We start from the raw sequence: 72,089 nt of genomic DNA, 5'->3' as shown, positions 1-72,089 counted from the left end.
ACTACGGCTACTCCAAAAGCAGTACAAAGCATTCAAACAGCTACGAAATAAAATAATTACTGTAACATAATAGACAACATATGGTAACATATTCACAAGCAAGAGACTACAAGTATACGACTATATTATGATAAATACAAGTTATCAGACTCCCACCAAGCCTAATCCACAACCTCTATCTAAGAGCATGTTCTCAATAAGTTGAAATTGCGTCACGTCATGTCTACTCAATACTTCTTTGACTTACCTCTACCTGATCTCTTCATATCAATAAGTCTGACCTCTCAGATACACATGTATATGTGTATCTCTCTCACATATCTAAACTATCTAACTATTATTTTCCTCATCTTGTGATCAACCATAAAGATCTCAGCCCTAGCATGAGACTCATAAAAAAATTCACGATTATACATAATTTACATATTTTAACTATCGAAATATATAATGAAATGATTAAAATTTATTCATATCGACAAGTAGTTGAAATTAAGCATCATTAAAAAAGTGCTTATTTTTTCAAAACTCAAATTAATCGAATGAGTACATTTGAACACATGATTTGTCTATAGGGAATAGAGGAATTATTACTTTTTCTTGCTTTTCTAAAAAATCTCAAATTTAGAATATAGTCCCAATAATGAACATGACTGACATTTTTTTTATATATTTTCTCTTCCTATTTCTGTTTACTTTTAAAAAAGAAAAAACTCTTGATTCTTTTTAGAGGACATTTTTGGATATATATTAATAATTGTGTTGCACAAGTAAATATTTACAGCTCATTGTTCTTATCCACTTTACTTCTTATATATTTCTATTCCCAAATTGTTTATTACTATTTTTATAATATGGACTTTGGCATTTATATCTTGGCCCCAACAGCTTTATCAAAATTGTAGATTCAACATATGATAAACTGATAATTTTAGTCGGCGTTTGACGATATTTTTCCAAATGTAGAGGTTCTTGTACATAATAAAAACTTGTTTAAATTAGTTTGTGACTTTTTTTATGATAAATGTTTATAATTAATTGTCTTTTATTCACATTCTTTAATGTGTAAGCATATGTTGATCAAATCTTACAAAAAAAAATATGGACTATGTATATAGAAAATATACGAAAACGAGATACCGTGGAAAATTATATTATTAGAAACGTTTTCGATGGACTTTTTATTGGAAAGAGTTTGCGGAGAATTTAAATTTCCTTTGTAGTGATAAAATATTCAAAATTAAGGGGACTTAGATTAAACTTGATCGAATAAAGATAATTATGTTGATAGTACTAGATAATATAATGGACCTCGAATTAATTTCAACTCCAATAAGTATCTCATGACATGAGAATTCTCCCAAACATATATAATAAAAAAAATATTGACATTCATAAACACTCAGAGTTGACGTTAAGAACATGAACAACATAACATTAATATTTTTTTAAAAAAATAAATCAAAAATAAACATATATCATAAATATTAGTACTACTTTTTTTTAAAGGTTTTTTTAACATTGACCTTGATTTTTGGTGGTAAATGACTTTAATTCTCCTATTTATCCAAATTCCAATTAATTGGCCCTACTTATTACTCATTTGAAATAGTTTTTCTAACTTTAATTTTGTGGTCCTCTCTCTCAGCAAAATGATTTAAACGACTGTCTACTTGGAACACAATAATATTAAAGCTCCTAATCAAACAGGATAATATTATATTATATTAAAAGTATTTTTGATTTATTTTAGATTAATCATTAATATTAATTAAAGTTAATGATTCGACAAGACAAATATGAAAATGGTGAAGTAATGAATAAGAACAGAGACAATGGTAGAGATTATAGCGGCTGCAGGTTATAACGAAATTGAGTTATAAATCACATTTCAGCCCACGTAACTCTTGAACTATCAATAACTTTCTCATTTATCAACTCAAATTATTTTGATTTATTCAAATTCAACCGAAATCGTCCTAGTCGTAAAGAAGACACTAAATTTAAAAATGTACTATCAAACAATAAACTTTTACTCCTATGGTATTTGCCAAGTACAGACAACTGCATACCTTAGGTAATAAAACAGAAAACAATTAGTGCATGCCATTTTACTGTTGCTGACATTATTTCAATTTCAAATTCAATTCGAATAGCATAAATTCTTAAAAGTAGAAAAAAGAAAAAACTATTCCTATTTGTAGATATGTTTGATTAAAAATTAAAAAAATTGGCCTCAAAAGAATAATTTATGATTTCTTATAAGAACCTCAAATTAATATTGTGTTTACGGTTGAACCTCTATAGACATTGAATTTCTTAATTTATATATAGGATCAAATTTTATCATAATAATAACATATTCCGTTTAGTTCCATAAAATGAAGTTAGTGGAGGTTAAAGTCATGTATATATGAAGATTACTCTACCTAAAAGTTATAAAGATGTTTCTAATAGATTTTCGACTTATCCAAAACAATTCTTAAAAAAAAAGTTATAGAAGTATCGGGAATAACAGATAATAGCAAAATAGCATATAGTATCATACATAAATTACAATAAAATAATACAATAATCGAGGCATAGAAAACAATATATATTGAAAGAATAAAAAAGACAAGAAACTACCGTACCAATACTACGGCCACTCTAAAAGCAGTACAAAGCATTCAAAAAAGAACAATAACAACTGAAACATAATAGACATCATATGGCAACAGATATCACAAGCAAGAGACTACAAGTATACGACTAATACTATGATGAATACAGAGCTATCAGACTCCCACCAGCCTAATCCACAACCTTTATCTAAGAGCATGTTCTCAATAAATTGAAATTGTGTCACGTCCTGTCTAATCACATTTCTTCAATACTTCTTCGACTTATCTTTACCTGATCACTCCATATCAATAGGTCTGACCTCTCACATACACGTGTATATGTGTATCTCTTTCTCACATATCCAAACTATCTCACTATTATTTTCCTCATCTTATGATCAACCATAAAGATCTCAGCCCTGACATGAGAGCATCAACTCATAAAAAAAAAATTCACGATTATTCCTAATTTACATAGTTTAACCTATCGAAATATATAATAAAATGATTAAAAAAAATTCATGTCAACAAGTAGATGAAATTAAGCATTCATTAAAAAAAAGTGCTTATTTTTTTAAAACTCAAATTAATCGAATCAGTAAATTTGAACAGATGCAGGGAATAGAGGAATTATTACTTTTTCTTCCTTTTCTGAAAAATCTCAATTTTAGAATATAGTCCTAATAATGAATGTACAACATGACCGACATTTTTTCTTTTATTTTTCTCTTCCCGTTTTTATTTTATTTTTAAAAGGAAAAAACTCTTGATTCTTTGAGAGGACATTTTTGGATATATATTAATAATTGTGTTTCACAAGAAAATATTTACAGCTCATTGTTCTTATCCACTTTACTTCCTATATATTTCTATTCCCAAATTTCTTATTACTATCTTTATAATATGGGGTTTGGCATTTATATCTTGGCCCCAACAGCTTTATCAAAATTGTAGATTGAATTATTTGAACATTTGATAACTGATAATTTTAGTCGGCTTTTGATGATATTTTATTGTGAAATTTTAAAAAAATATAATTTTTTATTATAAGATATAATAAAAGTTATATTTAATTATGAATATAAATAATAGTTGTTAATTTTTTATGAGTAATTTAGATTGAACTAAAAGAGATTTGTGATCTAATGTTTTCATTGTAATTCTAAATTTTTACTTTTGTCAATGAGAATTTTGTTTTTTACATTATAATCGCCATCTCTATATCTTTTTGTTTAATACAGATAACAAAAAATGAATTTTACAGTACGGTAATATTATTAAGTCGATATGATTGTAAATGCAATTTATTTTTGAAGAATTAATAGTCAAATCAAATAAAATTCAATTCAATCAAATATTGACAAGTCATTGCCCACAAGAAAGACAACAAGGTAAACTAAAAGAACAAATACTACTTGCCAAAATACTTTTTCTTTTTAAAAAGATAATTTTCGTTTTAATTTATACGACACATTTTAACTTTTAACATTCAAATGAGTTTATCGTTGATAGTAAATTTTTTATAGATATTTTGAATTATCAATTATTGTGACTTATAATACTTTTTACGTAATTTACAAATATATGAATTTTATTTCAAAAAAATTAAAAATTTCATACCTAAATGTTTTATTCAATTTAAATCTTAAAAAACAAAAAATATTGCACAAATGGAATACAGAACGATTTGGCTACTAGACAAGTTGCTTTTGCACTTTGTAAAAACAGAACAAATATTCCACTGCACTTTTTGTAACAGCAATAACATGAAACAAAACACACAAAACAATAAAAGACTGTTCGATGCATTAAGTTTTTATTTTTTCGTAAAATATTATAAACTATAAGCAATAATACAATTATATACAGAAGTAGTCCACCAAATGAGCAACTCAATTATGGAGATTACAATCCAAAGTAGTAATTTTAATAATAAAATCACCATTACTCAAATTGACATTTTTAAAGTTGGAAAAAAAAAGTACAAAGAGTAACATACAAAAAGAAAATTTGTACTAGTAACCTATTAATATTGCCTCTATATTTTACTATATACTATATACTCCAAACATAGTTTTACATTAAAAAAACTACTATGCTTAAAAGCTCACAAATTTCTCATTGATGTGTTGCATTCACATTGAAGCTCGACCGATTTTGAATTTGCGCATTAAAGGCGAAGGTGACACTCTGAATAGAATTTCTTCATTTCCACGAACTCGAACTCGAGATTTTATTTCAGATCTCCACACAGCATCCTGATTGTACAAATCCTGAAAATTCATCAGGAACATTTATCTTTGTCAATTTACTGTTTTGTCCTTTTTTGTTGTTTTCTACGAAAAAGAACCCATGCGGGGCACCTTGATAGGCCGACCCGGTAACCAAGGTCCGATCACCAAGATCCACACCACATGCTCCGACTTTAACATTCGGGTCGGATTCTGCCCAACAAGTTAAATTTCCATTTTTGCCCACCCCTACACATGCCCTAGGACACTGGCTCGACCTCCATGCATCCTCAACTCGTCTCCACTGACCCGTGCTGAGTTCGTATAACTCAGCACTACTTTTAAATCGGCCTTGGTTTTCCGTGTCGTAACCACTTACGACACAGAAATTCGAGCCGATTATTACCCCTTCACACTCATCTCGCTCCTCACTCATCCTAGGCAACTCCGTCCACTCGTTGGACGAAATATCAAAAACCCAAGCGGAACTCAGCGCGTTCTTACTCTCATCGTGACCGCCGGCGATGAAAACCTTACCTCCGGCAGCTCCCATAGCGAAAAACGACCGAGCTTCCGGCATATCCTTACACTGATTCCATCTCCGAGTCATGAAATCGTAAACAAACACGTCCTTAATTGGATCCCAACTCACCGGATTCCATCCACCCATAACAATTAGCTTTCCTTCAGTAGTTGCAATTTGACAAAACATCGGTAACCCATCAGGGTATTTAGGAATCGGGTCAACCCGATCCCAAATCCCGGATACTAAATCGAAAACTGAGATCGCGTACCTGGGTTGTCCGGTGGGTTTGGATTCAACCGGAGAAGGTAAAGCTTGTACTAAACAAGCAGCTTTATGGGTAAAACCCGTTTGTTTCCGATGGTAATAGAAAGCTTTGCTTTGAAGAATTCTACACCATCTTCGGCAAACACGAGATGCAACTCCATGAGTTGAGTAGTGTAACCGGGTCAAACACTCGAGGGCAATGTCCTCGGGAAGACCCGGTACTAATTCAGTGAATTCATTTTGATTCATTTTGTTATTTTTTGAAATTTTTGTTCTAATTGAAGAAGATAAAGTGATGCAGAAATTTGGGGATTTTACGTTGCTATTTATAGTGAGAGAAAAAATATGAGAAAAGGACGATCACATGATATCTTACAGTTGATGCAGTGAGATTATTACACGTGGCAATTATCGATAAGATCTTTGATACTGACATAAATATAAAATGGGCGCATCCACAGGATAAAAAAAATCCATTTGATGTTCATCGATATTAGCCACACAATATATTATTATCCTTAGACTTGTTAGTATATTTAATTTAGCATAACGCTAATATTCAGGGATGGCAATGAAGCGAGATTAGTGGAGTGAGTTTAAGGTTATGCGGGTTTAAAGTTGTGCGAGACAGATTGAATAGATTTTATTAAAAACTAATGTGGGACGTAGCAGGTTACGAGTATATGCGATTTTATGTGGGTTCAAACTTAATTTTAACTTTTTATATGTTATACGAGTGGTGGAGTATTTATTAAGATAATTTAGTTGAAGCTACTAAATATTTAAGATAGTAAATGAAAATGATCCAATAAAAAATAATATAATTTCTTACATGTTTCTCAATTGACCTTTAAAAAGTAAATTTCTAAGTCGTTATCTATTAAATTAATACAACTTAATGAAAAAATGAATTTTATTTTTAGTATCAAATAGAAAAAGAAAATATTAAAAAAAAACTGCGGGGCGAGTTCATTCGTGGCGGGTCTATGTGGGCGGGTTGAAAACGAAAAAAAATGTTATGCGGAACATACGGAGCGGACTAATAATTTTATGGAATAAGCTAAATTCATCTCACACCGCCTCATTGCCATCCCTACTAACATATCTAATAATGATGCGTCTCAAATAGGAATGTTCATAACTACTCGATAAAAAATGAATAAACAAATCAAAATCGAATAGAATTGTGTTTGGGAAAGGAGAAAATTGAACCATATCAAACTCAATTTAAATTGGTTTTTGACATAACGATTAGAAAACTATCGTTATATAATATCCTTTAGTGAGAAAAATATTAAACAGTATATTAGAAATTGTTATATATTTGTCAAACCTAAATATTTATGATTACATTTAGATAATTCAAATTGTTCAATGTTATTTATTGTGTTGCTCCAAATTTGTTGATGTTCAGACATAGACAATTTAATTATTTTGTGATTTTTTCAAAAATGGTATAATTTGTTTATATTTTTAAATCTTTTGTAAGTAAAAGTAAATATATTATACATATCAAGAAAATTAAATAGAATCATTAGTAGGGTAATAGAGCCTAACATAATAGTTAGACTAGGATTTTGGAGGTAAAAAGATTATGGATCATTTAAATTTTGATTGAGATAAAAGTTCCAAAAAAATAACAATACAATGATATTTGACTGAAAATAAATTTTAAAAGACTAAAAATATGTATTTAATTGATTATAAAATTAAATATATTTAATCAAATATTATTAGAATCAAATCAGAATTTATCAATAAACTGAAGGATTGAGAGTGTGACGGTCTCCCTAAAGAAAACTATGATATAAGAGGAAGCAAAATAAGTTTTTGGTTTAATATATAGTCATTCTCTTTTAACTTGCCAGGATATTTTATTTTAATATTTAAATCAAATTTCATTCTAATTAATATTAACTTCTAATAAAATATTTTAGCGAGACATTCTTTAATCATATAAAAATATACTATTTTTTTTAATTATGTTAATGGTCATTGTGAATCATGCAAGAAGAGGACATATGACTATTATGATGAGGTTTTGTTTTAATTATTTCGCATCTGGTATTTGATAACTACATTTGAGTTTGACTAGATCTGAATTCACGTGGATAAATTTTATATTGAGGATAAAATATTTTCTAACAAAAGTGATTCTGTATCAAAATGATTTAAATTAACCCGAGACCTTTAATTAAGAATTAAAAAGTATGATATTATGATTGAGGTTGAGTCTCTATATATATATATATATTAACATAATTAACATAACCTATATGTATCTAGAAGAATATATAATAGAGAAAATACATTTTGTCAATACATACAAAAGAAAGAAGAAAAAAAAATAGAAAGGACACTTGCACAAGTAAAAAAAAAAAAGGAGAAATTGAAAGACTATTTGGAGAAAAAAGACTAGTGGTGTTATTTTTTTATTAGCAAAAAGTAGGCTCCATTATTTTTGTAAAGAATTTCAAATCAAATTAAAAGATACTATTCAATTAATCAACTATCTAAACTTTATTAATTTGATATCTTATCTTGAATTTCCTTCCTTGTCCGAATTGGAAATTCAATTCCTTCGATTTGAATTATTCGAAGAATGCAATATACAAAAAACTATATGATCTAATTCTAACCGTCTACATTTAATTTTTATTTTTTAAAAATTATCTGCCACGTGGCAGATAAACTTTGTATTTATTAACTCAAATTCATTCATACTTCCTAGTCAACACCTCTTTATCCCCAAGAGAATCTATGGGCCACATGGGTTCCACTTTGTCTCTAAGATAAAGAAGCTCATCATTGAGGTATGTAGCGGGATGAATATATTTTATTTTTTATTTAAATTTTAAAAATAAAAAAATTATGATAGAAATATATTCCTTGTTGAATGAGATACTATTCAAAAATGATTATTCATGTATGTAATTGAAAAATAACAATAGATTCAAAGTTCATTGAAAAATAGTTAGATTTTAGTATTTATGATATTGTCATTATATTTATTTTTAAAAAAGTTCAAAATTTATGATATTGTCATGAATTTCAATATCTATGGACATTAACTTGTTTAAATTCAAAGTTCATGTGATTATCATAATATTTTTACATTAAAAAGTGATTACATTTTTATAAATTCTCAAATATCAATGAAATTATATCTGATATAAGCTTAAATTAATCAATCTAGTAAATTCCGTACTTAGTAAAAGGGGCCCTTAAAATTAGCAAAAAAAAAAATGGTGTGTGATTGGATACAATGTATGTGTAGCTTGATTTTTTGAAGGTGGCTTGACAAATTAATATTATCAAAAGGGAGATATAGTGTTCCATGTTGTGCGATTGTTTATATTAATCTCTTTTTTTTTTATTAAAAAAAGAACGAACCTATCCACACAAAGAATCAATGAATGGTTTCCCTATTTTCATGTTATATGTTTGAGAAAATGATCAAATGCCCCATTAAGCTATGATCGAATTTTTAATTATACACCTATTTTTTACGGGAGTCCTATCACCTCTCTATACTGTTTAAAATTGAGATTTTTACCCCCTTAAAAAGTGACAACTACATTTATATTGACAGGTGATGTGCACGCGTTTGACAGCTGGAAATAGGGGTGTTCATGATTTGGATAAAAACCGATCCAAACCAAAAAATCAAACCAAATCGATTTAATTTGAGTTTTGGTTTGGTTTGGTTTTAGATTGTTAAGAACCGATAGTATTTGGTTTGGTTATGGTTTTGTTCGAAAAAAATCGAAGAAATAATCGAACCGAACCAACAAGTTATATACATAAAGTTTATTATTATACATACATAATATATTATATTCATAAACAATTTTAAAGATTTTATATATGTTTCATCAAAATTTATCTATAATTTACTTTTGAAAGAAAAAATGTCCAATGTGAGAACATTTTTCTTATTGATTTCATGTATATGAGTGTCTATGAAAATTATTTGTGGGACTGAAAATGTCATTGTCTCTTTCTTCTATTCCAAAATAGTGAATTTTGAAGTTTTATTCGGTAAATTCAATGATCGAAAGTTCTGTAATGCCAGTCATTCTATTTATTTTTTTGTTTGAATGAATTGTTGTCACTTTTTTCACGTTTTGAATGAATTGTTTCATTTATTTTTATGTATGGTTAATAACCGAATAACCGAACCAAACCAAAACCGAAAACAACCAAACCGATAAATGTATATTATATTTGGGACTCTCGTGAAGAATGAGTGTGTAGTTGAGAATCCGGTCATAGCTTAAGGGGGCATTTGACCATTTTCTATTATATGTTTATAATATTTGTTCCACAATTTGACAATACCACTAGTTAAATCTACAGGTTTTGTTGATTTATTCTAACGTTGATTGACAAAGTTATTTGATATCTATCACTTTAACAAAAGCTTCTGGAAACATTAGCATGTTTTTTTAAAAAAGAAAAATTATAACAATAGACTTATAGTCAACAATCATATCTTTTGTTTAATAAAATGGTATCTTACCTATGCTTGGATTTATCTTGAATTATTTGGATGTGATGTTAGGAGGAACCCACTTATTTACAAACTTACAACCATATATCATAAAATTATATTTATTGCTTTTACTTTTTAATTAAAATATTAGGGCCATTTGTTTGGCAAAAAGACACATTTCTCCTTCTTTTATTTTTGCGTAGGGAATCTAAAGTGTCCAAGGTTTGCAAAATCAGAATTAAGGAGGGTAAAAAACAGAACAAAAAAAAATTATTTGAAACTCCAAGTTTTTTTGGATAGATACTAGACAAGTTGCATTGAGAATTAAGGAAGAAAACATTATAATTAATTTGTTTGAAACTATTATTGAGATAAACATGTGGTTATCTATTTGTTAGTAATTTAAGTTTAAATTTTGAATTAGTTTGAATAAGTCAACTGATCTTTTAGATAAGATTAAGTTGTTAGATTAGTAGCTTAAAGCTAGTTGAGTTAGTTCCTTTAAGTTAGTCAAATTAGTTGCATTTACTTGTATTTAAGCAGATGTAAGCAATGAATAAAATCATTCAAGTTTTCTTTCAATTCTCAATCTCTTTATGGTATCAGAGCCTCTCTAAACTCTCACGAGTCTGATCCAATTTTTTTTTACTAAGCTATACTATGTGTCAACCTGCTACCACCGGCAACAATGGCACTACAGGCCTTCCTATCCCTCAATTGATACAATTTAATCCCGCTGCCCAATTACCTATCAAACTGCAAGGTAATCTTAACTTTGCAACATGGAAAGCACAATTGGTGATGCTGCTCAACGGACACAAACTCATTGGGCACCTCACTGGAGCAAAACCTGCTCCGCCATCCACCATCACTCAAAATAATACCACTATCGAAAATCCTGAATTTGAAATGTGGTTCTGCCAGGATCAACTGATTCAACAGGCAATGATGGCATCAGTCGATCCTACCATTGCTCCCACGGTTGCAACGGCTTCCTCGGCTAAACTGGCCTGGGAACTCCTTCATACGGCGTATGCCAACAGGAGTCACACTCGCATCTTCAGCCTGCGAGATCAGTTGCAAAATTTGAAAAAGGCCAACAGGTCTGTTGCTAATTACTTACAAGAAATTAGATCAATTGCTGATGCTCTCAAAGTAGCTGGTTCACCAGTAGCTGATGAAGAACTCGCTGTCAAGATCTTGAGTGGCTTGGGTCCTGAGTATCGTGAGATCTCTGCCGCCATAAGAGCACGAGATACAGCCTTAAGCTTTGAGGAACTATTCCACAAACTCACGGACCAGGAGCTCTTCCTGAAACACCAAGATCTTGAAAAATCGTCCTCAACCATCACTGCTGCAGTTGCACAAAGGACCAACTTTCAGCCTCAACAATACAAGAACAATCGTCGCTTCTCCAACCAATCGTGGAAATCATCATGCCAACGACAAGAGTCCACTGACAACCCACAAAGTGGCAGACAACCAAGACAAGCTGTGAAATGTCAATTGTGCCAAAAGATTGGTCACACAGCTGATGTGTGTCGCTCAAAGTCACATAATCACTTTGAAGCAAAGGTTAATTTTGTGTCGAATCATCACCCAGATGCAAATCCTTGGATCCTTGATTCTGGAGCAACACATCATGTAACGACAGATTCGGACAATCTTGAAGAATACACTGGCAATGAAAAAGTGTCCATGGGTGACGGTAAAACTATTCCCATTACTCATACTGGTTTAACTCAAATAAAAGCTTCTAATGCTAATTTCATGCTTTCTGACACTCTTTGTGCTCCTTCTATAAAAAAGAATCTCATTTCAGTTGCCAAGTTTTGTAGTGACAATCTAACCTCTGTTGAATTTTTTCCATACTCTTTTCATGTGAAGGACCTCAAAACTCGGAGACTACTGGTACGAGGCCGGAACAAAAATGGACTCTATGAGTGGCCACATATGCGTCATAATCTTCCCTCCATCAATTTCACCTCCATCAAAGTCTCTCGACAACTGTGGCATCGTCGCCTTGGTCATCCTCATTTGAAAATTCTAGATTTTGTCCTAAATAAATTTTCACTTCCTACTTCTAGCAAAGAAAAGTTTGAGTTTTGTAATTCTTGTTCATCCAATAAAGCTCATCGTTTGCCATTTCAACAACTCACTTTTAATAGCAATGCTCCATTACAAACTTTATTCACTGATTTATGGGGTCCATCACCCGTTTTATCCATTGATAAAAAGTTGTATTACTGCATCTTTGTTGATCACTACACCAAATGTATTTGGTTGTATACAATAAAAAATAAAAGTGAAGTTGCCACTATTTTTGAAAATTTTCATCCTTTGGTGGAAAAATTTTTCAAACACAAAATTGCCTCTGTTTATACAGATGGCGGGGGTGAATACATGGGTCTTAAACACTACCTACAACAAAAGGGCATTGAGCATTTAATTTCACCACCTTACACTCCTTAACGAGTCGCCATAGCTGAACGACGACATCGTCACATTGTCGAAACAACAAGAACTCTTCTCAATGAAGCCTCACTTCCACCTGAATTGTGGTCCTTTGCCTGTCACCATGCAGTCTATCTAATAAATAGACTTCCTGTTCCTGGTCTAAATAATGAGTCTCCTTATCAAAAATTATTTGGCAAAACCCCAAAATACTCTTCACTAAAAATTTTTGGTTGTCTCTGTTATCCATGGCTCAAACCATATACTCAAAATAAATTTCAACCAAGATCCACGCCTTGTGTATATTTAGGAGTTTCAATTGTTCATCATGCACACCTATGTTTTGATCCAGTAAATTCAAAGGTATTTGTTAGTCGTGATGTACAATTTTTTGAAACTATTTTTCCTTTTACCACCATGTTCTCACAGTTAAAAAATAAATTTTCCAAGATAAACTGGGAAATAATAGAATCCCATTCAGAAAAGACTTCAAAAAATCAACTGACTTTGGACTCCAACCTTGTTCCAACTCTTCTGCCACCTATCCCTATCTCCTTATCAATCCCATCTCCTTCTAGTTATCCACAAGATTTGAACTCATCCTCAAATAATCAAGAGTCCATGATGGAAGGCCAACTACCAGCAGATCTCCATCAATCAGGTATTTTCCCCATCTCTTCCTCTTCTTCTCGGCTATATAATAATCTTGCAGATGCCACTTCTACTCCATCACTCACTCATAATCACCCTTCAGAAATATCAAACCAGCATCCACAAAATCCTCCTCCCACCATGAACACATCATCTGGTGTGATCACAAGGTCCAAAAATAACATTTTCAAACCAACACAACGATTCGCCTTCTTGGCTCATCTCTCCCCCACTCCAAACACCTTTAAACAAGCTGTTAAGCACAACGAATGGAAGAAAGCCATGGATTTAGAATATGAAGCACTAATGAGAAACCAAACTTGGGAGTTAGTTCCTCGGGAGCCGACGAAAAATATTGTTGACTGTAAATGGTTGTTTCGCATTAAACGAAAAGCTGATGGTTCTATTGATAGGTATAAGGCGCGCTTAGTGGCAAAAGGTTTTACACAATGTCCGGGATTGGACTTTCATGAAACCTTTAGTCCAGTGGTTAAACCAACCACCATTAGAATTGTTCTGTCCATTGCTGTCCAAAATAACTGGCAGGTTCACCAACTTGACGTGAACAATGCATTTTTACAGGGTAACTTACAGGAGGAGGTACTCATGGCTCAGCCCAAAGCCTATGTTAATTCTGATTTTCCAGATCATGTATGCAGCCTTAAAAAGGCCATTTATGGCCTAAAACAAGCCCCGCGTGCCTGGTATGAAGCCCTCACGGCTTATTTGAATACTATTGGATTTGTTAAGTCCGAATCAGATGCCTCACTGTTCATTTTTAAATCCCTGGCTGTTACTGTTTACATTTTAGTATATGTGGATGATATTCTCATTACTGGGAACCATCCAAACTTAGTTGCGCAGGTCATCAACTCTTTGGCTAGCAGGTTCTCACTAAAGAATCTTGGTGAACTTAATTATTTTTTGGGAATAGAAGTTAAGCGTGTTCCAAATGGGATCATCTTATCTCAATCTCGATATATTCTTGAGATTCTATCTGATGTGGATATGACAGACTGCAAAGGGGTTGCCACACCGATGTGCTCCAGCTCGCTACCTAAAGCAGATGATGGTTCACCCCCTGCCGATGCAACCCTTTATCGACGCACTCTGGGTAAGCTGCAATACTTATCATTCACGCGTCCTGACATCTCATTTGCAGTAAACAAATTATCCCAATTTATGCATTCTCCAAGTCTGGAACATTGGAAGGCTGTAAAAAGGGTCCTGCGCTACCTCAAGTCAACAACAACATCGTGCTTGGAAATTCGTCATCATGTTGATAGGAATTTGTATATGTATGCTGATGCTGACTGGGCAGGTGATCCCAGCGATAGAATCTCAACATCGGGTCATATGCTCTTCTTGGGACAAAATCCCATATCTTGGTCCTCCAGGAAGCAACAATCAGTTGCTCGATCATCCACAGAAGTTGAATACAAATCGGTCGCCAATGCACTCGCGGAGGTTACATGGGTCCAAAACCTCTTGGATGAACTGAGGTACCATATATCAAACACGCCAAGTATTTTTTGTGACAACATTGGCGTATCATATCTTAGCAAGAATCCAGTTTTTCACACTAAGATGAAACACATTGCGGTAGACTTCCATTATCTTCGCAACAGTGTGAACTCCGGCAAAGTGACTGTCAGATATCTTCCTTCCATGGATCAAGTAGCAGACACTCTAACCAAGCCGCTGCCCAAACCTGCCTTTCTTCGATGTCTAGCCAAGTTAGGTGTTGTTGCACCACACCTAACTTGAGGGGGGTGTATTGAGATAAACATGTGGTTATCTATTTGTTAGTAATTTAAGTTTAAATTTTGAATTAGTTTGAATAAGTCAACTGATCTTTTAGATAAGATTAAGTTGTTAGATTAGTAGCTTAAAGCTAGTTGAGTTAGTTCCTTTAAGTTTGTCAAATTAGTTGCATTTACTTGTATTTAAGCAGATGTAAGCAATGAATAAAATCATTCAAGTTTTCTTTCAATTCTCAATCTCTTTAACTATATGTTATAATTTGGACAAACACTAGACAACTTGCAATGAGAAAAAGTATTGCAACTTGTATACAGAATCATTAAGGTCAATTTCCTGTTGGAACATTATAATTTTTGTCTATCTCTATTATGTGTTAGTAGTATATATACTTATATCATATAATTATAGCAAAAATCTCGTACACAATACGTGATATTGTGAAAATATCGACAGACTAATATTATTTATCATATAATAAGTGGTAGAAGTACGAGTATCTAGACTAGAAACACTCATTAGTGAGTTATTATAAAAAAAGGATAAATGATAGGTGAAATTTTTCTAAGATATAAGTTTTCTTTTTATAAACATTAAATCAATATGAAATACAATTTAGGAAATTTACTTTCCTATTTCTATAAGAAAAACACCCTAAAAATTTGATTGCTTGATATTCCTTCGTCTTATATTAATTGATCACTTTTTTTACAAGCATATTAAGAAATCATAAATAAGAGAGTAATTTTACCAATTCACCATTTTAAGAACTTCTTTGGAACTTTACAAACATGTGTGAACACTTTCAAAAAGAATAAATTGCAAAAGTAATACTCCCTCTGTCCCTAATTACTTGTCTACTTTTCCTTTATTAGCTGTCCCTAATTACTTGTCCATTTTGACAAATCAAGAAAGGACAAATTCTTTTTTCCTATTGTAACCTCAATTAATTAATTACTTTGAAAAATGTATAACTTCTTGAAAATCTTAGGTTTTTAATTCATCTACTTCATAATTAATAGGGGTAAAATGGTAAACTCACTATGTCAATTATTGTTTTCTTAATAGGTGTGTCAATTCAAAAATGGACAAGTAATTAGGAATAGAGAGAATATGAGAAAAAATCAATTAATATATTTTTAATTTAATAATTAAAGTAATCAACTAATATAAATAATTATTTTTAATATAACGATCAACTAATATGGTAACGATGGAATATTTTATTTCACCGAATAGTCTATTACAGTAAAGCCTCTTTATATTGGAGAATTAGTTAAGTCTCTAATGATGGAACCCCATGTGCTACTTAATTTTTTAAAATATAAATATCTGTCTTTAGTTGATTTTTCCACAAGATAAGGCCACCACAATTTTAGTCCATATTTATTTTTTTAATACTATATCTTACATTCTTCTCCTTGTACTAATTTAAACTTTACTATTTAGTAAATCATTGTGGAATTTAAAAGATTTACTATGACATGAAATCTCAAGACGCACCTTCAATATTTAAAGATTATGAATTTTTTTATATTAATTTTAAATGAATAAATAATAATATATTAAATAGACATATATGGAGTGTGAATGAAAACACCAATATATTAAGTAGACATATATGGAGTGTGAATGAAAACACCTTTCCATCTTAATTATAAAGTGAGTTATATATATATATATATTAGATGTTTCAAACTTCACTATTACATTAAATATATTATTACATATTGAATTTGAACATAAGTTATTGAATTTCCATAAACTGATAACAAGTTCTACACTATAAAGCTCAATCATACTTAAAAGAAGAGTTTGATTCTGCGGGATCAACGCGTAGACCCCACATTGAGGAGAAGAAAGGATAAGACAATGACACGTTTGGTTGTAATGTGATTCACTGATTGGACTGAACAATGGCCAGTTGAGTTGCTTTGTCGTTAAATTTGGGATATGACTTGGAAAGTTGCTGGATTTTTGTACCCAAGTCAAGCACTCAACTAGTTTTTTAAAACTCTTTTTGAGTCTTCCAATACTATGTAATTCCATAAAGAGCGGCTCAAATATTCTCAATATATATCATATTAAAATAAACACTCAACTAGCTTTATAAAATTCTTTTGAGTTATTCAATATTATGTAGTTTCAAGCATCGTTGATCTATTTACTCGACAATTCATTTGGTGACTATGATTAATACAAAGAGTGTCTCAAATATTCTCAATGTATATCAGATTAAGTTAAGCAATACTCAACTAGTATAGTTTTTAGAAACTCTTTTGAGTTATTCAATATTAAGTAGTATCATGTCTGGATCGTTGATCTATTACTTGACAATTCATTTGGTTACTATAATTATTATAAAGAGCGTCACATATATTCTCAATATATATCAGATTAAGTTAAGCAATACTTAACTAGTTTTAAAAAAAACTCCTTTGAGTTATTCAATATTAAGTAGTTTCATGTCTGGATCTAATCTATTTACTCTACAATTCATTTGATGATTATAAAAAGAGCCTCAAACACTCTGAATATATATCAGATTATAACTAATCTCTAAGTTTCAATCTTAAGTAATTTTAATTTATTTTAAAAAAAGCATCACTTGAAAGGATTGTGTCTATTAATTTCAAATTTGAAGATCTAAGTTTGAGACTTACAAATAGTGAGATGAGATTAGACAACAACGATTTAATAATATGGAACAATTACGATAAGGTACATTTTTTATATATATATGGAACAATTAGGATAAGGTACATACAATTTGGTCGAAAGTTGAATATTTTTTTTATAGATAATTTTAGAAACCTCTTTATGCTTCGTTTCGTAATATTAATTTCCCTTATAATTTACGATATTACACCTCTTTACTATAATCTAATTCACAAGCAGTAGTATTTGTTTGGATTCTATGTTGTTACATGCTGGTCCTTTTCAAAATTCTATATACTGTTTTTTTAATTAGTTGTCTTTTTTTTAAAAAAACCGCTTTGAAATATATTATTTGAGTCTACGATATATCGAAAATAACATCTCTATCTTCATGAGATAGAAATATAATAAGCTAAGATCAGCGTACACTCTATTCTTCTCATACCTCACATTGTAACTAAAATAGGAGTACTCTGAATATATTATTATTATTTATTCGCTTGAAATCTAAATCAATATGATTTTAAAATACGTCACTATTATTCAATTCTTAGGATATTATCCTTTGATTTTCTCATATCCGTAGTTGATATTTGAAAAAAATATAANTATATATATATGGAACAATTAGGATAAGGTACATACAATTTGGTCGAAAGTTGAATATTTTTTTTTATAGATAATTTTAGAAACCTCTTTATGCTTCGTTTTGTAATATTAATTTCCCTTATAATTTACGATATTACACTTCTTTACTATAATCTAATTCACAAGTAGTAGTATTTGTTTGGATTCTATGTTGTTACATGCTGCTCCTTTTCAAAATTCTATATACTTTTTTTTTAATTAGTTGTCATTTTTTTTCAAATTGCTTTGAAATATATTATTTGAGTCTTCGATATATCAAAAATAACATCTCTATCTTTATGAGATAGAAATATAATAAGCTAAGATAGGCGTACACTCTATTCTTCTCATACCTCACATTGTAGCTAGAATAGGAGTACTCTGAATATATTATTATTATTTATTCGCTTGGAATCTAAATCAATATGATTTTAAAATATGTCACTATTATTCAATTCTTAGGATATTATCCTTTGATTTTCTCATATCCATAGTTGATATTTGGAAAAAAATATAATCACGGATCGTCCCAGCCAAACAATAAATGATGAATTTGAAAATACAACATCAGATCTAAATAAATAGTACTAAAAAGATAAAAAAATTTAGTCCTCATATAATTCTAGAGGACTAAAATTCTTTACTAATATTTTAAAGGGAGATTTTTTCCTATTTAATTATATCTTGAATTTTTGGCAATATATAATTTACTAATATCTTTGGTTCTTTAATTTTCATCCGAACAGTCTCTATCCTTTTTAGCTGTCTCAGACCCTCAAATATAAATGGAGAAAAAAAAACTATACTTCTTTTATACAAAAAATTAAATAAAAGGGAGGAAAATCTATCAATAATAATATATCTGATGTAATTTCGTAAGGGAAGTCATAAGAGAGTAGAATATACGCAGATCTTATTCATATCTTTGTGAGAATAGAGAAATTATTTCTGATAGACTTTCAACTTAAAAGAAATGTAATAAAAATATCGATAATAAATTAATAAGATAATTAAAGAAAATGAAGTAACATGTGTTCGTTGAATATGAAGAATGAGATGTTACATGAATACTACTAATAGAAGATGAGAAGAGGAGGTTAGCCCCTGCCTCTACCACATGAAAGTACGATAATATTTAACTAGTTACCTACTATATATCCTTTTATTCCTATTTTTTATTACATACTTTTCTATATAGATCATGTCTTCAATAAGCTAAAGATGTGTTATATGTTGTCTAATAATTTTTCTCTAATTTTTCTTCTGCCTACCTCTACTTATATCTCTAAATATGGTGTATTTGTGCCTTTCGTCTTAACCTCTCTTCCCTCATATTGTCCGCCGTGAAAGTCACCCTAACCTTATCCTATATAACTTTGTTCCAAATTCTATCTTTCCTAGTATGCCCTCACATATCTTTATCATTCTCATCTTTGCTACCTTTATCTTCTGAACGTGTGTATTCTTAACTGCCCAACTTTCTATTTCATACAACAATGTTATCTAACCATAATTGCTAGAACTCACCTTTAAACTCGGTGACACATTCTTAACACATATAGTACCGCGAATGTGAGCCTCCATTTCACTAACCCCTCCAATACGATGTGTTATACCATCGTCAATCTCCCAGTTTCCTTGGATTATAAACTCAAGATACTTAAAACCACCTCTCTTAGGTATGACTTGCGTATCAATCTCACTTTAATTTCACATCTGCCTTGTACGTTACATTGCTGAACTTGCACTCCAAATACTATGTTTTAGTCCTACAACTATTTAACCTAAAGGCTGAAACTTTAGATTCTAGTGTTTGTATCCAAACTTCCGGTCTATTATTAATTCCATCAAATGCCTCATACATCGATTAATATTATGTCATTTACGAATAATAAATGTGCAAGTTGGTCATCATGTGTGAAGTGTCTTATAAGTCAATTAGTCAATGAAACAAACTATACGAAGCTATATTTTTTCTTTCTTCAAATTTATAGTCAAATCGAATTCTCATTTTGCTTCTATTGGATTTGGAAGGATCATTTCATTTTCTTTTGAAATTATCAATAATTATATTTGAATTTATCTTAAGTGCACTACAAATTAATAAATGATTAAGTGCTAATTAATTAGACTGTTGTGTTACTTGTGTTGTCATTTTCTTCAATTAATTCCCTTTTCTTACCATTTGTGTCCCAAATCTTTTTTCCAATTGCCACTCTGTACATCTAAGCCTTTGACAAGTAACAAAGCAGTCCCCTGCATATGTCGATAATTGTATTTCTGTCCTTTTCATTTTAAGGATATTTTCAAAACGAAAGAAACTTATTTTCTTCGAAAAAAAGAAGAATGAATAAGGATCAAGACGGGAATATCAGTTCCTTTTAAGTATATGAAGAAGGGTGGGTTCCAGAACATACTTTAGAGATAACTATGATTCATGTTTTAATTTAAAAAAATGAAATTCGATTTTTCTTCCATCTTGATCAAATACAATAGAGAAGTTACGTTACGTTATAAGAAGGGATATCGAATATCCCTTCCCAAGAAATAATGAGATTAAAATCTGATTAATTAAAAAGAAAAAAGATGGAATATAGATTGCAAATCACAAAAATATACACACATTAAATGTACAAAATGTTTCAACGTAAAAAATCCAACTAGGCGTGTTGTCACATTCTTGGTCAACTCCAATAATATTAATTAGGATGCGTGAATCGAATTGAAATATATATGGATAACATCGTTATTATTTGATTTTTTTTCTTATTATTATTTTGTATAGTTTTAGCCATGTCACAAATGACTACTAATATTATGAAAGCTAACTAGGGGCCCTTTTGCTATTTTTGGTGATGTCTATTAATTGTAGATGCATGACTAATCAACCTATATCTATATACATTATACTATTCAAATATTGAATGGTCCCATAAGTAGCATGGATTGATTTTTCTAAATATCATTTCATGCTTAGCCTCCAATTAAATGTGTGACCTACCAATATTAACATACCTATATATTGATATATTTAATTCATTTTAAACACCGTCAGGTAATTGGAGCGAAGCTAGAGTATAACTTAATTACCGATTTATTAAAATTCAATAATTTTAATCTGAATTTTATATTAGTTCTAAAAGATTTACTTAATATTATACGTAATTTGTGATCTTTTTCTTTTTTCAAGATATCTAGAACTGATAAATTTAAAATTCTAACTCGAATTCGTGAGCACCAAACTTAGGTCCCAAAGCATTATATATTTTCAGGCCCTCCCTTACCCACTCACACCATGATCTTCACGTTTATTTATATAATTAATTAATATTTAATAACTTCCATGTATTAGACGTACTATATTTATATGCTGTCCTTTTTTGGGTGAAGGAAATTAAATTCGAGTCGGGCCGTAATTACATATATTTATATTGCTGTATTAATCAATAAAATGAAAATAAACGTACAAGTAAAGATTCCTTGTAAACGATCGGGTCGAGTTTAGGGCCGTTCAAAATCGAATCGAAACTGATAATCTGAATCGAAAAAAGTTATTGGTTCATAGGTAATGGATTATTGGTTTAACGGTTTTAATTTTTATTTTTAATTATTGGATAATCAGTTCTTAATGGTTTGAAGTTTTTTCTAAATGAGTTAACCGATAACACGATAGTAAATTAATAAATTATATTTATTCCATTTGGTATATAAAGTCTTTGACTTAAGATTTACTTTCAAATTTTTGTTTGTGGCAGTCTTCAACTTTCGATTATTCTATAATGTGTTAGTGTTATTTTTTAGCAAGATACAATCTATCAACTCACGTGCATGATTTATTTGGTTTGTCACCATGTTTTCATGTAATTTTCAATTATTTATTTTTTGTGTCAAATTTTAACGGCTAAATTGATAGCCGAATCAATAATAATCAATAACCAATAAATCAAACTGATAAATTTCAAAATCGAGCTGAACCGATCGATACGAACCCCTAGGTCGACCGGCTAGCCGCCCATAAGTAAGGTAAAGTGCTAATGTCAATACTTCGGTCGCTTTCACTTTTAAACTTTTTGCGTGTTCGATTTGGCACATACATAATGAATTATGTTAAAGCTTTATGACAAATTGCATAGTTGAAATTAGATGAAAATGAAATCCAAACTTAGATGGATCATGATTCATGTAGAAGAAAATATACTAATATTCCTTTAAAATGTGTTTCATGCCTCGTTGAAGGTTCACGATTTCTTGTGAAGGGAAATTAGGATATATACAAAAGGATCGAGGCGGAGCTATAGTTATGATAATAATAATAATAGTATTCTCTGATTTAGCAATTTGTCGTGCTTTGTCATCATATGCTTCTTTAGCTTAGTAGGACTTCAAAAATGCTATTGCGTGAAAGATTTTCCAATTTCATTGGCAATTTTTTCAGTAATTCTATTTCGTGTTTGGACATGCAATTGTTATAATTTTTTAGAATTTGAATAACTCTGAACAACATTTTTTTACTCCATATTACTCACAAAAGTTCAAAAACAACTTCAACTTGTATTTATGTCCAAAAAACTCCAATTTCCAAATATTATTTTCAACGTGAAAATAAGTACTATTTTTTTCTTCTTCTAATTTCACAATTCTTACGTACACTCACTTATAGACACAATTTTTTTCTGACTAATTTCACACCACAAAATCTAAAAGTTAAAATACCTTCACACAAATTAAGACGAAGACGAAGAGAGCACTATATTTTAGTCGAGTGTAGTTAGTTGACGTAACAAATTAATTAAAGTGACCTTCGATAGCTTCAATATAATATGGGATAGTTGTAAGAATTACGTTTACTCAAAGTTCAATAATGGTTTATAATAAAATAAAGGGATAGGGTCTGAAAAATACCTCAACTTTGGTCGGATTTGTTGTTGCGATACTAAACTTTCATGGGGACCTATTATTTCCGTAGACTATTTAATACTGTATTTTAAACATATATATTTGCCCACGTGGAAATAAAAAATAATGCAAAATTATAAATAATAATGTGTCCACGTGGGCACATATATACTTTTAAAATACACTATTAAATAGTTCAGGAGGTAAAAATTACGGTATTAAATAGTCTAGGGAGGTAATAGGTCCTTATGAAAGTTTAGTATCGCAACAGCAAATTCGATCAAAGTTGAAATATTTTTCAGACCCTTATCCCTAAAATAAAGGTTCTCAAACTTTGCCCCTTTTTGTGGATCAAATGAACATGCACAATTGGGCTAATATGGCAAATTATGTCAACTAGTTTTTTTAGTATAAACTTTTTTTTGTCAAAGTAGCTATATATATCCACAAAGTTTTAACTAAATTAAGTACCAAATAGTATTTAAGTGATAATTGTGTGATTTGCATTGTCGTTTGAATTTATCGAAGTTTTGTAATTTAAAGTGTTGCTATTATAAATGCAATATACGAGCTTGGAAATTTGTTTTGTCTAACTAATTTTTATGTTGACTTTATATCGAAAAAACTATACAAGTTATAATGCTTCATTTTTTCTTCTTAGAAGAAATATTTGAACTTTTGACTTTAAAATGTATTACTTATAATTCGTTATGATTGACATTTATTTATGTCAATAATATTCTATTGCCTTGAATTTAATCAAAGTTGAATCCACTTGTATATTTATAATAAAAAATCATTTATAATAGTCACGAATAAAATTATAGTCAAATCGTTTTGAAGTATTTATTTGTATGTCAGTTATTAATGGTTACTTGAACAATTTTAAATTTATCTCAAATAAAAAATGAATAGTACCTTGTTAACAATAACTTTTGAATTCTTGACAATTTTTAATTTTTATTAATTTAACATAAATGGGAGCAATTTTTGCTAGAAAAAAAAAAGGCTTCTAGAAGAATAAATATTGTAGGACCACTTCTCTTTTAGGTCTTTTAGATAATACCAAACTTCACTTGCTCCAAAAGGTAACTATATATTCATTTATTCTATTTTGGATATTATTATACACTTGCAACTATACAAAAAGGTTACGTTACACCCCACCACCACCCCCACCCCAAAAATAAAATAAAATAATAATTATAATAACTACACTCTACTACTAGACTTGTGATACACTTGCACATGCCCCATCAATTGTAAAATTCATATTGTAATGTCAAACAAAATAATTATTGCATTGCTCTTCTATCAAGCGATAAAAATAGCTCAATACAAATATAAATAAAATTTAGACTGAATCATGACCTGTTTGTTAATTCATTTAATCCTAGATAATTTTAGGATCGATTATTGAGTCTATAACTATTCGCATTTATCGACTCATTATATTTAGATCGGTCCAAATTCAACTCATGAATCCGCCAAGTTGATAATATCTTACTTTTGAGATTTGTAGCTTATTTATTATGTCTCGTTAATTACTCTTTTTAAATGAATGTAATTGATTATTAAAGAAAAAGTATTCCCACCATAATTTAACAAACCTCATGCCGTTGGCCTGCTTTTATAGGGTTTATGTTGCTTTCTACCACACTAGTTATTTTAATTACAACTTTAGCTAGATTTTTTTTTAAGTACGTCGTTTTCTTGATTTAAATAATTACTATAATAAAAAGAAAAAGTCCAATGTTCCTAGCACTACTTGAAAATGATGTTAAGGTTTATGAAAACTACTTTATTTTATTTCATAAACCTTCTAGACTCTTTTTTTTGTTTATTGAAAAATACTATTTGATTGGGTCCACCATTAGAGATAGCTTATTAATCCATGAACCAATTAATTAGTAATTAGTACTCATCCTAAAACCCTAGTATGAAAGCTTAAAGTACATAATTACAACGTTTCTTGTGGAAAACAAACTATAGTATAATACATAATATTTAGCATGTAGACAAAAAGAAGTATATTCATATCGTTAAAAAAATAATTTGATGATCAATATTGATTCATGTTCGTAATTGCTATCGATATAATCCGCCTCAAGGAAATGTTTGATTACATGAAATTAATCGAACAAAAAGAAATTGATCCAATAATTAATACAAATTAAATTTATTGTACATGATGTAAGTTATACTTTTGAATGTTTGCCTAATAATAGGATTTTCACTATTGCGATAACTATGATTTAAAATCAATCACATTATTTTAAGTCTCAATGGATAACTATAAGGTTATATCCTTCTTTTGAATAATAATATTATATTTACTATTATTGTGTTATGTAGAAAAGTCACTTGTAACGTTACATCACCCAAAAAATAAAAAATACAAAAAATTCTTAAGATTAAATTGACAAGCAAAATATAGGTCATTCTCCATACTTCTCTAGAAAACCAAAAGAATGACATACACTAAAGAAATGGACAAAAAAAAACTTAAAATTAATTATTGATAGAGACAATAAAGAAATATAACTAGGGAAAAGCATTACATGGGAAAAGTATTTACTCATAGACTTTTTTTAAGAAAATAATACGGATAAATAGCCTGCAAATCACATAGAAGATGTAAATCGTATTAGACAAATTTTATGCGATAAACTCGACTCAAAAAGAAAGTGAGTCATTCTGAAGAACAAGGCATACAAAATATTTATAGGATTATTTTATTCAATTCAACAATTAATCAGATCTCTTTATTAGAGCCTTATTTCAACACGAAATATGAATACAAGATTAATTATTAGAACTATATATTTGAATAGTTTTTAAATAGTTTACATTATTAATTAAATAAACTTCCAATGAGCTCAGACCCCAATGTCAATGACCAGCAAAAAAGTGCACTGTTTTTTCAACACTAATTAAAGCTATATATATAAAGTCATTGATACTGTATGTTTTTTCCATGCAGCAAGTGCAATGTTATCATGTAACACATTTTGTTGTATAAATCTAAGTAAATTTAAGTATTAGGGATACAAATGGTCGAATTTGCCCTTAAATTTAAGTATTAATGGATACAAAATACTAAATTATGCCAAATTCGTAGACGGAGCTCTAACTCTGCCTACTGGAGACTACACACTTTTTTAACAAATGATAAATTAAGTTAATTGCGTCATTTTTTCATAATTCAAGGACAGTTTTAGCGTTGTACTTTAGTAAGTATACCTAATAAATTTGAATCTAAAGAGTTAAAAGGAAAACCATGTTACATAAAATTAGATAAATGAAGCAATTTTTTGTAATACTAATATTGTGCAACTAGATCATCCAAAGAACAAAGAGCCAAATAAAAAATCCTATTAAAGTGACTTATAAAAGCAACTAAAAGTTGAATTGCTTGTTAAATGCAAGTGGTAACAAAATGAGACATATTCTTTAAAGAGTCAAAACTAAATGATTGGATTATTTAAGATAAGATAAAAATATGGTTCATGTGTCACATGTTTTAGTTATACCAGATTTACATCATGATGTTTTTTACTTTGTTATCTACAGCTATAAAAAAAAATTAAAATGAATAAACAATTTTTTCAACTCTATAATTATTTACAATATGATCAAGTGATGTAACATGTTTTATTTAAAATGATTTCTTTAGTGGATTTTGACTATTTCCAGTAATAACAATATGATAAACTAAGATAATATTGGATATCGTTAACCGAGGTGGAATAATGATTTTGATTTATGAATTTTGCATTTTAAACAAGTCAGCTTAGTGATATTTAAATAAATTATTTATACATATTGAGTAGTTTTTTTGGCATAATATAAGATTTTATCGAAACTAGTGAGTTTTTTTGCTGAACAACAATAATAACATGTTTAGTATAGTCGGAAGTTGAAGCATAACAAAGCCTTTTAAATGGTAATTACAGGAAACTAATACGATAGTTGAAATACAAGAACTGACAGATACAAATAGAAATCAAAGTATAATTTTTTGTATTGAAGCAATACTACGAAAACTAGTACAAGACAAGACACCTAAAAATGCCGCCCGCTGGCCCGCTGGATTGGGCTTTGTGAACCTAGAATATAATGGCCCACCTACTGTCTCAGGCCAGATCCAGATCAGTATTGGTTTGGGCCCAGTAGAAATAAAGATATGGGCTGCACTGTGGACCCTTATGCTATTAGTACTACAACCCAAATTCCTAATATTTCTAGCTATGCCACCAAAAGATGTGGTGCCGTGGATGAGATTGCTCCTCTCTTAACTAGAGATCTCGAGTTGAAACCCTGGATATGAAAAATTCTTGGTAGGGAACCCTACGTGGTGCGAATCCAAATAGAGTCAAGCTTCAACGTGAGGTATCGGACACCAGATGGAAAACTGGCAAAAAAAAAAAAACATTTCTAGGAAACATGTTAGTTGATTAAGAAATGATCAAGCATGTTATATTTGGTTACTAAGGCCAACACACTATGGAAACCAAGATTTACACGAAGATCGATGATTAACGGGATTCAAAACATAAAGAAGAAAACACATAAAAAAAAACAAATAGATTCAACTTATAATATAAGTGGTCGAGAGCCGAGGGGGCGTGTATGCAACAAATTAAGCCAAAAACTAAAAATGCGTCTGCCGGGAGTCGAACCCGGGTCTATTGCTTGGAAGGCAATTATCCTAACCGTTGGACTACAAACGCTTATTGATAAATATTTCAACAAATTGTATTTTAATCTAGTAATATTTTTGCCTTGAAAGCATATCATGGATAGTGTGATCCTTTAAATAGTATAGAATTGCATTTTTTGGAGGATCCAACAAGAGTATAACAACATCATTTTTGAAGAGTCTGAGCAACGTACTCGTAATTCTAAATGCTTCATAAGCTCAAATGCATCAAAATATTCTAAGATTTCAAAAACAACATTACTCTCTTGAACATGCTGTACTATTTGTATTATCAAATGTACTAGACATCAAGAGTGATTGATATGTCATTCATTAGTGATAGACTTACATTGCAATGTTATAAATCACATTGCTAAAACGAAGAAAGAAAACGAAACAATTCTAAATGCTTGAACCCGTGACTTTCCTGATCACATGACAATAACTTTACCAGTTACGTCAATAAATGAATATCTGCTGCTCATGATCTATATTTACTTGCCTGTGGATATATGGAGGAAAAGCTTTAACTTATGGCATTGTTTTGCAAAATTCATCATACGGCTAGGTCCACCGGTGTTTATACCAAGTGCAACATCATACCTACAAGTTCATCAAATTTCACTATATATAACTTTTTTGCAGGCACAAAAGATACATAAGAAGGATACAACAGTTTATGAAATTTGCGATTTACCTTTCATCAAAAGTAGTATTAGCAGCATAATTTACAAAAATGTGAAAAACTATGTCAACAATATAACTAATGAAATCAAACAAGTGAAGTCTGAGAAGAGTAGAGTGTACGCAGACCTTATGGCATGAAATGAACCAAAAGTAAAAAGTTAGAACAGAGTCGAAAACAGAGAAGTGCATACTTCATTTCTCAATCTATTCATAGCAACTTCTTTATTTATTATCAGCGTTGATCAAGATGATTATTTTGTTCACATCAGACGCGGTCTTTAAAATCTTCTCAATTAAAACTACATATTGTCGATAACACAAGAAAAATCAATTGTAAATGAAAAAAAATGACATGATCAAATAGCAAAGAATCATTTATACCTTTTCCTAAGAAACCATTGCACCAGTAATGAGAAATGTTTTGCCTCCAAGGAACTTGACAATGCCAATACCATTACAATTTGGACTTAAATCCTTATGATCTTCGATATTATCTGTACTTATCGATTATCTTTCGATTATAACACAAGACAGATTACTAGCTTTAACTGCAGTTCCACTACTACTTTGACAAGATATCACATTGTTGATATTCTTAGGTACGTGACATGTTCCGCGATTATTAGACAATTTTAGTATATTTTTTGGTAATGAGAAGGTAGAACTTAGACTATACAAAGCCTCCATAGTTACAAAGAGAAAGTGAAAGCAAAAAAAAGTCTATTAGGAAAATGTTTGAAAGATTATAGTAATTAATGAGCTAGCTAGGTGAAAAGTTAGCTAATCACTAATTTTATTTTATTTTGTTGTTGTTGAGAAAATAAAGTTATAACTGATTTTTTTCTATAATATATGTGAGTTTTGGTTTGGTATAAGTGAGGGAATTTTGAAGAAAAATGGAAGTTTGGTTTATGTATATTCAAAGGAGATGAAAGTTAGGAGAATGACTCCAAAAGCTTTCTTTTTGCCACCAATGATTTCTTCACACATTTTACCAATGGCTAAGATAGTGGATAACTTTTGGGGTTGATCGGTAGGATGTATTAGAAAAAATAATATATTTATGATACATTATGGTATTATGAATTAGATCAATAGGGCACTGTTCGATACATGTTGTAACAACAACAAAAGTCCATATCGGAATTTCATTACCTTATTCCTTAAAACCCTAAAATGGAGACTTTCAAGGAGTCCATGTCCTAAACTCGTACGCTCTATGCTTTTCGCCAGCTTTCCCTCTAGTAAAAGATTAGCCCGTACCCTCTCTCTGTATCTAGGGATTCCTCGGGCATGAGTTAAGCATATAGTTGATTGCAAAATGATATTATTTAATTCTTTGTTTGGTAGGATTTTCAACTTATATATAACTAATTCATGTATGTATTAGTTATATATCTTATTCAGTTTTATAGTGCATACAACTAATACTCCCTCCGTCCCATATTAGTTGATCGTCTTATTAAAATAGTTGTCCCATATTAGTTGATCATCAAAAAAGCATTAATTAAACTTTTCCTATATTACTCTTGCAATTAATTCTTTTTAAAAGTATTCACATTTCTTAATATGCGTGTAAAAAGGAAAATGATCAACTAATATGAAACAAGGAGTATAAAACAAAACACCATATTCTTTACAAATAGTTCATTACAAGCTTTATTAATACATGGATTGGTATGGTTAAAGATACAATTGTCCTTAATATACCACACCAAATAGTAGATAAGAAACAATTACAACATAACTAGTCTCAATATTACTAATACATTTTATTCGGTGCTATTCTAACCATCTACGCTAAACGACCCCTTATTTTTGGTTCTTAATTATAAAATTATCCACTTGTGTATAACAAAGTCAATAAATATTGTACAAGAAGAAAGAGTGACAATGTTGGGCAGAGAGATATGTTAAAAACTACCCAAGTGCTGGGGGTTTAAACTATAAATTATATTGCACCTTTGACTAGAAGTTTTGTACTTCTTTTTATTATGAATAACTAAATAGAAATATAAACATTGAAGATGCCAACACGATAAATTTTGTTTATAACAAATGGAAAAAATCACCTAGTGGAAATTGAACCTAAAACCTAAAAAGAGGTACAATGTTTGTGTCAATATTTCTCAAAGTAACTTACTATTACTCTTTCCGTCCTACAAAAATTGTCCATATACTATTTTGGGATGTCCAACAACACTGTCCACTTTACGAAATCAATGGATAATTTTACACTTTCTTCCTAATTTACCCTTATCATTAATTATAGTCATTTCCCTATTACATTTTTCAAGACATTGTATTTATTATATTCAAATGGTGATATAGTAAAATTACCCTTCTATTTATAATTTCTTAAGAAGTATGGATTTATTCCGTCTCAAAACCATTATTCTTTAAGGAAGATTATTATGTGTGTTAGAAAAGTTTTTTTTTACAACAAAAATAGAATTTGTTATATAAATATGTTGAGTTTGGTGTCAAAAAGCGTTTGTAGTCCAACGGTTAGGATAATTGCCTTCCAAGCAATAGACCCGGGTTCGACTCCCGGCAGACGCATGACCCTTTTTATGCTATGTTTTCGTCCCGAGAAACAATATATTATGAAACGATATGTAACAATTGAGCAAAGTGTAGCATTGCCCTTTTTATGCCATTTTTCGTCCCGAAAAACAATATATTATAAAACGATATGTAACAATCGAGCAAAGTGTAAAACGCATTGTCCTTTTAATGCTATTTTTTTCTTAAAAAGTGTCATGACGTCCTGAGAAACACTATATTATGAAACGATATGTACCAATCGAGCAAAGTGTAAATGTGAAGCTTCTAGTGATTATTTTCCTTTACTTTAATGTCTTTTGTGTGTGTGAGAGAGACATTAATTGCAACAAGATAAATGATTAGTCTCCTTGGAATGATGATTAGCAAATTATACAAGTAATGGAGTACTACTATGTATTACTTTCATGTTTATGGCTAATATTCACCTAATAATTTCTATGTTTGCTCCTACCCAACAAAATTAACGATATTTATAAGAATACACTGAGTATGTTATTATTATTATTGTTGTTGTGCACTATAATAATTCAAATGAACCTCTTGCGCCTCTGGCTCTGATCATAAATAGAAGTTTGCAATTGGAAGGTGTGAATGTATTTATATGTAAATAGTCCTAACTTTTCTAGACATAACAAGAGTCTTTATGTTATACAATAATTATCCTTAAATAGTTAATAATGAAACTACAATCCAAGGACCATTAGCCTACTTATGATTATGAACAAGGATAAAGACACCTTAACCACCATTGAACATTTGAAAAATAAATAAAAATATAAGTAGCAATAAATAAAAAATTCTCATGCATTAAAACAAAGTGTCTCAAAAGTCAAAACAGCTGTCATGCTTCACTTTTCGAAAGTTAATGTAATTAATCTTCAAAGTAAATTCAGATTTAATTTATTTAATATTTTTAAATTTAAACATTCAAATTTATACAAAAGATACTATAAATTACAATTCTTTTTACTGTATATTTATATGATTTAATACTATATTATATCTTAATAAAAGTTTTGTAGAGTTTACCTATCGAAAAGTGAAATATGACTAGTATATATTATTTTGAAAAACAGGGAGCACAAGTGAAGACTAAATTAAAAGATTGTACTTTTTGTTACCAAACTTAGTTGTCTTATTTATAGTTTTGGCTTCAATCATATTGTACTTTTGTCACCATCTTTATGAACCTCCAAATTCATTTTATTAGACACGAATATCAAGGGGACCTCCACATTATTATAAAGAACAAGTCAAGAGTTCAATATGTGGAGGAAGTGAATTGTAAAAAAAGATAAATAAAAAATCAATAATGATATTAATGGATTCAAGTTATTGTAAAAAATAATAATATAATATTAGTAATATAATTTAATATTTGATATTTTTTTCTCTCATAATAGCGATTGATTGATATAGAATATGGAATATTCAATGCTAGAGATGCTTTCTATTTTAACTAGATTACGATTCATATAGTTTATTTTAACTCAGAGGTTGAGTTAGACTATCTTTGATCAAGACGTATATGTATGATCTAAAATTTTGAATCCAACTTTGATGTTATTAATTAATTGTTTATAAAGTCAATATTTTAAGCTAGAATTGTACAAATATATATTCAGAAGTGGGGGACGGGAAAATAAATTAAATTCAGCATCTACCATATGTGTATATATAGTCTCTTAAGTCAACATCTAATATTAAAATCAAAGAAGAAAGAGGACCACTTTAGCAGTGACATGAAGTGAAATAAATTAAATGGGGGAACATATAATTCATGTGATCGCCCTTTACTTGCAACTACCATAAGATTTACTATATGTATACCAAATGCTTTTATTAGATAACGATATTTAACATAGACTATATATATCATAAAATTCTTAGAGGTTTCAAAGTTCGAACTTTTAGACTGTAGTAATTCCTAGTAATGCTTTCCTTATAAAATGTTTTACATGACATAAATATAAATTAATCGGACTAATTTTGGAGGCAGACCTTGAGTAAAATCAAGACAGAATACTTGGAATGCAAGTTTGTAGCTAGCCATTTACAAACTTATTTTTAGTTTTATGTCTTATATATATATATATATATATATATATATATAAGAGATCTTTACTTTTACAAATATAAGAGATTTTCAGTTTTACACATAAAAAATTCGAAAAGATATCATTTTCTTCTGTTCAACTTTTACGTGATTAGTTGTCAGCCTATATTCATCAAATTAATTATTATCCTAAGATGGGATAATATAGCATGTTACATTTTTCTTGCGTGGGAAATTATCATATAGTCTACATAGTCCTGTTTTTTTTTTTAAAAAAAAATTATTATTATTTATGGGACCATGCATTTTGGTTAATAATTGTGAAAAGAACACAAGAAAGTAGCCAATAGTAGTAATAAAGAAGCATCACCAACTATAAGTACCTGGTCCTGGCTATACATATAGATTATAGACCCACACAAGAAAAAAAATGCAGGTTGCATAATTAATTCAACCCAAAGTTTGGTCCCAAGAAATTAAAATAATTTTAAATGAATAAACACTTAAATTTATTCTCAAATATCAATGTGAACAATAAATTAGAACTAGACCTAATTGGATGAGTTGATTAACCTAACTAGTCAAACATGTAAACATTAGCTCATGAGATGAAAATTGGACAAGACAATATAAAGTATCACATGGGATTCATCCATCCTTCACCCCACCATTAATATGAGGGATCCAATACCGAGGAAATGGGATCAAATTAACATTCATTATCATGTCAAAAGTTATTTTTACTGATAATAAAAGTACACCTTTGTGAGTTTTGTGATCATGGTCAGGATGTTAACGTTACTTAACATAATGAATTAGAATGAGTCTGATTAAGATTATTCCAAACGCCAACACATGAAAAATATCCGATAAATACATAAATCCACTTGTCACTAGCTTCTTAATCGGAAACCCTAACATCAATAAATAACAATAGTGTAGAATTAGATTTCCACAAGATATGTGATTGGCATATTGTCTGGTTACCATGAATATACAAATTAATGTATTGAAAAGTCAGTTCCAAATTAATACATCTGACCACTTCCTTCATATATCTGTCCCACCCCCAAAAATATACACAACATATAATATACACCCAATACATAAATAAATATGTCATTTAACATGACTTTAGCGGTGTACAATTAGACACTTTAAGATGTACAAAGTTGAACAATTACACAGAGGCGGAGCTAAGTGGGGGTACGTGGGTTCGGATGAACCAGTAGCTTTTCCATAGATTATGTATTTGTACTAGAAAATTAAATAAATAAATATATATACTAACTCGTGAACCCCTAACAAAACTGATTGATAGTTTAGTGATAAAGAAAGGGGTTGTGGATTTGTCTTCCACGCTAGAATTGTGGATTCGAATCCCACTATCAACAAAAAGTTTAAGGAAATTTACAACCCCCACACTCTGCCTCTGACTACACACATACTGGATTCGAATCCGGCTATCAACAAAAAAATTCAAGAAATTTACTACCCCAAACTCTGCCTCTGACTACACACATACTGGATTTGAATCCCACTATCAACAAAAAATTTAAGGAAATTTACAATCTACAAACTTTGCCTCTGACTACACACATACGTCCTGTGTGCATGACCACGTAGGACACATATGTCTACTCATGTCTAACTTTATACAAGTTTAAGTATCTCAATATGCATATATACTAAAGTTAAAGGTCATAGATATCAATTGAAGTCAAGTTAAACGAAACGTTTATCTATATATTATATACTTCTCTAGTTGTGCTTCACCTTTATATATTCTCTCTTCTAAACCCTTTTTTCTTTATCCTTTTCCTCTCTATATACTATATCTTCTTTTACACAAAAAAATTCATGGAGAGAACTAAAGATAGAGAAACTCAAGATTTCATGAATGTTGAGTCTTTTTCTCAACTTCCCTTCATGAGGCCAACAAAAGAAAAAGGCGCCATTAGGCTTTTTGGCAAAGAATTACTAGGTACTACTATTCGTCATGAAGATCAATCAAATGACATTCATGATAGTATTGGAGAAACTGCAGAAATTAACAACAACAGAAAATTTGAATGTCAATATTGTTGTAGGAACTTCCCAACATCACAAGCCCTAGGAGGACATCAAAATGCGCATAAAAGAGAACGTCAACATGCTAAAAGAGCTCAATATGCAAAATATCAGTACAACACTTATTTTAATTCAGCGTTGTACAATACTAGTAGTACTACTAGTGGTGGTTTTTATGGAAGTCATGTGAATAATAACGGCCATAGCCATTATTATTCACAACAAATTAATCGCGATATAAATGAAAATCATCGCTCATTTGCAGCGTTATGGAGAGTACCTCATGTTCATCATAGTAGTATTAGTAGTAGTAGTAGTAATTCTTATTCTCCTAATAATGTTTCTAATTTTGTTAGGCCAGTAGTTTATAATAATGTTGATGGAGATTTGAAGAAGATTAACACAAAGAGTAGCTCAATTTCTGTAACCAGATTTGGGTATGAATTGAAAGAAGGAGTACTTCATCAAGATCATGTAAGTTTAGATCTACACTTGTAAAGAGTACAATCCAAGCAATAGTATCCACTCTGTTTCAATTTGTTCGTTTTACTTTTTCTTTTTAGTTTGTTTCAATTTGTTCGTCTCCTTTTTTTTTTTTGGCACCTCTTTGATTTAGATTAAAGGCATTTTGATACATTATATTATACGCATCTTAGTTTAGGATTATAATAAGATTTCAAAATCTTATTTAAGTTTCTTAAACTTCATGTTAAATTAAGCTAAGATAAATAAAGATGTACATACATTATACGTACAACACCTTTAACTTGTTCTAAAATTTCTTTTTAGCACTCCAATACAACCTTGTTTCGTTTTAACCATCTAACTCCACTTCTAATGTACCGTTTGATTAAAAATATTTATGATAGTACGAGGTATCCATGGATGAGTTTGTACATTGCAATTACTATTTGTTAATTATCTTCAATCAATAAAGTGGAATTCCACCATTAAAGTTTTGGAATAATTCATTTGGGATTAGGTTATATATATACACTTGATTTTAAGATAAGAGCCATGTGTGAATTCAAATTTAATCGTTTTCAATATAAGTATCGAAAAAATACTTGCTAGCATAAAAAATTGTGTATAGAAATTCACATAAATTTTAAGCCATATGATCTCTATTCCAAGTCTCTCTCAGCTTCCATTGTCCTTGCTTTTTATACAGGGTGGATCCAATGTTATGGTATTGGGGTTTATCTGAACACAATATAATACAGTTGACGCTGGAGTTGAGTACGTAGATATGAACTCATGACTTTAAAAATATAAAACGATTCCCTTTTGTCATGTCTCGATTTATATAATGCATTTTTTTTCTTTAGTTTGTCTTAAAATGAATATTTTATTTCTATATTTAGAAATAGTTCAATTTTAAAATTCTTACTTATCTTTAATGAGACAATTTATAGTCACACAAATATTTCAAATTCGATAAGTATTGGTTAATCGTCTATATATTTCATTATAGTTCTATGATTCAGATCAATTTTCGCGTTCGATTTAATTTGTATTTGATCTCATTGAATTCCCTTATTCAAAGTTAAGACTGAATCCCTAGCCGTGTAGATTAAAGGTGAACACTCATCGTTTACGATATAAACTATATATGGTGTCTAATATCTTGTCCGCTCTCCATACTTTTACACCTCAACATCAGTAGATTTCTTTCTTAAAGTACTTCAAATCAATCAAACAATACCACATAAATTGAACCAAAGAATATACTCTACATGAAGGGTAATGTTTTCCCTTCCCCATAGAGAACTTTAGAATATAATATATAATCTTGTGTCCTTTAACTCATGTAGGCAATAGTCTAAGAAATTGTTTGCTTCTCTATATTAGGAGAGAAATGGAACACCACTTTAGGCCTGCATTTTTCATAAAAGGTATGAAAAGGGCAACAACAAGGAAGAAGCATAATTGGTTGAGATTTAAGACAACCTACCTAGCTAGAGCATTGATGAAAGTGAACCTTATTTGAAGACATTGTACCTACATATTATTATTTTTTTGGTTTCTCATGTGGTGTTCAGTATTCGTATTGAGATTTGACTAAATTATCTGAATTCATCATTTTTGAAGGTGATGCTTTCAACAAGTTTTTTTTCATTCTCAAAAGCTCGATCAAATCCGAGATATATGATTAAAGATGAAGGAATCTCAATCATCCTACACCTGTCGATTGTACCGACATATTGCTTTCAATACAATCAATGCATGTACATCAAATAATTAATGACATTTCTCTCATGCTGTGGACCAGCTCTTTTAGTGTTCCATTACATTTTAGTCAAATATCAAATTTTCAATATTCTTCTTTCAATTGAACTATAGACAATGGAAATAGTATTTTATGTTACAACATCTAGACAATAATTTTTTGGTATATTATATATAACATTTAAGTTCAATCTTATTACCATAACCACCACAACTATCCAATGGGTCCACTAGTAAATGCAATATGTTTGGACATTGAAAATTGAAATACATATAAGGACATAGATCTATGTTGAGAAGATAATAAAAAAGGAACAAATGAACAAATAATTTGAAATTTGAATTTAGGACCACACACTGCACCATAGAAGAAAAAATTAAAATGTATAGTGACATGAGTTTTAAACATTATTCTTTTTAGTAAATGATCTTCTTCTCTTTTTAGATTTTTTTCCCAACCTCAGACTAATCAACCGAATATTGATTAATACATAATCGATCAAACATTACTTGAACATGACTCTTCTACTCCGAAACGGACCGTTCCAAATAACTTATAGATCTTTAGATCATATTAGTTCAATGTTTGTTTGTAATGTTCAACAATACATGATCAAATATTATACTCGAGCCTAACATTTTCGAAAAAGTAATTTCTCTAGAGCTAAATTTGCACAACTTATAAAAATAAAGAAACAATCTGAATGGCCAGTCGCACAAATGCCCCATTCAAATTTTTGGTATTTTCACATAATAATATCTCACAAGTTATGTCGTAAAAAGGTAAAATTCCTTTGACACCAAAATAACAAACAACTCTTTCGCGACATAAGTACTTTATAAATTTTATAAGATTGCAATATTAAATCTAAATGATAACCTAAAGGAAAACTTACAGAAATTCTACTAGTTTATAAGTTAATTACTTAATATAGTCTAGTTTGCTATATTATAACTTTTACCGATTTTGGTGCATCCTGATACATGTATTTTAGGATAGATGACGTCAAAATTAGATATAATCAACTATTTTCATGGGAGACTTTCATTGTTCGTGAATAAGGGTATATTTGGACTTGTCGTTGTTCTAGATATATTGTATTCAATTGGACTCGTATGCATGTGAGATATCGGGCTGAAAGTTCTGATGGCAACCCATTCAAAGAGATGAAGCCCAATGAGTGAAAGAGTAATTGGGCTAAACTACTAAAGCCCATATATAATCCGGCCCAACCCATCAAAAGCCCTATAAACATTCATCTCTTTCGTTTTGCTTTTTAGGGTTTCAGTCGCTTCCTTCCCGCACACACAGTCACACACTGCACACACCGGAGAAAGGCGGAGGAAAATGCCGGCCGGCCATGGATTGAGGTCTCGTACGAGAGATTCATTCTCTCGTGCATTCAGAAAGAAAGGTACAATTCACCTTTCAACCTACCTTAGGATCTTCAAAATCGGTGATTATGTTGATATCAAAGTGAACGGTGCAATTCACAAAGGAATGCCACACAAATTCTATCACGGCCGTACCGGACGTGTCTGGAACATCACCAAACGCGCCGTCGGTGTCGAAGTTAACAAGCAGGTCATCTCTCTTCACATACCTGATAATTTTTAGCTGTGTTTATTTGAAATTGAATGAATGAATCAATGCATTTGCTCTTGAATTGTTGATTTGTAGCTTAAAGTAGGCATTCATTTGTGTTATGATCTCAAACAGATTTGAAATAACAAAGTATTTTTCGGGATAATTTTCAATCATATTGTTAACTCAATTGAGTTACTAGCTAAGCTGATCATAGAAATAACAGAAAATGAACAATTTATTTTCAGCATATAGAAGTTAATTATAGAATAGGCGAATTTATATGAATGAATTGAACTTCAGCTATTAAGAGCTTTCAGAGCCTTGAAATGAAGAACATTTTAATTTCCAAGTAAAATTCATGAATGGAGCTGTGTAGTAATGCACACTAACCGAAAACCTCGAGCTTTGTTTGTCGAATGCCTACATGGATAACGAATGCTGAATTGCATTTACAATGGTGAATATAAGGTTTTCTGATTAATTTCATATTGAAGAACTATCATTTAATTTCATAAATAGCCATAGAGTTGATGATTTTTTGAAATGGAATTGTAAAAAGTGAAGTTTATGAACTCATAGAGTAAAAGGTTATCAATGTATAGATCCAATTGTCGAGATATATAGGTATAATTATGTCTCGAAACATGAAAGCTTCGTAGTTTCTACTTAACTGGAGCTTTTCAGTATATAACCGAATCATTAAAAGACCTGCAAATGTTTCTCGGTTGAAATGATGAATTTGCATCATCTCTTTTCTGTTATGTAGTTTTGAGTATATCATTATGTGGAAGTCTAATGGATTGTGAGAGTTGGTATTGGATATTCGTTATTTGGTTCTCTTACACTAATTCATGGGATGCCTGTCGAACTGGTTTCTTGCTTGTTCTGGATCTCAGGTTCGTGATCGTATCCTAAGGAAGAGGATCCACGTTAGGATTGAACATGTTCAAGCTTCCCGATGCACCGAAGAAGTCAGAGAAAGGATCAAGAAGAACGACCAGATTAAGGCTGAGGCCAAGACCAGAGGAGAGGTTGTCAGCACAAAAAGACAACCTGCAGGACCCAAACCAGGATTCATGGTTGGAGGCGCTACATTGGAGACGGTTACCCCCATACCATATGACGTGGTTAATGATTTGAAGGGAGGCTATTGATTTTACTCTGTTTACGAGCTGGTGATCGTTTACGTTCGTTTATGAAATTGGAAGACAAGATTAGTTTTTTTGGTGTCACCTCAGACTCCGCATTTTATTTATAAATTTTGTTTACATATGAATTGAGGCCTTCGTTGAACTTATTGCTCTTAATGCAAGTGCAGAATTATCTATTACTGCTTGATTCTATGCACACTAATTCATAGAGTTTCCAGTTGAGCTATTATGGTTCCTGTTATTATTTCATAACTTAAAAGAATGAAACTTCGTCGATCGACTTACAATTGTGTTAAATATATTGCTCTCAACATTCAAACTTCCAACAGGTAAAATCATTGGTATTCATAGCCACATATCACAAATAATCCAGTAATGGAGTTAGTTTATACCCAAAAATCTCGATACTTTTTGCAATTCTTTGATCTGTTGAAGCAGATTTGATTCAGAGTGTATAACCTTAGTGCTTCTTTTACAATTTGAGTGGCCTGGTTGATACTCCAAAGTATAATTTCTGTAATGCTTATGTATTAGACTCAGGTCCTGCTGGTTTTGCAGTGAGAAGTGGTTGCAGTGCCTTGACGACTATCGTCATATTTGGTCGAAAATCTGCCTCATATTGAACACACAGTGCTGCAACTGCTGCCATCTGAGAGGAAAATGTACACAAAAGCCAGAGGAAGATGATGGTTATTGGAGTCTGATACAATGACACTGTTTAACTTTTTTATATGAACAAGTAACTACGTAGAGTTAGAGTTACATTGTCAGTATAAATAAGTTAAATCCGTGTACAAAATACTACTAGCAAAGATCAATAAGAAAACCTTAGCAATTGCTTTTGCTGGATAGTCGTTGTTTAGCTTTGGATCAACACATTGCTTCACTTTGTCTTCACTCAATCTTGGAGTTGCCTGCAGAAAATTCGAGTATGAATCAGCTGACTGGTGGTAGAAATAGGTTCGATGACAAAGAGGTAAAGGTAAGAACCTACCCAAGTGACAAGACTCTGTTGTCCTTTGGGCATTGTATGATCTACTGGCTTTCTTCCCGTCAGGAGTTCCAAAAGAACGACTCCAAAACTATAGACATCGCTTTTCTGTGTTATCTGTCCTGTCATCGCATACCTGCACAATAGTATGGTCTTTATATTAGTTATATCTACTTCTTGTCAGTACTAAATTTCCCTTTTGTGTTAACGTTTAGTATATCTATCGGAAACAGCCTCTCTACTTCTGAGGTAGGAGTTAGGTCTACGTACACTCTACCCTTGATCTTTGCTTTACCCTTGATCTTTGTGGGACTACACAGGATATGTTGTGGTTGTTGTTAACGTTTAGTATAACGATGAGTTATGTTATGAAGCTTGGTAAACAGGAAGCCAACTACGAGGAGATAAGCAGGTGATGCAATTGCAAGATAATGCAAACTCAGAATGCAGTAGGGCTTACTCTGGAGCATGGTAGCCAAATGTCCCCAAAACTCTAGTGGAATGCAGACGAGCTGCTGTGTCGGAGGTCTGGTTTGTCAAGTTGAAATCAGCAACCTTAGCTGTAAAATCATCAAAGAGAAGTACATTGCTGGATCTGACATCGCGATGAACAATAGGTGGCTGAATTTTTTCATGTAAGTATTCGAGGCCTTTTGCTGCACCAAAAGCAACTTTAACTCTCTGATTCCAGGTAAGAACTGGACCAGGCTCCGCGCCTTGGACACCTTTTCTACCTACAACAAAACATCCAACATTCAACTAAAATGCTTCAACAAATCTTGCATTCATGATTATTTTCTTAACGGAACGATTTCACATACCATGTAATACATCATGTAGAGATCCCATAGCTGCAAATTCATATATCAAGATTCTATTGTTTGCTTCTAGACAATACCCCATAAGAGTCACAAAATGCTCATGCTTAAGCCTTGAAACCATTGATAACTGCATAGTCAAGGAAAAAACAATCAAATTTCATGTAGACTAAACGTCCTTCCTCGGAAAATCATACTGTATATATAGCTCAAACGCTACTCTTTACACATATACATCAAACTTTGAACATCTCTTATTGAAATTTCTGGCTTCATCACTTCACCTGTGCTGTAAAGTCGGAATCTGGTTCTGGTGAAGAACTAGTATCCAACTTTTTGATTGCTGCTTCCTGTCCATTGCTCAATTTAGCAAAAAATACGCGTCCATATGATCCTTCTCCGATCAAAGCCTTCTGACCAAAGTTACCGGTCAGTTTGTTTAGCTCGTCCAAGGGTAAAACCGGTATCTCGATTGGTAAAACTTTCTGTGGAGTTCCATTTCTTGTACCACCCCTTGGTTCTGCTCTGTCACTAACTACAATACCAAAAAAATGAACTTAACATTATTAGAATGCATCATATCCTAATAGTCGACAGATGTATAATATATGTATACATAGTGTATATCAGCTCGTTTGTAAATATTTTTGACTGAGCGACCAAATGTGTAACTTCTCCTAACAACAACCTAATGCTGTAACTTTCTAAAAAAGTAGTAATGTACAAGATGCGTGTCTTTGTACTTATTGATTTGATGTAAACATCGAGTACAGGTAAAAATAATTCCGAGTAAAAACGTACCACCACCAGCGTAGGGATTACCAGCTCTAGGAGGGGCTGTATTTTGGTTAGATGGCGGACCGCCGCTGTAAACGTCTTCTTCTCCACCTCCACAGCAAGACATTGTTGTTCAATTATGGAAGGTTCAATATATATCAATCCATATAAATTTCAACTATGAAATTGAATTTTATATGATGCACAACAGAGTTTCCTAGGAAAAAAATAGAAAACATTAATTAAAACACTTTCAACAACAACAAAAAAAAAAAATTGAAACAATACACACATATTTTGTCAATCATGAAAATGAGGACAACATTATATTAGATGACTATCCACCAATTGATTATTAGTGGCGTAGCCAGGAATTTAACAACGATATTCAACTACTATATGCAACAAAAAATCATTTTTGCCCTATTTATATATAGTATATAATTTTTAACGAAGAATTGAAATCCCTTGCATCCATATGGCTCCGTTGTTGCTGACATAATTACAACTCGATGAAACACAATATTTTATATTGCTAAATATGAGAGATGTTACATACCAAAAATCTTAGGGAAAAGAAGAGCAATCAATCATGGAAGAATTAAGAGATTTGTTTCATTGCTGCATTTTTCTCTTCTTCTTTTTTTTTATTGGTTTTTGCTATTTTGCTAATTTTCTTTTCTTTTTCTTTGTGTTAATGGAAAAAAAATTGTTTTTTTATGTTTAAAACGGGAAAGTCGCATGGAGTCTTTAAACCATTAAAACCAACACATTTCTACGTACTAATAAATAAAATAATTATAGTACTGATTCCCTTCTCTTTGCACGTCCCTATATTTTCAATTATTATCATGCACTTTCTTTTATCGGTATAATCTCATAGGTAGAGTCCATGGAAAGTACATATAATATAATATAACATGAAAAACCAATTTCAAAAAAAAGAGACCGTTTTAGTAAAAAATGTTGTTAGAATAGAAAGGGTTATTGTTATAGTGAGATCTGACTAGTTACAATCGAGGTTCATAGTTTTTGTTGAGTTATCGGGGTGGGGAAGGGGAAAGGACTAAATTGACCCTTTTTCGGGATTGAAAAAAGCCGATGCTTGTTTCCAAGATACCGTCATTGCTTATTGACCATTTCTTTTATAAAGAGAACTTGGCTGAAAAATTCAACTTTTTAGACAGAAATGAAAGGTTAGAATGACATATTTTTTCAAATGAATAAATCAAAACTTTATTTCATTCAAATTAGTACTAGTATCTTTTACATCATTCAAATTGGAGTACTATGACTTCCAACTTACATGTTTTGGTTTGTGTTTGGTACGGGGAAAAACGTTTTTCCCCCTACCAAACACACACAGCCGTTCTCTTCTGAAGAGTCGACACCATACAATTGCCTAGGCATTGTTAACTAGTCGAATACTCCTTCCATATACGACCTATGACCTTCAACATAAGCTCTTCTCCATTCCCACCTGAGAAGAAAAATGCCAAGGTTCTCGGAATAATAAGTCCATCTTGACAATCGCGAATTTTTCTATGACTGTCTCTTATACTCCTAGGAACACCTTGCCATGTTAACTTACGGCCAAAACCACCAACTTCTAGACTATAGTTGAACATTTTGGCCTCGTTGTCCTCTCCCATGAATCGTAGAAATGCTATGTATACCGGTGTCATACCTAGTGAAAACGCCTCAAAATGTAAGACGAATTGCCTTCCAAAACAGTCGAAAACCTGCATTTGAGTGAAACATGTTAGTGTACAATCAGAGAACCACAACATAAGAGATGTGAATCTGTCTATCCAACAAAAAATGGACTAAAAAAAGTTCATTTTCGAGTACTTCCTTATTTAGGCAACAACTAAGAGATCAATTCGAGGAACATTGAGGACAGAAAATTTGGTAAAACAAAAGAAAATACTCTGTTTGAACTTACTGTTAGCATCCATATTGCATTGTCAACTTGTTGTGCATTTGATTTAACATATCGATGATTGAACGTGCATCCTGTATGCATATCAACTTTGTGATCCTCCTTGAGATGCAACATGAGTGTTGGAATGTCCCCTTTTATCGAGCATTCTGATCCCGCGTAAGGACAGTGGTAAGGCCTAAATTTGCAACGTCTTTCGTGTTTGAGCTTTCGATGGTAAGGTAATATTTTGTGACAGCCAAGATTTTGATGTCTGCAGGGCAATTCCAGTGACTCTGCTACTTTCTCTAAGGCTAAACACCTTATGTTTCCAAGTTCAACTTGGCAAGTTGGACAGTAATTTTGTGCTTCAGTTTTGCAGTTTGTGCATAGTGTATGACCATTTGGACACTACAAAGATTGTGTATATAATGAATGTGAGATGAAAAGAATCAAATAAAGAATGAAGTTTTTCTATCTACCAAAGTATTGGTTACTCGATATATGTGCTGGTGGTTAGTATTTGGTGGAATAGTTGAGGTGTACACAATAACGCGATACACAAACTGACATGTGACACTCAACCTTTATTTAGGAATAGAGAGGGAAAATATAGCATGTCACACGAGCGAAACGAGGTTTTGGAACCCGAAAGTGAGAGGGGCGCTTCGCGAGCTGGGCTTTTAGTGATGAGGCCTTTTAATTTCGGATCACAAAACCCTACAATTGATGAGAAGGTCCTATGGAGTAAAGGGTAGTGTATATGTTGTCCCTACCTTCCAAAGGTACCTAAACTACGGGACAACACAACAGAGAGACGGCCCAACCCGAACACCACCACCACCATTAAGAAAATAACACTATATATAAAGAATTTATGTCAGTTATGTTGTTCAGACTCTCCAAATTATAAAAAAAATGTTGTCACACCTATGTCTGATCCTTTAAAAGACAATATTTTCGAAAAGTACAAGCAACATAGTTAACCAGTTACATCAAATGTAAACTAACAACAACAATAAGATTCTTCTCATCTGTCCTATCCTTGGGGGACAGAGTTATCTGGTACCTATTGCTGATAGGAGGTGACAAGTATCCCATGAAATTAGACGAGGTGCTGCATGAAAGCTGGTCTGAACACCACGATCATAAAAATAAATAGGAGTTGTATTTACCTGGTAAAATGGAGGATACATGGACCTTTTACAAATTGGACACTCAAGCAACTCATGGATTGAACACTTTTGAAACTTTTCACCAATACATGTAATACTTTTCTCAAGCTCATCATGTGTCTTTGTTGTATCAAATCTTGAAATTTTTTGCCACGATTCTACAAGTTCTTTGCAACTACTAACACCACCACCAGGAGCCATATTTTGTAAAAAAAAACTTAGATGATATTACTTAAATTTAACACTTAGAGTTAAATAACCAAAGATTAAACTCTTATAAGTCTATGGTCTTTGTAGAAAACACTTGAAAGACTAGAAAATCAAAAAGAGGAAACAACGTTAATATTACGCTAAGAAAGACCATATATACTTGTACAAGTCCAGATGCTCATTTTGACTTAGTATATAGTTGGAAAAGACTATTTTTAATATAATAATAGTAACAACTACGCCTCAGTCCCAACTCACGAGCAAACCAGAATCGGCTATACCAATGACTAAAACAAAGTTTGGATATATAGACGTTGAATCATTTAGACTTCTTCATGTGTTTATTTCTTTTTATTTTGACTCTCTTTGCTACTGATGAGTTACATGAATCCTTACTGATTATGTTAGTACTCCATATAAATTCATCTCAAATTAATATTACAGAAACGATAAAATAAAATAAAAAATATTAGAAGTTTGTTATATTTTCTCTTGACATATAAATCTCGTAAAGTCTAAATAACACCTACAAAAAGTGCTAACATGACTAATAACACAAGGGGGAAATGAAAAGTATAACTCCATCACTAATCGCCTACATAAAATCTTTACCGATCATGTTACTCTGCATAAATTCATTTAAGGTTAAACAAGTTTTTTTTTTATATATATACGATATGTTTGAATCCTCTTGACATGATATTCATATTTATATTTTTATATTTTGAAATTCACATTGAAAATTCTGATTTCTCTATAAGTAAATAATAAATATCGTCTATATAAATCTTTTTATTTCCTTACCCATGAAAAAGACAAAATCAGAAAAAAGAAAAAAAAATGCCATTAATTATTGTGTGGGGACTTGGTCTGCAATTATTTATATTCCCTCTTGTATTTTTCCTATTTGGGTAGATGAGGTAGGTACAACTTTGAACTAATTTAAACCAAATAGATTCTTTTAACAACAATCCAATGGAAATTAAATTAGAAAATAAAAATAAAAATAAAAACATAAAGTTTTACTTTTCAACATATTTGTTATTATCTCAACTAAATAACAAACGACCAAACACAAAAATTTAGATGCATTCATCTGTATATGTTTAATACATCCATTTGGCAAAAATTATTTTAAGAAGACAAAGACTTGAACCAACGCTCACATGGTTAAATTAATATTATATTGTAAGCAATAGCGGAGTCAGAAATTATGTAAAGAGCCTTTAAGATGTTATAATATATCAAATATATGTATAAAAAAAATAATTCAGTCTTTTTATTATCTGTTATAATTTTTTTAAAATTACATATATATTATGGCGATAGTTGAGGTTTTATAATATGTATGTGTGAAAAAGATATTATATACACGTGGATACACTTATTATGTGCACGGACATAATATATTTCATTGTTGTTACACACCCCAATACGTTCCATTCTACTACAAGAATATTATATACACGCAGATATACTTATTATGTGCACGAAGACGGTGTATTTTACTATTAATATGCATACAAATACAATGTATTCCGCTATATTTTGAAACCAAAATGCTGCTACGTTTCAATTTTCCTAAACTATATGAAATTGTCATATAAAGACAATAGTTTATTACCAACATGAGTTATTGTGCAGTGATGAGACTGTTCCACCCTTTATCAGAGATTTCGAGTTCGAGCCCTGAAAATGAAAAAAATCTTGCTAGAAGTGTCACCTCTAAATGAGTTCTGCAGTGCGCAACCTGAATTTAGTCGAGACTCCAATACACGAAAGACAGTATATTCACACAGACAATTTAATGAATTGATAGCCCAACCAGCAATCATCAGGACCACCCTTATATGTTTTTCCTTAATTTAATATTTTCAGTACTTCTAAATGAAATCAATGAAAAGGACAACAATAAAAACAATGTTTTCAGTTTTATTTTGTCATCAAAAGCATCTTTCTTGGCTTTTTGCAACCAACTAATTTTTTTCATGTGAATTCAAAATAGGTTTTGCAGAAAACTCACAAACAACCAAAATCCTATCCTAACAACCTAAATATTCTGAGAGCAGCATACCTCCTTTTCGTAACGGTGGTGTTCAGATCAGTTTGCATGTATAAGACTCCATAAATACGAGAACTAATTGATAAAGATGAAATAACATCTATTGGTTGCCACTTTTCAATCAAATTTTCAAAAAATAATCATGGCGTATCTTTAGAAGTAAATCTCAGTATCCTAGATTTTGTACGCTTGACATGAAAAGTAGAGGCAAGTGGAATCAAATGTCAAGCCTCAACCAAAAAAGGGGGACAACCACGAGTAACCAAATATGAACTAGTATCATAGGCACTTTAACAGTGAAAAAGGCGAAAGAAGCAATCCGTAAAAAGATTTGGTACCACTCACTAAATTCTGTGGTTAAAAATTAAAACTCCATAACCACAACTACTTTGCAATTGCATGGAGCCATGGACTAAAAGGTGGTTGTTTGTGAATTTTTACATAATTTGCATACAAACATTAAATAAAATGAAAGATGAATAAATATCTTGCGAGTAAAGATGAGTACACACACCACCCTCCTCAGACCCCACTTACAGGGTTACATGGAGTATGTTGTTATTGTTGTAATTAGTACAGATAATCCAACAGAATGAGGCATATTTATAAGCCACATAACCAAGAACATGATTTGAGTTATATGGTAAATCAACCCAAATATACACAAAAAGGGGGTAAATTGAAAGGAGGGGAGTAAAAATCCTGTACACTTACGAACAACAACTTGATTATTTTCTCACCCCCCCCCCCCCCCCCTTCCCGGTGGGGGGAGGGGACGGATTCATGGCGCCAATTGGTGAGCTAAAGAGGTCTGAGAGTCTTTTTTGGGGCACTGATCCATGAAGAACCGGCGATTGCAAATCTCCACAATGCATTAACATGTTCTGGCAAAGCATACTCTATACCAACTCTTGGACCAACAAGTATATGTTCTGGTTCTGGCCCATCTAAGAGTTCTAAACCGCCTGTCATATGCATAAGAATACGCGGGATTCATATACTAGTTGCTAAACGTTGTAAGATGGAACATCAAAATGCTTACCAGCAGTATATAGAGCGTGGCTAGACCATTCTGTTGAGAGTCCTAGTGCTTGACCAACCTACACAGAGACACAAAGTAACACTATCATGTAAAAGCAACGTTGCGATAACTTGTTACAATTATCTTAAATAAAAAAGTCGCGATTAATGCATCTCATCTCTTTAGGAAAATGAAACATATTCAACTGATCATCGTAACTATTTTGAGGTGATATGATGGACAGTTATTTCAACCAACAGAAAATCAGAACAATGTGGAAGGTTATTCATACTTAAAAAAGCTCTAGCTCGGAAAACTACAAATGTTCATGATAGAAAGACCAGTTTGTGCGCATCTCAATTAGTTCCAGAACGTATCTGTTACCTTAGACCAAAACAAGAACCCGTTAACCACCAAGGTTTCGATGGATGGGATGAAATCACCAGTGTCTTTACATGTGCTGAAATTTAATACGGTTCTAGCTAAATTCTCTAAGACAAAGCTAAATTCTTTTCACATGGGATCTAAATCAAGTAAAGCAAAGAAACTTTTGGTTATCTTTAAGAAAGGTTTGATCAATACAATGAAGTTAAACAAGCAACTTAGTCCTCTACCCAACAAAGGTCATGACGTACCTTTCCAGGACCTGCAAGAAGAACAGGTTTCTCAGTTTTTAAACCCCGACGCTGCTGAATAGTACCCAGACCTGCAGAGTTTACTTTATAATTATTGAAAGAGAGCTTTAAAATAGCATTTGAGCTTTGTTTGTTAGAGATAATATACTAGTCCAACAATGCAGGACTTGAGAGGAAAGATCATCATCTTTTTTCCTGAGAAGGGGAAAAAAGATCATCGTAAGTAGGGTAGTGTGTGTCAATGCTAATGTGTTCTATATAACTTGTTTGCCATTTAGCATGCAAGCATTTGTTTTTTTGGTTTTTCTGTTCAATAAGGTTCATTTATCACGCTATAATGGGAACTCCAACGCATGAATCATAATTCTAAATTATTTACAAGTGATCATTTTAGAAGTATCAAGGTGTACTCGGGATATTAAAATAGTTATATTGGTGTAATTCTTCCCTGGCCATACCTCTAACTATCTTGATATTGGTTGATGATATCAATTAAAACGGACAAATATTAGTAAATTTAGAAGAACCCGACAAGATATATAGCTGCTGCGGTAACTTTTCGATGGATGCATTTAACTACCCTATACTACCATCTAATTGTTTTCTGAGGTGCGCACTAATGCCACAAATGTAAATTGGTCAAAATGGAAATGTTGCTTCAAAGAGTGAAAAGATCACTACAAGAAAGTGGGGTACTTCGGAAAGTGTGTGCATCGACTTGAAGTGGGACTAAAAAGATCAAATAGAACATATTAAACTGCAACGGAAAGTAAATTAGGAAATTTTAAAGGTAGGAGAGTTTGTAATTCAATTTACCGTAGATGGGAGCGCAGGAACGAATCAATACAGCAGCTCCAGCTTCTTCCTTGTCTGCTACAACATTGAGCATCATGTGGAGACCGTAGCAGAGGTAGACATATGCATGACCACCAGGACCAAACTATAGATCACAAATCATTAGAAAATCTAGAAGACACGCCCCGATACACCCATGCTAGTCGATGTCATAGCATAATCTACTAAGAAATGAACAAATGTTCAGTTACAAAGAGCACCTTGAAATGTTTCATATGGTTCCAAAAAGGTAATACACCAGAAAGCCACCGACTATGCTCACCAAAGATTATGTCCAACTTAGGATCAATTTTGTACTTCAGATGTAGAGCTAAACAACTACATAAGATCATAAATGTTTTCTTCACACAACCTAATCTATCAGATTGATATCATTACATCACACCATATAACAATCAACTTTCTTCGTATAAGCGACTACAACCTACCTTACTCATCCAATACAACATGCCCCGTCAATTATCTTGCCTAAATTTCAGATTAGAAAATAAAGAAAGAAGGAAAAAAGTCGAACTTGAGCGAACTGCTCATCTAAAAGCTTAATCTTTTACAAAGGTAGCACATTTTTATTACCTATCCCTGCAACTAAAAACTTAACACACACTTCTTCCCAGCATTCACCACTAATGTAAAGCAAATGACACAAAAATATCAGCTTTTAGAATCTTACAACAGGGGCAGTCCTAGCTGTTTTCCCAAATCGACCATGACAAGCTGAATCATTTGGCCTATAAGCTTCCACCTATCAAACAATTCATAACAAGAACAACAACCCCATTATTCAAAACAATGAAGCAGCATAAACACATTAAATCAAGAACACCAATAACATCAAAACCTCAAAACAATAAAGCAGCACAAACACATTTAATCAAGAACACCAATAACCTCAAAACCTCAGAACAATAGAGCAGCACAAACACATTAAACCAAGACCACCAATAACACTAATACCTCAGAACAATAAAGCAGCACAAACACATTAAATCAAGAACACCAATAACATCAAAACCTCAGAACAATGAAGCAGCACAAACACATTAAATCAACAACACCAACAACATTAAAACCTCAGAACAATGAAGAAGCACAAACACACATTAAATCAAGAACACCAACAACATTAAAAACCTCAGTTATCTGAAGAACAACATCATCCCTCCTAAGAAACTTGCCAAGCAAACGTGGGGCAAGATCAAGAGCATCAATTTGGTAAAAATTTCGACTCAAGATTGGATTTTTATCCAAGAAAGCTATAAGGGTAGCGTTAATTTGAGGTATTGGGAGGTTTTCTTCAGATTCTGAGATGGGTTTTGAATATTCTTTTGATTTGTGCTTGTTTTTGAATCTTTTGGATGATGAAGCTTTGGTTTTGGTGGCAAATTTCTGAACAGTAATATCGTGATTTGAATCGCTTTTTAGCCGATGGGTTTTCTTCATTGGATTAATATTAGCATTGAAATGGCAGATTAGTGTGCAACTTTGACAAGAACCATAGCATAGGGTCATAAACTGAGTGGAAAAAATTTGTCAACTTGGGGTTTTACAAATGTTACAAAATACAAATTGTAGTAAACAAGAATTGTCTGTTGGCTTTAGAAAGGGACTTTCTGTTTGACTTGTAAATTTGTAATATAAAAATTGTACCTACAAATTACTAGTTAAAAGGAAAAAGAAGGATAAAAATAGGCTATTCGAATCTCCCGTCATCAAGCCAGAGCTAGTTTCACAGCTATTGATTTGCACCCGCGGGTCAATGAAAACCAATTAAATCTCGATTCAGCATAAGCAAGGGATGAGAGAGGCCTTACGAGGGCAAGGAAAGCAGAAGTGGGACAAGAATAAACCAGTAGCCAGAAAAAGGGTATAAGCATTCTGGGCATTCCTCTTTTCTTTCTTCTTCTAGGAAGTATAAATATCTCATAAAATTAATCGAGATAGCATCGACTCAATTGAGTCGAAAAAGGCAAAAAAGAAAGGAGAAAAATAGACGATTAGAATCCCCTTCTTTTTTCTTCTACAAAGTATAAATATTTCATAAAATTAATCGACAAAGCATTGACTTAATTGAGTCGAAAATCTTCTACAAAGTATAAATATTTCATAAAATTAATCGAGAAAGCATCGACTTAATTGAGTCGAAAAATGCAAAAAAGATATCGTCGCCTGAGAGATTCGAACTCTCGCGGGGAAACCCCATGTACTTAGCAGGCACACGCCTTAACCACTCGGCCAAAGCGACACTTGTTGACTAAACTTCTCTTGCATATATACTTATATATACTATCAATCTCAATTTGTGTGACATAATTTAATTGAACCCGAAGTTTAAGAAATATGAAAAAGACATTTAAATATTTTTTTAGAAGAATAGGCTTGATATATTTTTTTAATAAACATTTCTCACTCTACTAAATCGAAAGACATGCACTCTATTAAAATCAATATGCTTTAATCAGAGATTTCAAATTCGAATAACAGACATTTCTTTCATTTTCGTACATAAAAAATTCGGTGAATCAATTTATTTAAATGTCACTTATCTAGATGTGGTGCTTCATGCTTGTCTCTCGAAGCAACTTCTTGAATATAGACTCATTTTTGCTAGAATACACTTTATCTTTTGAGACTTTTCAACGCGAATCAAAATTTAATCAGACATCACGAACAGATAGATAAATAAATAAATAAAAGTTGAAAAGCAGGTGTCATTCCCATAGTTATCTAATCCATTACCTCAATATAATATTATTGTGAGTGCTCTTCCCATTACACACATGGTATAAGTGGTTTAGTTCATGCCTAGGTTGAAACCTCTAAAACGACATGCATGCGTATGTTTCTTTATTTACAATTTTTTAATTTTTCATCTCATGTTCAATATTTATATTAGAATCTTGATTAATTAAATTTATGTATGCGTTGAAGTGTCTCATGTTAAGGTAAAGTCTTTCTTAACAGAAGCGACTCTATATTTAAGAGGAGGATAACAATTTCTCTACTTTTATAAAGATAAATATAATATTTGTGCATATCTTATCTTCATCGGATTCTAGTCCAGAGAAAACGCAATATATTGTTGTTATTATTATTTTTGGATAAAATATGATAGATCTGAATTTCTCTTGAGTCATTTTCTTTTATTGTATTTCTAGAAATCCAATTAATTTTTGTTAATTAGTTGATGGAGGAAAATTAGGTGTATTAAAGAAAGACTTGTCCTTAGATCCTTCTTTTGTCATTTTTATCAATTAAATAATGGTGGGGTATTTTCAATATCAATTTTTTTTTTCCTAATATAAAAATTTTCTGATCATATGGTTTTAATTGATATTGAGTGCTATTTCAGAATTTTAATTACGTGTAAGTTTTTATTAACAAATATTGTTTTATTAGGCTACTAATAATGTCATGACAATCACAATCCTATATTGTTATAGTCTTATAGATGATGTGCATAGCTAGGCACTTTATTTTTATAAGGTAAGAAAGGGATTTAATTTGACACAATAATAGATTCATAAGGAGGGGGTTTAATTAGCCATAATGATACATTTATAAGAAATTTGATTTGACATAATGTTTGTACCATATCACTTAATTATGATTAATTGATAATTACAATTTATAAGCAATAGAGACAGTCTTGTATTATTGATTTGACATGAATGGTAGGTTCAAGAGTCAAAGTCGAATCTACCGAGCAAGCATAAATTCAATAGCTTTTGTTCAGATATATTATATTATAATTAAGAAAATTACTTTTAAAAATAAAATCTCATTGAAACTGTATATATATGATTAATTCTTCAAAATCATATCGCATTTCGAATATGATAAAATAAGATGAATTGAGATGCGATTTTATAAAATATATTTATTTTGAATATATTAATTATTTCTTTATATTTCGACTAGCGAAAAGAAACAAAAGAAAAATCTTGCTATTTCTTCAATAATTTCTGTGATTTAGCAAAAGTTGAAGTACTATTTTTTCATATATATTAGTAGTATAGTTTTGGCACCGACAAATATGCCAAAATAAAAACCTATACAATTTGCACCAAACATTCAGTCCACTAAAAAAAATAATTATGTGGCATTTAAAGTTTGTGACCCTGGAACAGATCATACAAGGAGAATATTTATGACAATACAATCAAACTTATTTTTTATATTTATATATATTGAAATGATTTTTGATGATTAGATTTATCGATAAGTGACGTCTGGAGAGGATAGTTAATACATATTTTATTCTTATTTTGTAGAGTTAGAGATGTTATTTTTGATAACTTCTGGATTCAAGTAAAAGATCTTAATGCAGTTTGAAAAATTAAAAAAAATAAAATTTGATGAGAAGATTGTCCATGTCCATATTTTTTTTTTCATCTGGCGTGGACTCTTCAACAACAAAAATGAAAATGAAAGCAATAATAACAATAAAAACAATACAATAAATTAGTGTAATAATCAAAGCATGAAAAAAGGAGAATAAAATATTCTTTGATTGAGATTTAGTACGTTAAATAAGAAGTGTTTAACCAATATGAATTGTGGTGTAGTAATGAGACTGTTTCATCCTTAACCAGAGATTTTGGGTTTGAGCTCTGAGTATGAAGAAAATCTTGTTAGGAACATTACCCTTGAATGGGCTCTACAATGCGTGATTTGGATTTAATTGGGACTCTAGTGTGAGATTTAGACACCGAATGAAAAAAAAAGTGTTCAATTTGTTCCTTTTGTGAAATAATATATTGTTTGAAGTGTAGTTGAAAAATGAAAGGTCAATCTTTTTCAACTTGTACGGACATATAGCACCTTAAGATTCACTCTATTTTTCAAAATGTTTGTAATTTTATAATTTTGATTATATTAGGAGTTTCAAGCTTTATATAGTGGAATGATAAATATATTTTTTAAATTACTAATAATTTTTGAGTTTGAAATTTGAGAATATATCACTATAATAAGAAACATATTTATATAATTTTTCAACACAAATCTACATAATCAAATTGTGAAGCAAATATTGGAAAAAAATAAACTTTAAAATTGATTATAATAACATAATTATTATATCAAATAGCTAAATATTATTTCTTCTTTCACAAGTTCATTGCCTAGTCCAAAGGGTTATTCATGGATTGCGAAAGATATATTCGAATTCCCTCAATAAAAAAATATTACTATTATATACTATAAGGTATTGTATAATGCCAAATTAAGTAAAGCCAGAGCCGCACCCAACATATACACGTGTAAGCATTCTGTGATATATTTATTTTTTAATTAATTAATTAATTAATGCTAATCTTCGTGTATTAGTTTTTAATTTTTAGTGATTTGGAGTTGTCTCGCCGGAATTATATCTGATGGCAGCCGGCGGCACCGGCAGTGGCATTCTTGATATTAATCTCAAAACAAGTGTCATTCTACTCAAACTATAAACACAACATTCACATAGTTTATAACTTTCACTTTTCCCAACACGAAGTTTATGTGAAATTAAAATTACAAAACATTCCTCAATTTGATTAATATTTCACAATTAATCTAAAGATTCATTTTCATTAATTATTTTCTCTTTTCTTGTATGGATACATTTCAGGTAAAAGCTTTTCCTTCTTTACTCTCACATATGCATAAAATTACTATCCTCGTCATCACAATTTATATGATATATACTTGAAATATGAACCAAATCATATAAACGATGACAGAAAAAATATAATTTTTAATAATAAACTTTTTGTTTAACGTTTTAAATATGATAATGTATTACTAATATTATTATTATTTTGCTTTTTATATATGACATTTATTTCAAAATTGGCCTAATTTGAATTCTTGGCTAATCAAATTCCATTAAAGGAAAGAAAAACAATCAACCTCTTTTTCAAATAAATCAAATTTTAAAAAAGATCTTGACCTATTTTGTTCTAATAATAAAATCTCTCCAAAAATAACTCAAATTTGAAAAGAAAAAAAAACTCTTTATCCCTTTTAATTCTGATAACTCGAGGTCTCAAACCCAAAACTTTGTTAAATGAGATAAGTATTAATTAAGTTAAGATAATAAATAAATAATAAAAATTTCAAACTCTTTAAATTTAATTATGGTTTTTCCGTTACTCACTTGTGTTATAACTCTTCTAAATTTGTTTCACATTATAACACACATTAAAAAGAGTCCAAAATCTCTCTCACTTTTTTCCTTTTACATAAAAAAGAAGTTTGTTTTGTTACTTGATAGAGTTTTAGAGCAGAACAACAATGGCAGAAACAGCAAAATATGCAGCTATTAATGGTGGAACTCTGTTTACAGACATGAAAATTCAGTTGTCTCTTCCCAAAACTAAAAGAACTGTGGCTTGTGCATATGGGTTTGTGTTTATTTTCATTGTTGTTACTACTTTCTTGGCTTTTAGTCCTTCACCAAACTCTTCTTCACCATGGTTTACTAACATTTTTTCTTTAAGTAAAGAAGATGTTGGTACTTCTTATAGATCTCAGTTTTCTTCTGTTTTCTCTAATCTTTTTCCAAGAAGTTCAAAAAACAATTTTGAGCAACCCCATTTGGATAAAAAGGGACTAATTGTTGAAAAGAGTGAAAATTATACTCAGAATGATGATAAAGGTGGAGTCTTGGAAAACCCCTTTAATTCTTCTTCTGTGTTGAGTGATAAAGAATCATCAGTTGTGAAGAATGAGACTTTAAGTGAAGTTTTTGATGATAAAGTTGGAATCTTGATGGGAAATCAGACTTTTGATGATAAAGTTGGAATCTTTAAGGCAAATCAGAGCTCAATTGAGGGTTCTAAGTCTGCTGCAGCTGTGAATCAGACTGAAAGTAGATATTTTGATGATAAAGTTGGAATCTTTAAGGCAAATCAGAGCACAATTGAGAAAAAATCAGCACCAAAGTTCTCTTCTAAGGGAAAAAGTGCAAATGTGGACAAGGAAAGAGATGTTGATTTGGTTAAGTCTTTGTTGAATTGTGATTTCTTTGATGGGAATTGGGTGAAAGATGAATCTTACCCTTTGTATAAACCTGGTTCTTGTTCACTTATTGATGAGCAATTCAATTGTTTTCTCAATGATAGGCCTGACAGTGGTTACTTGAAGATGAAATGGAAACCCAATGCATGTAGTCTTCCTAGGTATGGGCTCTTTAATGTTTCTTGTTTTTACCATTTCTAGGTAGTGTAGCTTTAATTGTCTGACTCCGACTTTGAATATGCACATCTAAACAGCTTAACTTGTCTCCACAGTTGAACACTCTAAATTACAAAATGAAAAATTTACGTGTCACGTCAGTCTTAGGTGTCCACAAGACACAATGGGAACGAGCTGGAGTGTTTAGTTGCAAGTTGAGATGTGTAGATGTGCACTCTTAAGGTTCGAGTGCTTACTTGCCAGCTGAGGCAAATTTCGAGTGTCCCTTACTTTTGATCAATTATGTAATGTATATGTTATGTATATTCAGATTGATTTAGGGAATTAATAATCTTTGAATTGTTCTAATGGTTGAATTTTGGAACTTATTATCAGATTGAATGCCACTCATATGCTGCAATTGTTAAGAGGAAAGCGTCTCGTTTTCGTTGGTGATTCTTTGAATAGGAATATGTGGGAATCCCTTATTTGTATACTTAAAAACTCTGTAAAAAATCAGAAAAAGGTTTATGAAGAATCTGGAAGACACCATTTCAGGACAGAAGCTTTCTATTCGTTTATATTCGAAGTGAGTATCTGATGTAGCCGGATTCATTTCTAGTATTAGAATTCATCGTCGATGTGTTTGATCATTTGTGTAAAATTTTCAGGAGTATAAATGCAGAGTGGAGTTCTTTGTGTCTCCATTCTTGGTTCAACAATGGGAAGTTGCTGATAAAAAAGGAGGGAAGAAAGAAACGCTTCGACTTGATTTGATCGGAGAGTCTGCTGATAAGTATAAAGACGCGGATATCTTAGTCTTCAACACTGGTCACTGGTGGACTCACGAGAAGACTTCGTTAGGGTAAAATTTGTTAATGTGTTTTTCGACATACATAATCGTGCATTTTTATGCTTAATTAACTTCTAACATTAAACAATGCTGAATTTTTTCAGGAAGGACTATTATCAAGAAGGAAACCATGTCCACAACGAACTAAACGTTCTTGAGGCCTTTCGGAGAGCATTAACAACATGGGGTAGATGGATCGATGCTCATATCAATCCCAAGAAGACGTTCGTTCTCTTCAGAGGTTATTCTGCTTCTCATTTCAGGTAATAACGCGAAATTCAAAACCAAATCACATTAACTTGTCGAATAGCTCTAGCTCTAGCTCTTTACCGTGTAGTTTAAGACAAAGACTAGTTTATTATTGTTATTACTTCGCGACCAATTGATTAAATCGTAAACTACTATGGTAGCATTGTTTTCATCACCCTGTAGATTAAATTTTATGTACTTCCACAGTGGCGGGCAATGGAATTCTGGCGGGGCGTGTGACAGTGAAACAGAACCAATAAAGAACGACACATATTTGACCCCGTATCCATCCAAGATGAAGGTACTAGAAGACGTCTTCAAAGGGATGAAAACTCGAGTCTCGTATCTCAACATCACAAGAATGACGGACTATAGAAAAGACGGTCATCCATCGATATATAGGAAACCAAATTTGACACTCAAAGAGAGGAGATCACAATGGAGGTATCAAGATTGTAGCCATTGGTGCCTTCCCGGTGTACCCGATGCTTGGAATGAGCTCTTATATGCTGAACTTCTGGTAAGATTACACCAAAAACAACAAGAGAAAAAGTCATAGGTAAAAACAAACACTAATGTTGCGCAGACTCTTCAAAAATGTCATCAAGTGCTTGTCTAATCCTCAAAAGTGGTGCATTTTTGAAGGATCTAACACGGGTGCGGTGACATTTTTGGAGTGTACGTGGATGTACAAACACATATATATACAAGGTGTCCATGTACATTGAAATAATGCGTCATGCCTATACAAAATATGTGTTGGCTTTTCGTTGTTCTTGAAGTTACATTTCTATATAGAGGAAATAGAACAAAGAAAACTCCTCCAGAAAATCCAAGAGTAAATTATTGTGGCCTAAGGCTCCCTACACATCAACCTCTCCAGATTCGAGACTCAATTTTACTTGTGGAATTACACTGGCATATTATTGTTGTTGTAGTAAATTATAGTATGTGAGAGATTGAATTTCCCTTGAAAAGGAATTTTGTTGTTTAATTATAATTCTCTCATGCTATAAAGTATTTTTCAAGTCTCAAGGGCTTGAAAAGTGTAAATTCTTCAATAATTTATTTTATTGGTTTTTTTGAATATTTTAAGGTATGATATTTTATTATTCTTATAGATCATGTTACGCATAATAATGTTTGTCGAAAATCGTGAGTTTATTTAAATATTATTGTATCTTGTCAAAAATATAGTATGTGTTCAAGCTTTTTAATTAAAGTGGTTTAAATTAATTAATTGATGTTGACTATGACACTAATTATCTTTTGATGCTTTTGATGAGAGCTTGCGTGTCGCGTTTAAAGACATTTGAAACTAATTATTTACATCTCTAATAGTTTATTTTTACTTGTTCATTATTTAAAAATTTAATTCTTACTCCTTTTAAGTTTTAAGTTAACATATCAAAAATAATTTTTTTTCTTCATGTTTTAGCTTTAGTATTTTTTTTTAGCACATTAATTGATATGGATATTGTGATTTTTTTCATATCAATCCTTGCGTTTTCATGGACGTGTAAAATTTTAAGTGGATAAATAAAAGCGGACAGAAAAAATATTAGACTACTTTATACTTTAATCCTTTTTGTTGTACTTCACATGGGGATGTTTAACTAATGTTTCTCTATGTTGTAAAATGGCGATGTTCAGCGTATTGTTGAATTATATCCGATGGTAGAGTTAAATTTTTTTGCTAAATAATTTAAAATATAAAGAAGTAAATACTAAGTCATGTTATTTTTATCATCTATTATATATATAATATAATATATGTAATTTTTATCGAAAGGGCTTCAAATGAAGCCCTTAACCCTATCTAGGCTCCACCCCTAGTTTATTTTTGATCATTTGATTTACATGCTAGTTATGTGGTAATGATTATATGAATAGATTGATTTACAACTACCCGAAGAGAAAATACATAGAGTTCAACCTTAATTTATATCTGTTTTCTTAAGTAGACATTTAAAACTTGCGGGATCATAAAAAAGAAAAAAAAAAAGGGCATGTTGTGGGACTATTATTATTGTAACGTCTTTTAGTCACGAGTGGTACTATATACTGACAATTGTGATTCAAAAGCACTTTGGAGCTTCTAATTCAAGTTTTGTACTATTACTATTACTCCTTTTATTTCAATTTACGTGACATATTTCATTTTTCGAGAGTCAGACAGTTTAAGTTTAACTAGGAAATGTGCATGAAATCTTTAATTTTTTTGAAATGAAATTATATATTTGTAAACTATGTAAAAAGTACTATAAATCACAATAATTGACAATCCAAAATATTTAAATAATATATGAAAAATTTACGGTCAAAGATAGACTTATTTAAATCTCAAAATTCGAAATGTGTCACATAAATTGAGACAACAAGAGTATTATTTTATGTAGTGTAGGGGGGAAAGTAATAAATTTTTCTTGAGGGAATTTTACACAAATCTCATAGTATTAAGAGTTAATTACATTTTATCCCTATTCTTTTTCAAATTACAAAAAATCCTAAAATTTAGTGGAATCTGAATACATCGCGTTCCGATTTCGAATACACCACTCAATGTCCAGACACATAACGTCTCCATTTCAGATACAAACTTTATTTAGGTTAAAATAGGAACAAAATGTAAATAAGGGCCTAAAAAGTGACATTTGCATAAATAAGCCCAATTATTGATGATAAACGGGCCTCAAAAATTAGTTCAATGGTGGATCTATACATTTTGGTTCAGAAAATTAACATTTTTGTACAAACATAATGGGCCTAAAATATTAGCCCACTGGAGCCTTATGAATTATGATATAGGTATATATGTGGGATCTCACCGATAGGTCTCAATGATTCTTATCGCGTTGGTTCGGTTTATGACTAGCTAATAATAAATTGATAATAGTAAAACAATATAAACATGAGACAACTATTTCAAATAATCGTACTAGGAATCAACAAATTTCTCTCTACTATCATAAGATAAATGTATTTCAATCTTCTTTTACGTTTCAACATTATTTCGAAACTTTTGCATGTCTAATCGTATAACTACGTAGATTCATCCACTTCACATGTCTAACATCCACAAAATCAATATACAATATAACTTTAAATAGAATGGTCATTCTTTCAAAAATAATCAAATGAGCAAGCCACTGAAAAATAGACAAATGTCATAGTAAAATTTTTTTAAAAAAAGTAGCATACATCACATCACATCACATATTCACAATTAGATAATTAAACTTAGAATATTAGATAATTAGACTTTTAGAGTGTTGGAATTGAACATAATTAAACTACACTAGTAACATTTTTTTTACCACGAGAATGTAGTGCATTGGATGAGATTATTCCTTTTTTAATCAGATATTTTGAGTTTAAGTCCCGAATATAAATTATTATTTTTTGGTACGAAAAGTAATTATTATTACTTTTAGAGTGTTGGAATTGAACATAATTAAACTACACTAGTAACATTTTTTTTACCACCAGAATGTGGTGCATTGGATGAGATTAGGGGTGTGCAAAAACCGAACCGACCGATAAACCGAACCGAAAAAAATGTTATTGGTTTATTGTTATTAGGTTATTGGGATAACGGTTATTTAATGGTTTTACAAAAAAAAATTATTGGGTTATCGGTTCGTTATTGATTTTTATTATTGGGTTATTGGGTTAACCGATAACCCATTAAGAATATAATAATTTACTATTTTAATTTTTAGTTATACATATATATAATATATATAATATATTAAAAAAATATTAATATAATTAGTAGTATATTAGACTAAATATATAAAACTCTACACAATAATTAACACTACTTAACAATTAACTCTCCTCTCTACTTTTAGTTATTTAACCTTTAGGTTTTACTTTTTAGTATTACTTATTTACTTTAGTTAGTTTATAATTGACTAATATTAGGTTTTGCATGATTGTAAATATCTGCAATTTGATTAACATTAGGAATTCAAATTTTGTGTGTGTGTGTGTTTTTTAATTAACGTAAGAACTTCATTTAGTTACCATAAGCATGGCCTCATTTGCTATTGTTTTGACTTTTGTCTATGATTTGGTTTTATTTGATTCTCCTTATTGCATAAAGGGGACCTCGTTTTATATATATTATGGTGATCGAAAATTAACCAAGTCTTTGTTGTGATGACCAAAATACAACAAGTTGGTCCTTGTTGTCCCGTTTGGAATGATTATTTCGATGTATGCGCATCGCGTCAAATTATTGGATAAGTCATTTATTTGTTTTGAAAGCATTTTCTTATTGGTTAAACCGAAAACCGAACCGTTAAAGACCTAAAACCGATAAACCGAAAACCGATAACAAATATCTTATTGGTTTGGTTATCGGTTTAGCATATTTAAAAACCGAAAATCGATAAACCGAACCGATAATACTTATAATCGAACCGAACCGACCGATACACACCCCTAGATGAGATTATTCCTTTTTTAATCAGATATTTTGAGTTTAAGTCCCGAATATGAATTATTATTTTTTGGTACGAAAAGTAATTATTATTACTTTTAGAGTGTTGGAATTGAACATAATTAAACTACACTAGTAACATTCACTACAAAAAAATGCTGAATTTATGGCGGTTAATTTGAGGAAGTTCTTAAAATCTCCACTATTAATACATTTTGTAGCATTTTTTCTAACTCCCACAATATAAATCTTTTTGTGGTAGTTTTATTGAGGAGGTTAGAGAATTGTCATAAGCTGAAATAGTTTGTGGGGATTTTCGACCCCAAAAAAATTGTTTTGTTACTTTTCAAAATTATATATATATATATATTCAAATTATATGATATATAACAATTAATGTTGAAAGTTAATTTCATTATATATACATACATTCTTCTTCTTCATTTCAATTTGATTATAATCTTTGATCCTTTATTTTTTTTCAATCTATTACGATAAGCTTGAATATTTTTTCTACTTTGTTTATCCAATTTCACTTAAACGTTTTATCTTATATATAGTAGTACTATAATTTGTATTGTGATATCTTATATAGTCATATTCATTTATATTTGTTTTTGCTTAAATTTTAACTTTAATTGAGTTGTTTTAATACTAATGTCAAATTAACTAATTAGTTACTTGTTAATAAACATTAAAAAGAAAAAGTTTGTTATGTGCATAAAAAAATAAATAGTAATTATTTTTCCCTCCAAAACATTAAAAATAGACTTAAAACTATCCCCACTAATTCCCTTAAAATTTTCAGATCAACCAAATAACTACCCTCTTCCCACGTACCACTCCCACACCCAAATCCCATATCATTTTCCCTCATAAGTTATTACTTTTCTGTCACCCTCTCCTCTTTCCCTTTACATCTAATTCTTTTTTGACTTCATTTTCAGGTAATTTTTGGGTAAGTGTGAATTTTAATTTTTTGCTAATTAATTTTTTCTCTTGTAGGTTCTGCACAATGAAATAGACAGTAAATGCTTTTTTGCATATAAATGTTGATATTAATTTTTTAATGTAAATATTGATCTTTGTAAGGTGAGTTTGATGATCCCCATTAGAATTTTTTAGCATTATTTAATTTGTAGATAGTTTGTATTTTACAAGTTTTTAAACCTAATGAATTAGTGCCTTTACATATTTCAGGATTTGTTTAAATTCTCACTACATCGTAAGTTATTCATAGTCAACCTTTAAATGATTTCAGGTAAGCCTCAATTTTATTTTTGTTTAGTTAAATATCCCGTAATAATTTTATTCTTGATTGGATTTGACTATTGCAAATCAAAGGATAATTTTGCATATGAGATTGTGATCAATATAAGTATAACTTAAAAATATGTATTTTCCTATTCTGTACACCTAGCTTTTGTTTTGGTAGAAATAATCATAAAATCGTTGTTATTCGCAATAGTGTGTATGAAAGAACATCAAAATAAATTTCTCTCATCCATAATTTTATAATTTTTTTCAAACCAATGTTTTGTATGAATTTGCTTTGGAATGAACTAAACTTTGATTATTTTTTTCAAGACTTACAAAAATATATATGTATCACTATATGTTATTAATGTAATTACATAGAGTTTTTTTTTATTGTTTCAGCTTGATGCGGGGATTGATCTTACTTCACCTTGGATAAGAGATTGAGTGACAACAACCTAAATCACCAAACAAATGCTATAGAATTTTTTAATATTGATTTGTTCTGAATTTCTTATGATTTGAAATGTAATGTCGAAGTTATTATACACACGTTTGTATTACTTTTATTTCACATGAGTTTGAACTTGTGAAACTTATAAATATAAATTTGTTTAATGAAATTTTATTTGCATTAAGTGTGTTATTCAATAAAATTATTTATTTATATTATTTTAAGGCTTAATGTAAATCAAATTTTATTTTTTTATTAAAATAATAATAATTTTGTAAGACTCCACAAATCAAATTATGTAAATATTGATCTTATATCACAAAAATTGTAAATCCATAAATATAAAATAATAAAATATTGGGATCATTTTAAACCGACACAAATTGATACTAGAAAACCTCCACAAATTTATTAGTGATTTTGTGGGGGGTGTCGTGGAGGTTTACTAAAACCGCTACAAATATGCTCGTGGCAAGAGTAATTGTAGCGTTTTTAAAGATCGCCACAATTTAATTTGTGGGGTCCCTAAAACGCCACAAATTGAAAAAATGACCCCCATAAATTCAGCTTTTTTTTGTAGTGATTTTTTTTACCACCAGAATGTGGTGCATTGGATGAGGTTATTCCTTTTTTAATCAGATATTTTGAGTTTAAGTCCCGAATATGAATTATTATTTTTTGGTAGGAAACAGTTTCCTCTGAATCAAGCCTTACACGACACGAATTCAAATCTTAATTTAATACCAATATAAATATCACACTTAAACTCAAAACATATTATTCTTTTTACACTGTCAATATATATAAATATATATATATGGAACTTAAATACTTCTAAATATATATGTGCTAGACAGGCAGACACAACATGCTTCTACTATGTATCATTTTCTTCTTTTTGTCTTTGGTGGGGGTAATTAATAAGTGTCTACAATTACATGATTTCAAAAAATAGCATAAGGTTGATGTCACATTTATGCTAGAAAGCAATATCTTGTGAAGTAATAGTAAATACTACTGTGAGTTTGTTGTTATACGTACTGTACTCTTAATTTATCATTAATGGCTTAGAGGGAAAAAAACTCTCCATGTACCTCATAGAGTCATTATTAATTCTCCATACTATAACATTTATTTATTTCCCTTTATGACTATAGTTTCCAACAAGAACTTTATTAAAAAAATCTTAACTTATATTCCCACAAGTTTTTTTCAATTTAATTAGTTACTTTTTGAACTATATTGTTTTAAAGTACTCATGTTAGTTCTTTAACATTTTCTAAGTGTTGGGAGTACTGTTGATGTCAGAATTTTCACTGAGGTTAAAAATATGATCAAAATTGTTTGCAATTTTGAGACTTTTCTAATATAGAATTATTCGTTCTGTTAATTACCCCGAAAAGCTGAAACCTCTTATTCCAGTCCTTAGAAAAATTACAACTAGTCAGAAAATGCATAAGAGAAGAGAATTTACGTAATTTCTTTTCTAAGAAAGAGATCATAAAGGAAGCAAACTCTTTTTAGCAATTTTTTTCTTTTATTTGTGGTACCCCTAAGAGACCTTTTTCCTTTCCTTGTATTGTATTAAATTGAAATAAAAGGTAAATCACTTTCTTTTAAGAATGTATCTGGTTCCATCTTTCTTTCGTTAGTTAAGTCACAATTTTCTAAAAAGGATTGGAGTCAAAGGCCGAGACTCAACCAGGAAAGGGGGACAACCATGTCAATCCAAGAAGAGTAAAAGTATGCCCACTCTACCTGGGAATACTGCTGGAATCAGAATTTTCACTAAGGAGGTTAAAAATATGAAATAATAAACACATGAAGTAGCCGAAGATGGGTTAATATCTACTATATATACATAAAAAATAATCGATCCTACCTAACTTCGCCCCTGATTGGAATACGTCAAACTCCTCTTTGGTCCAGATCTATTCTCAGGTTGAGTTCGGAAAACATATGAGAGATTTTCTTCACTAATCCAAACACTCTCACAAGGCGCACAATAGAAATAAGACCAATGAAAAGACTTCACAGTTTTGATTTGGTACTATATATAATTCTTTAATTTTTAAAGATGTAAGTTTAAAATTTTATAGGAGCTGTTATGCCTCATGTCTTCAGGCCCCTCCTAGGGAGTTGATGTGTATAACTTAAATTCTCGTTAAAATTTAAGTTCTACAAATTGATAATATATAATTTTTTACACTACTATTTTGTTAAATTTATCTACAATAACATATAAACTCTTCACATCACACGATTCAAACCTATTGAGGTTCAAAACAAGATGTAAAGTAAATATTCTATCATCATATCTCATACACAATATAAGATATAATAAATTTTTTTGTTGTATTATGTGTCTTTTTTTAAGTAATCACACAAATTACATTTAGCAAATTAAAAGTAAAGAATATGTCTCACACATCCAAACCATTAGCAATATTACTTAATTTAGATTATTCATCATATAAAATTAAGGAAAAATAACTTATTTCTTTCTTCTAATTACTAAAACATCAAAATTCCAAGCAATAATTTTTTTTTCCTCTTAATTAAAACCTCTAAATTAAATTCCTCCCAAACTTCTTGCCTAGCTAGCTAGTTCTAAACTCACCATCACAATGTATAGTTTAAAAACTATAGTTCATAAAAAAAAAAAAAAAAAAAAAACAAAATTAAACACCTAAGTCAAAATCCTAATAATTTGTACACTCACTTTGTCATCACACTTATCAACTTATGATTATGAAGTGCCACCGTGTTTGAGGCGGCCACGGTGGTGGTTGTAGTCGTGGCAGGTGTTGTAGTAGTGGTGGTTGTGATAGCAGAGGTGGTAACGACGCGCTCACACGAAGGACACATAGTGAGAGTGGTGGCAGGAAGTTGCATGTAAAAAGGTTGTGAAGATTTTAAAGCTCTTAATTCTTGAAGCTCTTTGTGCAGCCTTTTATTCTCTTCTGTCAATGTCTCACAACATTTCTTTAAATATTCACAATCTACCTCTGTCTGCTTCAATTTTGTCCTGAAAAATTTCAAAAAAAAAAAAAATCTTATAAATTTGAATTTAATACATACAAAATATCGTATGAAAAAAAAGAATTTTTACATTATCAGTATAATAGGTCACTCATCATTTTTAGTTATTTGAGTAATAATAATTCTTTATGCCTCAATTATGTTGTACTCTTGTTTCGACTATCCTTGAAGTTTAACAAAAAAAAATGAAGATTTTTAAAATTTATGATCTACAGCAATCCTCGCGATTGTCTGGTTCATGGTAACTATCAAAGAGTTTCATGTTTGATAATTTGATTATTTTAGACCATGAGGACCCTAGTCGTACTTAGGGCATGCCAAAGAAGTAGTCAAGTGATTGTCTAGTCCCTTTCCCTTCGGTCTTTTTTAACTGTGTAAATAAGGTCTTAGTTTGTATGAGTATTCTGGACAAGTGGTGACTTAGACATTTGCATGATTATAGATGATTTATTAAGATTAAATTGTAAATTTTGAAGTTAATATTATGAGTATTATGATATATATACTATATAAATTATAATGCTTAATTAATTACCTTGCTCTTCTATTTTGGAACCAAACTTCCACTTGTCTTGGACGAAGATTTAATTGTTTTGCTAGAGCAAGCTTCTGTTTCTGCAATTATAAATTTTCATATTTCAGAACATCATCATCAACAACATTAATGTACCACAAAAAATAATTTAAGAAATAACATAATAATTTGAACTTTTTTTTTAATATATATCATAAAATCTGCTAATCGAGTGTCTTAATGTAGAAATGACATTAGTTTTAACTTTATAAAACTAGTGTACATTATCAACATCATGATTTTCACATTTTCGGTTTAGAGCAAGTGGCAAAGATATGATTTTCACTGAAGGTGTTCAAAATACGAAGAAGTAATATAAGCACATGAAAAGTCAAAAGAGGATTCAACATCTCCTATATAAGACACAAAATATAATCTTAATCATGTATAATCAATATAATTTTTCATCAAAGGAGGTCAGATAAACCCCCTCGACCCTACTTAGCTCTGCTCCTGAGTTAGAGTATATATATAAGAGGTAACCATTTATCAGATATAAGATTTATAGTGACTTCAATTTAATATATTATAGTAATTGATTTTACAACTAAATATTGATAGATATTTAATGTATTTTCTTAATACATAAGGTCTCTAGAAGGGAAGCCTTGACATATCAGATAAATTTGTTATCATGTGATCAAGAGTCATAGATTTAAACTATGAAAACTATTTATTGCATGAATACGTGTGTTTATGATCCGATCCTTCCTCAAACCCCGTGCATAACAAAAACTTACTGCACCAGACTACATGTCTACACTACAAAAATCACTGAATTTACGTGAACCTATAAATTAGTTCACCTCTAAGGTAACATCATTATTATAAAAGTCAAGACATGAAATCAAAATAATCATGAAAAATAATGATTATGAAGTTTGACTTACAGGATTGAGAGTGTTGTGTTCTTTGAAACTTTCTTCAAGAAAAGCAGATTGTTCTTTTGTAAGTCTAAGTTTTTTTCTTGCTGATGCATCTAATTCTTCATCACTTATTCTTGAACAAGAATAATTATTAATATTACCCCATCGATTATTATGGCGATCGCGTTCACATTGATCTCTCTTCATATTTATTAACTTTCCGTTTCTATAAATCGGAAAGTTCATCTGAAAACTTGATATTTCACTATTCGGAGACGATAGCGCCGCCCCTTCCTCCGCCTCCTCCACCACCACTAACTGCCGCCGGTTAGTCATGTCCAACACCGGTCCACTTGTTAAACCGGCCGGTTCAGTAGCTACTGTTGAATAGTTGATATTATTAGAAAATAAAGATATCTATTTCAAAGAATTAATCAAATTATATTTACATCCTTATCAAAGCATGCTCTATAAATAATAATATACATAATTCAAATGATTGTTTATTATGTCAAATAATCAACTTTTTGATAAAATGTTCTATACGACTTTTTCAGAAATAACCTTTCTATATCACACAAAATAAGAATAAAGTCTATAGACACCTCACTCTCTTTCGATCTTACTTGTGAGGTCTTATTGAGTATGTTGTTATTATTTCATTCTACACGACCTCTCAATCTTTCTTTTTATGACAATTTTTCTAAAGGAAAAAAAAGTACCAAGTCCAAAAAGCATGGCAAATCATTCGAAATGTCAACTTGAGATTTTGATTCAACAAAAATAATTTTAAAAAATGTAAAATAGATTATGTTTGAAATTATCCAAAAAGGGATCTATCTCACTAGTACAATTTTTCTTCTTCTAAACTCTATATAGAACAAAAGTATTAAGTTCAACGTATTGACGATATAAAAAATATTTATATAAGTCACTAAAAAAATTAATTTCCAACAATCATAGTAAGTAACCTATGTATTATAGAAGTTAAATTACACTAATAATGTTAAAAGTTCATTACACTATTAGTATATGAGCAATAAGATTTATCTCAACAAAACAAAGAAAGTTTGTAAGATTAATGTTTTGAATAACCTTTAGATAATAAAACAAATAACCCCCATAAGAAAGGGACAAAGAAAAATCATTATATAGAAAACTTAAATCACTAGAGAGAGCACAACATCTATTTACTTAATTATGTCTTCAACAGTTGAAACATATGAAGAAAATATACTCACAATTTTGAGAGAGCCAAGGGAAGGAAAGTTGTGAAGAAGTGTTCTTAGAAACTCCATGAGAAAAAGGGATGAGATCAAGTTGAAGTGATGGATCTATTGATGATGACCTAATTTCTTGATGATTTCTTGATCTTTTTTTTCTTCCAACTTCATCTTCACCTTCATTAGATGACTTCCCTAAAACCATGCAAAACCCTACATCTTTGTTGACCTTATTCTCATGTAAAGAAGAAGAAGAAGATGATGATTTTTCAAGAAACAATATTGGTTTTGGGGTATTATCCCCTCCTAAGCTCAAAGCTAACTCCATATTGAAAACTTTTGGAGGAAAAGAAAAAAAGAATAGAAGCTTTTGGAAATGGGAAATAGTTGTGTTGAAGAAGAGAGAACCTAAGGGTCAATTTAAAAGAAGGCATTGTCCAAGCCCTCATTAATACTATTTCTACTAGGTGTACTTTTTTTTTTTTTTTTTACATCTGAAATCCGTATTGAAATATATTTTTAATTCAGATTCATGCATTGTAGAACTTATTTCTGAGGGCGACACTTTTAATTTAAAAAAAATCCATTTTTAAGAACTCAAATATGAAATATCTAATTAAATATTATGTATCGTGTATTATGTACTTGCTACAAAGTAGAAAGAAAAGGAAGAAAACCTCAAAGGGCTCTTCAAATTAAATTAATTAATTTTCGTTTACTTGTCTTAATATATGGAGCATTATTTTATTAAATACATGCATAATTTTTAAAAGAGAATAATGATTTTGAAAATTTTGATTTAGAATAAGTCTTTAATGTTTATATGACAATAAATTATATGATAAAATATTAATAAAAATTTAAAATTATAAAAATATATATGTGATATATATTGCGATGAAGAATGTTTATTTAATTTTCTTAAAAAAGCAAAATTGACCGACAAATACTACTTAAATTAAGAGTACTGCACGTGAAACGACATAAATATACAACGGGTTGTACTTATGACACTTTCATAGTTCAAAATTTAAATTTAAATTTTATGTGTATCTAAAGATTATATATAATAATTGTTAGATTTATAATTAGTGAATTGTTCAATACATATATAATATTTAAGCGAGTTACATTTTTATGGACTAATTTTGTCATATTTACTATTAACTGTGATTTATGATTGTGCGCGGTTTGGTTAAGTGAATGATTAATACTTTCTATGTCACTAATTACTTGTCCACTTTTGAATTAACACACCTATTAAGGAAACAATAATGGACATAGTGA

At 30.7% G+C, this 72,089-nt stretch overlaps 8 protein-coding genes and 3 non-coding genes across 13 annotated transcripts; 4 read left to right on the top strand and 7 right to left on the bottom strand.

The window, feature by feature from the left end:
- Positions 1-4,404: 4,404 nt before the first annotated feature.
- LOC125864927 (F-box/kelch-repeat protein At1g15670-like) lies at positions 4,405-5,933 on the bottom strand. Its single transcript, XM_049545051.1, has one exon. It carries the CDS (start codon positions 5,868-5,870, stop codon positions 4,839-4,841), a length of 1,032 nt encoding a protein of 343 aa, XP_049401008.1. The 5' UTR covers positions 5,871-5,933; the 3' UTR covers positions 4,405-4,838.
- A 21,891-nt stretch (positions 5,934-27,824) lies between these two features.
- Positions 27,825-27,896, bottom strand: TRNAG-UCC (transfer RNA glycine (anticodon UCC)). Its single transcript has one exon. It is a non-coding gene; the product is annotated as a tRNA-Gly (tRNA).
- Positions 27,897-31,042: 3,146 nt separating this feature from the next.
- Positions 31,043-31,114, top strand: TRNAG-UCC (transfer RNA glycine (anticodon UCC)). The gene has a single exon. It is a non-coding gene; the product is annotated as a tRNA-Gly (tRNA).
- Positions 31,115-34,975: 3,861 nt separating this feature from the next.
- On the top strand, positions 34,976-37,523 carry LOC125865268 (zinc finger protein GIS-like). Of its 2 annotated transcripts, none has more exons than XM_049545472.1 (2): positions 34,976-35,720; positions 37,338-37,523. In XM_049545472.1, exons 1-2 carry the CDS (start codon positions 35,037-35,039, stop codon positions 37,485-37,487), a joined length of 834 nt encoding a protein of 277 aa, XP_049401429.1. In that variant the 5' UTR covers positions 34,976-35,036; the 3' UTR covers positions 37,488-37,523. The 2 variants fall into 2 exon arrangements, with proteins under 2 accessions (XP_049401429.1, XP_049401430.1); XM_049545473.1 differs by lacking the exon at positions 37,338-37,523 and adding an exon at positions 36,418-36,550 and having other exon boundaries at positions 34,979-35,720.
- A 1,217-nt stretch (positions 37,524-38,740) lies between these two features.
- Positions 38,741-40,393, top strand: LOC125865699 (60S ribosomal protein L21-1-like). Its single transcript, XM_049545911.1, has 2 exons — positions 38,741-39,060; positions 39,960-40,393. The coding sequence occupies exons 1-2, from the start codon at positions 38,824-38,826 to the stop codon at positions 40,215-40,217; spliced, it is 495 nt and encodes a 164-aa protein (XP_049401868.1). The 5' UTR covers positions 38,741-38,823; the 3' UTR covers positions 40,218-40,393.
- A 266-nt stretch (positions 40,394-40,659) lies between these two features.
- On the bottom strand, positions 40,660-43,439 carry LOC125865917 (probable protein kinase At2g41970). Its single transcript, XM_049546178.1, has 8 exons — positions 43,360-43,439; positions 42,825-43,017; positions 42,308-42,558; positions 42,027-42,153; positions 41,666-41,939; positions 41,209-41,341; positions 41,042-41,128; positions 40,660-40,863 (listed from the first exon to the last, which is right to left on the bottom strand). The coding sequence occupies exons 2-8, from the start codon at positions 42,925-42,927 to the stop codon at positions 40,738-40,740; spliced, it is 1,101 nt and encodes a 366-aa protein (XP_049402135.1). The 5' UTR covers positions 42,928-43,017; positions 43,360-43,439; the 3' UTR covers positions 40,660-40,737.
- Positions 43,440-44,212: 773 nt separating this feature from the next.
- Positions 44,213-46,198, bottom strand: LOC125864217 (E3 ubiquitin-protein ligase SINAT2-like). Its single transcript, XM_049544131.1, has 3 exons — positions 45,897-46,198; positions 44,746-45,132; positions 44,213-44,542 (listed from the first exon to the last, which is right to left on the bottom strand). The coding sequence occupies exons 1-3, from the start codon at positions 46,095-46,097 to the stop codon at positions 44,213-44,215; spliced, it is 918 nt and encodes a 305-aa protein (XP_049400088.1). The 5' UTR covers positions 46,098-46,198.
- A 2,490-nt stretch (positions 46,199-48,688) lies between these two features.
- On the bottom strand, positions 48,689-52,223 carry LOC125865918 (DNA-3-methyladenine glycosylase). The gene is made up of 6 exons (XM_049546179.1): positions 51,811-52,223; positions 51,350-51,421; positions 50,641-50,764; positions 49,825-49,895; positions 49,211-49,268; positions 48,689-49,133 (listed from the first exon to the last, which is right to left on the bottom strand). The coding sequence occupies exons 1-6, from the start codon at positions 52,186-52,188 to the stop codon at positions 48,970-48,972; spliced, it is 867 nt and encodes a 288-aa protein (XP_049402136.1). The 5' UTR covers positions 52,189-52,223; the 3' UTR covers positions 48,689-48,969.
- Positions 52,224-52,839: 616 nt separating this feature from the next.
- Positions 52,840-52,921, bottom strand: TRNAS-GCU (transfer RNA serine (anticodon GCU)). The gene has a single exon. It is a non-coding gene; the product is annotated as a tRNA-Ser (tRNA).
- A 3,990-nt stretch (positions 52,922-56,911) lies between these two features.
- On the top strand, positions 56,912-60,023 carry LOC125866115 (protein trichome birefringence-like). The gene is made up of 5 exons (XM_049546412.1): positions 56,912-57,842; positions 58,234-58,426; positions 58,509-58,702; positions 58,795-58,953; positions 59,147-60,023. Exons 1-5 carry the CDS (start codon positions 56,956-56,958, stop codon positions 59,496-59,498), a joined length of 1,785 nt encoding a protein of 594 aa, XP_049402369.1. The 5' UTR covers positions 56,912-56,955; the 3' UTR covers positions 59,499-60,023.
- Positions 60,024-67,527: 7,504 nt separating this feature from the next.
- On the bottom strand, positions 67,528-71,230 carry LOC125865128 (homeobox-leucine zipper protein HOX11-like). Of its 2 annotated transcripts, none has more exons than XM_049545304.1 (4): positions 70,821-71,230; positions 69,604-69,959; positions 68,675-68,754; positions 67,528-68,125 (listed from the first exon to the last, which is right to left on the bottom strand). In XM_049545304.1, the coding sequence occupies exons 1-4, from the start codon at positions 71,128-71,130 to the stop codon at positions 67,816-67,818; spliced, it is 1,056 nt and encodes a 351-aa protein (XP_049401261.1). In that variant the 5' UTR covers positions 71,131-71,230; the 3' UTR covers positions 67,528-67,815. The 2 variants fall into 2 exon arrangements, with proteins under 2 accessions (XP_049401261.1, XP_049401262.1); XM_049545305.1 differs by having other exon boundaries at positions 69,604-69,956.
- Positions 71,231-72,089: the final 859 nt, after the last annotated feature.

Source organism: Solanum stenotomum, chromosome 5, assembly GCF_019186545.1.
Source record: "Solanum stenotomum isolate F172 chromosome 5, ASM1918654v1, whole genome shotgun sequence".
NCBI lineage: Eukaryota > Viridiplantae > Streptophyta > Magnoliopsida > Solanales > Solanaceae > Solanum > Solanum stenotomum.
The sequence above is the reverse complement of the archived record's forward strand: the minus strand, read 5'-3'. Positions and strand labels throughout refer to the sequence as shown.

Bases quoted from the DNA above. Each gene is read 5' to 3' on its own strand.
- LOC125865918 (XM_049546179.1), bottom strand. From the start codon at position 52,188: ATGACCCTATGCTATGGTTCTTGTCAAAGTTGCACACTAATCTGCCAT. The intron at 50,765-51,349 runs GTAAGATTCTAA...TGTGATCTATAG, and splicing joins CAGCTAGGACTGCCCCTGTT to TTTGGTCCTGGTGGTCATGC. The intron at 49,896-50,640 runs GTAAATTGAATT...TAAACTCTGCAG, and splicing joins TTCCTGCGCTCCCATCTACG to GTCTGGGTACTATTCAGCAG.
- LOC125864927 (XM_049545051.1), bottom strand. From the start codon at position 5,870: ATGAATCAAAATGAATTCACTGAATTAGTACCGGGTCTTCCCGAGGAC.
- LOC125865128 (XM_049545304.1), bottom strand. From the start codon at position 71,130: ATGGAGTTAGCTTTGAGCTTAGGAGGGGATAATACCCCAAAACCAATA. The intron at 69,960-70,820 runs GTGAGTATATTT...ACTATTCAACAG, and splicing joins CCCTTGGCTCTCTCAAAATT to TAGCTACTGAACCGGCCGGT. The intron at 68,755-69,603 runs GTAAGTCAAACT...TTATAATTGCAG, and splicing joins AACACAACACTCTCAATCCT to AAACAGAAGCTTGCTCTAGC.
- LOC125865268 (XM_049545472.1), top strand. From the start codon at position 35,037: ATGGAGAGAACTAAAGATAGAGAAACTCAAGATTTCATGAATGTTGAG. The intron at 35,721-37,337 runs GTAAGTTTAGAT...TCATTTTTGAAG, and splicing joins GAGTACTTCATCAAGATCAT to GTGATGCTTTCAACAAGTTT.
- LOC125866115 (XM_049546412.1), top strand. From the start codon at position 56,956: ATGGCAGAAACAGCAAAATATGCAGCTATTAATGGTGGAACTCTGTTT. The intron at 57,843-58,233 runs GTATGGGCTCTT...ACTTATTATCAG, and splicing joins AATGCATGTAGTCTTCCTAG to ATTGAATGCCACTCATATGC. The intron at 58,954-59,146 runs GTAATAACGCGA...GTACTTCCACAG, and splicing joins TATTCTGCTTCTCATTTCAG to TGGCGGGCAATGGAATTCTG.
- LOC125865699 (XM_049545911.1), top strand. From the start codon at position 38,824: ATGCCGGCCGGCCATGGATTGAGGTCTCGTACGAGAGATTCATTCTCT. The intron at 39,061-39,959 runs GTCATCTCTCTT...TCTGGATCTCAG, and splicing joins GTGTCGAAGTTAACAAGCAG to GTTCGTGATCGTATCCTAAG.
- LOC125865917 (XM_049546178.1), bottom strand. From the start codon at position 42,927: ATGTCTTGCTGTGGAGGTGGAGAAGAAGACGTTTACAGCGGCGGTCCG. The intron at 42,154-42,307 runs GTGAAGTGATGA...TTGACTATGCAG, and splicing joins ATTCCGACTTTACAGCACAG to TTATCAATGGTTTCAAGGCT. The intron at 41,342-41,665 runs GTAAGCCCTACT...ACTATTGTGCAG, and splicing joins TTTGGCTACCATGCTCCAGA to GTATGCGATGACAGGACAGA.
- LOC125864217 (XM_049544131.1), bottom strand. From the start codon at position 46,097: ATGGCTCCTGGTGGTGGTGTTAGTAGTTGCAAAGAACTTGTAGAATCG. The intron at 45,133-45,896 runs GTAAATACAACT...CAATCTTTGTAG, and splicing joins TGTATCCTCCATTTTACCAG to TGTCCAAATGGTCATACACT. The intron at 44,543-44,745 runs GTAAGTTCAAAC...ACTCAAATGCAG, and splicing joins ATGCAATATGGATGCTAACA to GTTTTCGACTGTTTTGGAAG.